The 72,089-nt window shown below is 41.1% G+C and overlaps 3 protein-coding genes and 1 non-coding gene across 5 annotated transcripts; 1 reads left to right on the top strand and 3 right to left on the bottom strand.

Moving 5' to 3' along the window:
- Nucleotides 1-25,564: 25,564 nt before the first annotated feature.
- Nucleotides 25,565-28,772, top strand: LOC141623499 (uncharacterized protein At4g14100). Of its 2 annotated transcripts, none has more exons than XM_074439600.1 (3): nucleotides 25,565-25,659; nucleotides 27,552-28,117; nucleotides 28,378-28,772. In XM_074439600.1, the coding sequence occupies exons 2-3, from the start codon at nucleotides 27,580-27,582 to the stop codon at nucleotides 28,557-28,559; spliced, it is 720 nt and encodes a 239-aa protein (XP_074295701.1). In that variant the 5' UTR covers nucleotides 25,565-25,659; nucleotides 27,552-27,579; the 3' UTR covers nucleotides 28,560-28,772. The 2 variants fall into 2 exon arrangements, with proteins under 2 accessions (XP_074295701.1, XP_074295702.1); XM_074439601.1 differs by having other exon boundaries at nucleotides 25,573-25,659; nucleotides 27,511-28,117.
- A 789-nt stretch (nucleotides 28,773-29,561) lies between these two features.
- LOC141623498 (protein ASPARTIC PROTEASE IN GUARD CELL 1-like) lies at nucleotides 29,562-31,420 on the bottom strand. The gene has a single exon (XM_074439599.1). It carries the CDS (start codon nucleotides 31,375-31,377, stop codon nucleotides 29,920-29,922), a length of 1,458 nt encoding a protein of 485 aa, XP_074295700.1. The 5' UTR covers nucleotides 31,378-31,420; the 3' UTR covers nucleotides 29,562-29,919.
- A 7,654-nt stretch (nucleotides 31,421-39,074) lies between these two features.
- Nucleotides 39,075-39,734, bottom strand: LOC141618000 (protein FAR1-RELATED SEQUENCE 3-like). Its single transcript, XM_074435123.1, has one exon. The coding sequence runs from the start codon at nucleotides 39,732-39,734 to the stop codon at nucleotides 39,075-39,077; it is 660 nt and encodes a 219-aa protein (XP_074291224.1).
- Nucleotides 39,735-45,411: 5,677 nt separating this feature from the next.
- Nucleotides 45,412-45,518, bottom strand: LOC141624796 (small nucleolar RNA R71). The gene has a single exon (XR_012534600.1). It is a non-coding gene; the product is annotated as a small nucleolar RNA R71 (small nucleolar RNA).
- Nucleotides 45,519-72,089: the final 26,571 nt, after the last annotated feature.

The raw sequence follows: 72,089 nt of genomic DNA, 5'->3' as shown, positions 1-72,089 counted from the left end.
CTTATCCCCTAAGTTACTGACTTGAGCGTCGGAGTGAGTACGCTTGGCACAAAGCCAAGCCCTCAGTTCGTTCATTGTTGCAGGAGAGGCCAAGAGGAACGATAAAGACAAGAAGGATTCAACCAAGGACATCATTCTACAAGCCACGGGTGGTAACAATATCTGCTCTGGAATTACACCCGGAACAATTGGCGCCGTCTGTGGGGAAAACGCTACTAGAAGCTAGTCACATTCATTCCCAAACAAAAAAAAACAACAAAAACCCACCCAAAAAGCTAAGAAGATGTCGAAACAACAAGACGCAGTCGTGACCGACGAAACCCCATTCTACCAAGATGATACCTTCAACAATTCTGGAGTCGTGCAGCCCTCCACCGGCGGAGTAATCCAACCGGAGTTCGGGATGCCAATAATACCGGACACGCCGCTGCCCGCCAACCAGGTCACCATCATGGGACATGTGGTTGACATAGCAAAACTGAAAATGGTCCTGGACCTAATTAGTAATACGCCTGCTCACACTGTCACGCCGACAAGAGCGGCGGAAACCGTCCGAGACCGGGGCCCAAAATGTGACTCAGAGAAATTTGAACGGAGCACTAGGAGAAGTCGACCCGGTCAAGTCGCTGGGAGCCCAAAGTGGGCGTGGTAGACCTAAGTCCTTCCCACGCTCATGGGAGGACAGCGTCCCCGCAGCACGAACGAGGCTTACCCCAAAGGAGCCAGAGGAGTCCGACTCAGCAGAGTTGGAGAAGAAGTCCGAGTCGAAGAAGGAGTCCTTCCCGCTACGAGGAGAGGAGCCGGATTAGGAATGCGAGGAGCCGATCGCCGCGTGTCGTTCGACACGTGGTCAGACAGCCCCTCAACGCCTACGTCCTAGAAGTCCAGGTGCCAACTAAGCTCAAGTTGCCACCCCTATCATACAAAGGAGATAGTGATCCAGCCGACCACGCTGAGGCTTTCGAGTCTTACATGTCGGTATGGGAGCAGCCCGATGAGGTCTGGTGCCGAGTTTTCCCAACAACTTTGCATGGGATGGCTCAAAGTTGGTACAAAGGGCTTCCCGACGGCTCGGTATACTATTACGCCGACCTAAGAGACGCCTTTCTAGCCCAGTACTCTTGCAACAAGAGAAGGGCCGTGGAGACATCGGACCTCCTAACTATCAAACAGGAGGGGGGCGAGTCTCTACGAAGCTATGTGAAGAGGTTCGATGGAAAGGTCCAGCAGATTCGAGAAATTAATCCCGAACTGGCGGCCTTCGCGCTGATGAAGGGCCTCCCAAGGGGAGACTTAAAAACGAGCTCATCAAGTGCGGAGGCACTGGCTTGGATGCCGCCAGAAGATGGGCGACCAAGCAATCAAGGTAGAAGACTATCACAAAACCTGGGTAGGCCCCAGCGAGGCCGAGCACTCAGACAAGAAGAGCCACCGGGAGGACAACCCGGATGAAAGACGCCGTTACCACAACGGGTCACGGTCCGATGAAAGACGCCGTGACAACAACGAGTCACGGCCCGATGAAAGACGCCGTGAGAATAATAGGTCACGGTCGGACAAATCTGCCAGGAAACAGGACTCGACGGGCGCCGGGTGGAGTTCAGAACGTACCACCGAGGCGGTATAATGATAAAACCCCTCTCGTCGTATCGGCCGCCGAGGTCTTCGCCCGAGCAAAACGAGGGCCGAAGTGGGAGAGACCCCCAAGCCAAAAAGTGACGGTGACACGAGCCGATCGTGAGTACCACGGCCACACCGCCATTTAACCAACGACTGCCGGCATCTGAAGAATGCCATTGAAGAGCTGATCCGGAAGGGGAGCCTCGGCAAGTACGTTGCCAAAGGCCAAAAGACTGACGCCGACAGTTCAGGTAAGAAATCCGTCTTCGAACGGATATGAGTGATCCATGTTGTCATCGGGGGCAACGAGAACGGAGGGTCCGCTCATGGGCACAAACGGCACCTGAACGAGCTATATCAGGCCATCAACTTTGTGCCCAACACAAACGATCCCTGCTTCCAACATCCCCGATATAACCATTGGAAGGAAGGACTACGAAGGAGTCATCGCTCCTCACAGCGACCCACTTGTAGTCAATTTGGACATATCCAACCACCTGGTCAAGAGGTGCACGATTGACACGGCGCGTACACGAACATCATGTTCGGGGAGTGCTTCCTCGGCCTCGGCCGAAAGTCGAAGGACTTGAGCCCCCGCACCAACCCACTATACGACTTCTCTCGGGGCCGGCCTGGTACCACCGGATCAATCGGACTCCGGTGACGTTCGCGAAAAGAATGCGGCTAAGAATGTCCTAGCTGAGTTCGTGGTCATCGACGGCTCGTCCGCCTACAACGTTCTCATAGGCCGAGTCACCCTGAGCGAGGCTGACGCAGTGATGTCCATCCGGGCCCTAACACTGATGTATGTCTCGGACCGGGGGGAAACGCATAAGCTCGTCTCCAAAGACGAGAATGACGAGGTGGTCAACATCCAGATAGCTGCCAGAGGATGCAACATGCAATCCCTCAAAGTAGCAAAGAAATCAGAGAAAGGGAAAAGTCTATCCTTACAACAGGAGGGCGACCTCATGGATGTAACTAGCGGCTGACTAGGACGGTGTGCCTTTGATAGGCCATTAGGACGCCGGTAATCTCGGAATACTCTATGTAGCGGCGGAGGTGTCCAAAAACAAATGGGCACCCCGACGCATGTTTTTACCTAATGAAAAATCGTCCAAGTCTTCCATCAAAATGTTCATTTTCCACCTAGTCACTAGGAAGCAGCAGACGCCGGCTCACACTGTCATACCGACAAGAGCGGTAGTCTTTATCAGTAAGCAGATGTCGGCTCACACTGTCATACCGACAAGAGCGGCAGTCTCCATGAAGAAATAGGCGCCGTCGCAGTCACCCCAAGTAGTAGACGCCACGGCGACCCCCAAGAGGTTTGACGCCGTCGCAGTCACTCCAAGTGGTAGACGCCACGGCGCCTCCATCAAGAAGTAGGCGCCGTCGCGGTCACCCCAAGTAGTAGACGCCACGGCAGTCACCCCAAGAGGTCGACGCCGTCGCAGTCACTCCAAGTGGTAGACGCCACGGCAGCCTCCATGAAGAAATAGGCGCCGTCGCAGTCACCCCAAGTAGTAGACGCCACGACAGTCACCCCAAGAGGTTTGACGCCGTCGCAGATCACTCCAAGTGGTAGACGCCACGGCGATCTCCATCAAGAAGTGGGCGCCGTCGCAGTCACCCCAAGTAGTAGACGCCACGGCGATCACCCCAAGAGGTTTGACGCCGTCACAACCACTCCAAGTGGTAGACGCCACGGCTAGATCTCCATGAAGAAATAGGCGCCGTCGCAGATCACTCCAAGTGGTAGACGCCACGGCGATCAATAACAAGAAGCGAGATCTTTGGCTCACACTTGTCACACACCGACAAGAGCGGCAATCACCACCAGGAAGCGGACACCTCGATGGTAACGACCAGCGCAGGTGATACTATAAAGCGTTCAAAATGCCTCAGAAGCGTTAACACAATTGAGATACGCACTCTAGACCGCCTCGGCCAAGCCGAGGCGGAAACAAAAGAGACACTCAATTAATAACGTAAGGAGACAACCCAGACGAAGACAAAGACGCTAAAGTATAGTTGAGACGCTCAAATACTAGCGCAAGAAAAAGAAGAGAGGTAAAAACCTCGGCCAGGCCGGAGGCAGAAGAAACGAACTCTTATTAAAAATGTTCAACGAATTACAAGAAATTACAAGGATAAGCCAAAAGACAAAAGGTTACAGATATCATCTCCCTATGTCTATTGTTGCTCGCCATCAGCAGCGGTAGCAGCACCTTCTTCGATGGGCAACCCAGCAGTTCCCTTAGCGGCCTCGGCTTCAGCGACCTCGGCCTTAGCCTCGGCGGCCTCGGTGCCCTTGCCCACCTCGGCTTCCTCCTTGGCCGCCTTAGCCTTCTCGGAAGAGCTGCGCCTCCTCGGCCGCCTCTTGCTCTATCTTCACCCTCACCGCCTCCTTGGCCTTCTCCTCCACGGCCTTCTCCTTAGCTTCGAGCTTGTCGTCAAACAGCTCGTCGAATTTGCTCCACGGAAAGGAACCTTCAAGAGGGAAAAGCTCCTCAATTACTTCCCTGGCAGCGTCTTCGGCCAGATCCCGGAATTCGGAGCACATGTCAGGGAGCATTTTGGTTTGGAGCATCTCAATGTCGTCCTCCTTTTGCCTGATGATGGCCTCCTTGCTCCGAATCACCTTCCCCTGGATCTGAAACCGTTCCCTGAATTCATTCCTCTGCTGGAAATAGAGGTCGGCGTGCCTCTGAACAAGGTCACACTTCGCCAGCAGCTTTTCAACTTCGGCCGCAGCAGTCTCGGCCTTGGCTCTCTCAGCAAGGACCTCCTTTTCAGCGTCCTCCCTGAGCTTTCTCTCAGCCAAGAGCGCCTTCTCGGCCTCCCCCCTAAGCCTCTGCTCATTGAGAAGATCCAGCTTCGCCTTCGCGGCCACCTTCTTAGTGGCATTAAGCTCAAAAGCGGACTGAGCCACGGCCTTCTCCTGCTCCATGATACGAGCACCGGTCAGCTCGTTCCACCTCGCCAGTCTCTTGATCAACCTCGCGCTTTCCGCTACAAGCTGAGAGGGGGAAGCCTTCTGGGATGAAGAGTCAATGGCGACGTTATGATCACCAGCCTGCGGTCGGGAAAGGGAAACCTTCTGGGATGAAGAGTCAATGGCGACGTTATGATCACCAGCCTGCGCGGGTTTCTCCTCCACTTGCTGCTCAACAAGAGCGGCGGCCGACGCCAGGCGATCTACAAAATTTAAAGTAAGCATCGGTATCAACATACATAGACATGCCGGAGAGCTTTGTCACCGTGGCAGCGCCTAATGAACCGCTAAGTCGAGCCACGGGATAGATCAATACCGTGCTTGGCCTTCTTGGCCGAAGGGCGCATTTCCTCGTCGGCCAGCGAAGCAACGGCGGCGGTAAAGGCATGTGCTTTCTTTTTACGGACAAGGGGAGACCCCTCCTCCTCATCGGAGTCATCCCCATTGGAGATGTAAACGATCTCCACCGTCTCCTTCTGAACAGGGGGGATGGAAGGCGGAGCCGATGTCGACGCCATCACCGCCGAAGGTTTTGTTTTTCGCGTATGGCGCGGCATGTTACTAACAACCTTCGCCTGGGCCTCCACCGCATTCAAGCTTTTCAGCCGCTGGTCCATAAGATCATTCGGCGACGTCCTACGGTCATGGGTCAGAGCCTTGGGATGCAAGTTAGCAACGGTTTTGTCTTTGTGCAGCCCCATTCTCCGGAGGATATCCTCAGACAAATCCGGTCCAAAGTAGTCTGCGAAAGAAATAAAAGCGAGAATTAAGTAGAAGAAATAAATCGAAGTTCGAAAAACAGGAACATTAAGAGCGGTGATGGGCCTCATACCGACCCCACTCACCCTGTGCTAGGGCCGGTATGAGGCGACATGGCGAGCGGCTCATCCTGGAGAATGATCTGCATTGGGGGAATCCATTTTTTCGGCACCCCACCCTTGTCCGCCTCAAAAGCCTCATCGTCGACTTCTCATCCTCTTTAAGAAGGACCTTGCTGGCATCCATCTTGAGCTTCTTCCGGTGACCCACCCATCCGTCATGCTCCGCCTTAGTCTCACACCGCAAATTCACTTGGTCTTTGAAAGGAGAGGGGCAGCGGATAGTCATCCGGCACCTTAACATACACCCACCGATCTCTCCGGTCTTTGCAAGAAGTAAGTTTGTCAACGAGAGACATAACCTTTCTCCGTGTGCACACTGCGTACCAACCGACGCGCCCAGAGATTGACGGCTGGAGATAATGAAGCCGGCGGAATAAATTCACCGTCGGGGCCTCCCCCTTGAAGAGACAAAGCCACACAAAGCCGACTATCGTCCTCATGGCCAACGGATGCAGTTGGGCCACATCGACGTTCATAGCTTTAATGATGGCCATGACGTACTCATTCAGCGGAAACCGGAGCCCGTACTCCAAGTGTCGCATGTATACGCCGGTATGGCCCGGCGGAGGGCAACAGACGGCCTGACCCTCCTTAGGGATAACAATCTTGTATCCCCTGCCAAAGAAGAAATGGCCCTCGAAAAATTTCTCACCAGAACAACTGGCCAACTTATGGGTCCAAGCTCGGTCAACGCGTACCTTGCAGACGTCACCGTGATCCATAACGTCTCGCCCCCTCTTTGGGACGAGCCTCTTCAGCATCATCACCAAAATCGTCTGCGTCATCATCGACATCAGAGTCATCCTCCCATTCCTCCAAAATTCGAGGATCGACTTCAGGAGAAGGAGACCTAGGGCCCCCAGGCCTTATCAGGAGGGCGTCCAACTTCTCCTCCTCATCAAGACGCGACGGGGAACCCCCTCGCGTCGGTTTGCTAGGCCCGGCATCGGCAGAAGACATGTTTACAATAATAACTTACAGGGTTAAGAAATTGGAAAGTTTGTTTGTTTACCTTGAAGAAAAACACCCGCCGGAGTAACAACTCTGAAAATTAGAAGAAAATGAAACCCTTGAAAGTTTAGAGAGGAAAATTTTGGAGAATGAAATTGGTGGCCAATTTCACGGGATAACCGCCCTATTTATAGGAAAAGCCCATGAAGAAGGACAAATCGAGAACACCCATGAAGCGTCAACCAATCGCGTGCATACACGTGTCGGACATGCAACCACGGATGTCAATCGTTGCAACAATCGAACGTCAATCAATGCAATGGTGACCAAGCGTCTTCAACACGCCCATTCGTATCTCTCCGCCTATTCACCTTCCTCAACAAATTCCCAAGCATCCGTTCTCCGCCGGCCACATGATCAACCAAGCTAAGTAGCGCCGGCGGGGCAATCAAAAACAACCGGCACTCTCAACCCTGGTCTCGGCCAGCGTCACTTTCTTTTCCACATCGGATGCCCTTTACGCATCCATGCGGAGGGGGGATATGGTACGGCCTAAGAAAAGACCAGGCCGAGGTAAAAGAAGCCGCCCTTGCAGAAGAAGCCGTCTGAAAAATTTTTACAAATTACTTGCGCGAATAATATACGCTCAAACGTACATCCGGAGCCCATACCACGGCATAGACTACGGCTGGGGCAAATTGATGGGGCATATTCTGCACCGCCGACCAAGTCAACATATTGAGCAAGGTCAAAGATATCCACAAAGAAGTCAACGGCTTAGGCGGCCTTAGCCGATGCGACCCATCGGCTGTCGGCTGGGTCTCGGCATGGCAACTTGCCCCAGTAAGGGGCACATACCCGCGTACTCACATCCAAGACCCCTCGGCGGTGAGTCAACGGGGCCCGCCGGCCTGCCATAGGTCCCTCGGCCGAGGGTAGATCGATCTTTCCACCTGCTAGCCACTTGGCCACTTGGCCACTACGTGACAAAAGGTGAAAGTCTATAAATACTCCTCAACCTTCATTGAGGAAAGGATCCACAACTTAACCTAAGAAACACTATTCATCTGGTATAATCTTCCTTATCTCTCTACAATATACATTTAGCCAAGGAACAACTTATCCCCTAAGTTACTGACTTGAGCGTCGGAGTGAGTACGCTTGGCACAAAGCCAAGCCCTCAGTTCGTTCATTGTTGCAGGAGAGGCCAAGAGGAACGATAAAGACAAGAAGGATTCAACCAAGGACATCATTCTACAAGCCACGGGTGGTAACAATATCTGCTTTGGAATTACACCCGGAACACTTATGTATGATATAACTTTATTTTTTTCACAAATGCAAATGATTAATAAAAATTATATGCAATGGAAAGTTTAAATAACATATGAATATGCCAAAAGGTTAGAAAAAGAGGGTAAAAAATAAAAGTGCTTATTTTAAAGACTTTACTTATATTAACTTAGCATCAAATAAGGAGTTAAATTTTAGGGAGAGAACGGAATCATCAAAAAGGAAAAGGAAGAGCTAAAGAGAAAATGAAGAGTTACAGATGAATAAGGGGTCATAAACGTGATAATAAGTATTCTATCTTAATTCTATGAATGAATATTATTAATTAGTCACATATTATCAAATGAAAGTTTCTTAGTGATTCTACGCTATCGCATGTCTTATACATATGCTCAAGGTAGCCTTTTTATATTATTGTATAGATATGACATGTAGATTATGATAGGCAATTTAGCATGCCTTTAAGTTAGATATATAGATTTTGTATTTAAATTATATAGTTATTGATTTTACATACATAAATATGGAGCAAGGAGAAATGTAATGTAAAAGGTTTGCATGAGAGTGGTTTATAAATTATCTTATAAAATTAAAATAAGACATATAGTTGATGGTTGATAGTTTGACTTACTTTTTAATTATATTTATAGATTATTATTATTATTATTATTATTATTATTATTAAATCCACTTTGCATGAGAGTGATTTAAAAATTATCCTATCAAATTAAAATTATCTAAATTTAGTTTTTTACCATTAATTATGAGAGTAACTTTTAAATTTGGAATTGATAATTTTTTTTTTCATGTGTACTACTATACTAGTATTTCCACGTGGACTATATTTTGCCACGTCACAATTAATTGTTGTCATGTCACATTTGTCTACATGGCGTTTAATGTCTAGCCTTTTAATAATATTTATAGATATTTTTAAAGTGTAATTTAAACATCTCCATAACCTATTATCAACTTGTCACTCAATTACAATAGACACAAATAGTCCCCCTTCCTTTTCCTTAGTCTTTGTACCAAAAACAAAGATAAATAAATGACCGTAACGGAGGAAGTATTACAATTAAAAAAATCATGTATTGCAACTTTTTTAATCATTTATTTTCATATTATCCTCTTCCTTGTCTCTTTCTTCTTCATCTTCATTTTCCTTGCCAAATATTTGTCCTAATAAATACAATTGTACAAATTGACCTAAAGATGTTACACTCCATTTATTCAGGAAGCGGATATTACAAAAGACTAGTGTTGTTTTCTAAAAGCTTAGGCTGTTTAATATGGGTGAGTCTTCATTTCATAGTTATAAAATGATAATCTTGAAGGCATAAATTAATTTATGGCATATTGGTTTGTAACTAAATAACCTATGGTTTGTAACTAACGAACTTAACAGTAAAAAATGTGAGATGATTTTACAATGTGAGACAGCCATAATATATAAAAAAGCAATTCATGTATTGTGTCGTCTCACTGTACAAGATCGTCTTATTCCATAACTTTTGTTATTTAAATTATCAAGTTGTTCACAGGTTTAACATAAATAATCTAATATTGGAGTATAAGTTACTTACAGTTTTTTGAACTTTTCTTAACTGAACTTATAGGATCTGACCTTTTTTTAACTGAATTTAAAGAATCTAAACTATTCTGAATTGAACTAATAAGATCTAAACTAAACTTATAGGATCTGAACTTTTCTAACTTATAGGGTCTGAACTGAACTAAACTTATAAGATTTAAACTTTTCTGAACTGAATTTATAAAAAGTGACTTTAAATCCAAAAGAACATGGTCTTATTATACTTTGGCATATAAGGCAAAATTATTCTTCTTGTTATAGTTCATGTTAGGCCCAGACCGACAATGATCACCTCTAATTTGTTCACATCCCCCTACTACTAAAAGAATAAAAATTCTCTTAGTTTTCCCTCCAAAAAGCATCTAGCTAAATAAGGTAATAAATAAAATTTTCTTTCATTACATAATTATCTTTTCAATGAATATATTCTTATAAATAAACTCTAATTTTAGTGAAAAAATCTAATTTTTTAAATAAATTCATAATTATGATTTTTTCATTAAAATAAAATAAAATTGATATTAAACTATAAAGTATAAGTTACTAAATTTTTCAGTACTGCAATAATTATTATTGTGGAGAATAACTTGATACATGCTTACTATTAGCTTCGTGACAAAAAACACACTAAAAAAATTCACAACTTAAATATTTTTTTTTGTTAGTTTTCCATTTCATTTTTTTTATATCAAAATACAATTGAGTGAACTGATAAATATTAATGAGGTGCAAATTTAAAAAGTATATAAATCCTCCTATATACTAAGATAATACAATTTCTCTAAAGTTTTCTCTTCAAAGTGCTCAAACTTATGTATGGAAATAAATTAGATTTTCATTTATTAAACTAATTTTCCATTTAAAATAATCTATACATAAAAACTGTATCTCCTATTATTAACTTTGTGACGAAAAAATAATTTTTTTAAAATAATTTGCTATTAAAATATTTTCATAAAAAATACAATTCATGGAATTATTCAATTCTTTTGATTAATTTTAATATTAGTTATTTTTTATAAAAATTTGTGAGATATAAATCTAAAATCTATAACTAATACACTAAAAATTAAAAAGCCTATATTTACCGCGCATTTGCACGGGATCTACACTAGTGACTATTACCATGTTTATCAATGTTTTGATTGTCGTAGGCATTGTAACACTCGTGAGTTTTGGACGAGCACTCGGCCGCGTACAGGACGGTACTCGATCTAGTGAGTAGTGCGGGGGACCGAGTGAGCTTGGTTTGGCTTACCCAGGTCCTAGTTCGTGCACACTCGACCGAGTAGCTGGAGCACTCGACCGAGTGCACTTGGGCACTCTTCTGAGTGCGCCGGTCTGGACAGAAAATCCGCGGTTCAGTTTCGAGATTTCATGTAACTATATATACCCTTTAATTAGTTATATGCCGTCATTTACCACTCTAAAACTCTCTAAAACCATTCTAGATCATTCTTAAACCCTAATTAAGGGAAGTTTTGGGGAGAATTGGGGGTTTGACATTCTTGTTATTCAATCTTTGATAATTTAACTTTGTAAGTCATCTTTCATACTCTTTATTTAATTTATTGTTGTTGAAACTCTAGAAATTGGGGAAAATCGGGGGAATTATTAATAGATAATATGTGGAAAATTTGGGTAATTAGATGATGGAATTAGTGTAATATCATTAGCATGTTGTAGGATCATATTGTTATAGAAAATACTTGATTTATTATAGGAGGAGACTTCATAGAGGAGGAATTCTAAGTGTTTGCTTGTGCTTGAAGGTAGGTTTTTCTACTCGATTTTGACAGTATATGTGCTTGCTTATGTGATTAATTATGTGAATTATGGTGTTAATTGCCGAAATTAAGATTATATGGGAGAAATTGGTAAAGAAACTTGATATTCATGTTTATTGTGGAAACAAGGTGTTGTGGGATAATTGAGAAGTCATAATGCTTGTTTATAGTTGTGTTCATGCATGGTTTATGTGGATAAATTGTTGAGGCTATCATGTTGTGATCTCGTATTGTGGTTGTTGGAGGATTTGAAGGTTGTTGGTGATGGTTGGGATGAGCGGGACAGTTTGGGAGAACCGTATCCACGCCTGGATCGCTCTTTGAGGTTTCCCCCTCAAGGAGGACGTGCACGTCAATGATCGGGTTCACGGATAGCGTATTATGATTACGGATCCAGCAGGAGTACCGAATCATGACCGGATGCGTCACGGGCTACGACTCGGCTGTTCACGGGCTATGACCCGGATGTTGTGTATTTCGGTGGTTGATAGAATTGGTGACTTGAGTTGGGATATGGGGCGTGTCGTATTTGTAGTGCATATGGTAACATTGTATATTGTTGAGAAAAACTTCAATAATTCCAATTCATTTTAAAAAAACGGAGTGTGAGTCAAGGTCTAAGATCATGCCAAAAAGTTCAATTGAAAGTTTTGGATTCATCAACTATTACATGAAGTTACCAAGTTCCGAGGAGTCAGTATCAATTTATATTGCTGAATTGTTAGGTCAGTCTGGTTGGTTCTTTGTGCTTAGTTTTAATAGCAGTCGTTTTTCATTTGGGTAGAGGTTTTCAAAATTATAATGGGCTCTCAAGCAGTGGGAGGAGGCGTCGTGGAAGCTTTGACCGCATGCCTATTAGAAGATAGAGGAGTGAAACAATCAGCCTATTGATATTGGAAGACAAAGGATTTTTCCAACGTACTTCCTCCTATTCATTCATTTTGTCCCCCTTTTATTTTCCACAAGAATTAAGAAAATGATTTTGGACCACACAAAACACTCTATTCCACTCTACCCCACATGTAATTAAATTTGGACCACACAAAAGTTACCAAAAAAGGAAAGAGGGACAAAAATCCGACTAGCTTCGATAAGGAAAGAGGGACAGAATGAATGAATAGGAGGGAGTATTATTTATGGGTCAACTTGCTTGAACATGGATAACGCCGACGAGAATTGTGCCTCGTGCAGGGTGGATTCACAATCCACTGTTTAAAAGAATTATGTTGCTTAATTCTCGATTTTTAATTGGTTAGAGGTATGACCAACCACATCTAATTTTCATTTCATCTGGGAAATTTCAACTTTTTTTCAACAGTTTATTGGACATTAAAATATGTTTTAGGCGCGGATGGTTATTCTTATATGAAATTCCCAACGCTTTTTCAGATACTCGAACCCTCTTGGATCTGGAAAAAAATGGGATATGCGTTTGGACTGTTTTTCTCGTCTTAGCTCAATTGAAATTAATAGGCCGACTTAGGCCCAATACATTTTAGGGTTTATTCCCGACTGCCCTATTGGCATATTGTATTTAACCAATTGCATTATCAATGAGAATACACACTTAATTTGCCCAATCATTAGTTCACATAACTTATCATGATATCAGGATCAAGGTTCCGATTTCTGAAACCCTAAATCTCGTTTTCCCTCCACTGTTTCCTTTCTTCCTTTTGTTCATCTCCCCTACAATGACGAACGACACTATCATCTCGTCCAACCCTCCTCCCACCAAAATCGATGTCATGTCCCTTTTCTATCTCGGCACACATGACCTCCCTGGTTTAACCATCACTCATGTTCATCTCCGTAGTGATAATTATGAGGAATGGAGTCGGTCGATGCGACAGTCTCTTAAATCGAGGCGAAAATTTGGCTTCGTCGATGGCTCCATTGCCAAGCCCACGGACGCTGTTCTTCTCGATCAATGGGAAGTTATTCATTGCACTCTTGTTCAATGGATAATGCACTCCATTGATACATCAGTCAAGCATGGTATCTCTTATTTCGAGGATGCCCGTCTCTTATGGGACGATTTAAAGGAACGGTTCGCCATCGTTAATGGCTCGAAAATTCACGGTTTGAAGGCTCAACTTCATGATTGTTCGCAATCCAAAGGTATGTCTGTCACCACTTATTTCGGGAATTTAAAGACTCTTTGGGATGCTATTGCTAGTCATGAACCCCCTTTTAATTGTTCTTGCGGTCGCTGTCAATGCGGAATCACGAAAGCTGCTCTTGCCCGTCAAGATTCCGAAAGGTTACATAAATTTCTTATGGCTTTGGATATGTCCATTTATGCTAATATTAGTTCCCATATTTTGTCTCTCGATCCTCTGCCTTCTCTTAACCGCGCATTTCAGATGGTCTTACAAGAGGAACGACTTCGTTCCGAGAGTACTGTGGCCATGGCTGACCCCTCTGATGTGATGGCATTTGTTGTTCGTAATTCGACAAAGTCTCAGCCCGCTATAGATTGGCGTGCTCTTCGTGATGCCGAGCGACAAGAACGTCGTAAATTGCTTTGTTCTCACTGCGGGATGCCTGGACACGAGGTCCCTTCGTGTTTCATTAAGAGTAAAAAATTCCCGGATTGGTGGGGTGATCGACCCCGCACTCTTGATGAGGTTCGTGCTCGACAGAGGGCTAATACGGGTTCAGCTGCTTCTACCTCTTCCCGTGTCCCTGCTCGTGCCAATGTGCTAATCACCGACCCTCACTCCTCCTCTGATGACCGTCTCTCTGGTATGTTTTCTGAGTGGATAATAGATACCGGCGCTTCTCATCACGTTACCGGCGACCTTACGTGGTTATCTAATACCCACTCCATTTCGTCTTGCCCAATCACCCTGCCTAATGGCCATAGTGTTTTGGCTACTACAGCTGGAACGGTTCTATTGAGTGATACTTTAACTTTAACAAATGTTTTATATGTTCCCAGTTTAACCTGCAATTTGCTCTCCGTCTCTCAATTAGCAGCTGCAACTAATTGTGTTGTCAATTTTACTAACAATTGTTGCTATATTCAGGACCCTTCATTGAGGACGAGGATTGGAGTTGGTAAGCTGCGGGACGGACTGTATTTTTTGCGGGTAGGACGGACGGCTGTGGTACACCGGGTGAGCGTCGAAGCCTCCTTTGATTTATGGCACAAACGTCATGGCCATCCCTCCAATAAAGTCGTTAATTTAATTCCCTTTGTTAGCAAACAAAATTTGAATATTCCTGCTCCTTGTGATGTGTGTCATCACGCCAAACAAGTTCGCTCTAGTTTTCATTTAAGTAATAATAAGGCAACGGACATTTTTGAATTGATTCATTGTGACTTATGGGGCGCTTATCGCACTCCCTCGTCTTGCGGTGCCAAGTATTTTTTGACCATTGTAGACGATTTTTCTCGCGCTGTGTGGGTATATCTTTTGTTTGATAAGACTGAAGTCACTACCATGTTCCATAATTTTTTAGCCATGGTTGATACACAATTCTCAAAACGGGTTAAAACGGTACGTTCCGACAATGGCACCGAGTTCAATCACATTGCTGAATTTTTTACCTCCAATGGCATTATTTTTCAAACCTCGTGTGTCGGTACACCACAGCAGAATGGACGGGTTGAACGAAAACACCGTCACATTCTCAATGTGGCACGAACCTTATTGTTTCAGGCTCATCTTCCGACTTCTTTCTGGGGCGAATGCGTTTTGACTGTTGCTTACTTAATTAATCGAACTCCTTCGCTTCTTCTAGACAAGAAAACTCCGTATGAATTACTATATGGCACCGCACCATCCTATGCAAATATACGAATTTTTGGTTGCCTTTGTTTTGTTCATAATCAACATACGAAGGGTGATAAATTTGCTAGTCGGAGTCGTAAATGTATCTTCGTGGGCTACCCGTATAATAAGAAGGGATGGAAGGTATTTGATATGGATACTGGGAATATATTTGTCTCCCGCGACGTTCATTTTTATGAGTCCATTTTTCCCTATACCACTACTTCTGTGCCGGACCGGGTCTCTGACATTGATCACGACCCTGACGTTGATATGCCGGGCGATGAACCATCCTGGTCCGAGGCTTCCACCGTGCCTACCTCCGCTGGTTCTTCCTCTCCTGTTGGTGCGGATACCTCGGAAACGGGCTTGCTTGATTCCCCTGGAATGGGTACTTTTTCACCCAATGATACTCCTGACATACCACTGGTGAATCCCAAATTCCTCCTGATAATACTCCTGGTGATACCGAGGTTGATACCGAGGTCCTTGGACGTGGGCATCGTCTTAAAATCCCGTCCACAAGGTTACGTGGTTATGTGGTGGGTACCACAGCCGAGCCCGACTCTTCACCGTCCTCCCCCAGCAGCTCATCTCCTTCCTCTTCCTCAGGTACACCCTATGCTCTTGCCAATTACATTAATTGTAATAAATTTCCTGTCTCCCATCGTCACTTCCTTGCAGCTATTACAGAAGGAATTGAACCTCCTTCATTCCGTGTCGCTATTACCGATCCCAAATGGTGTAAGGCTATGCAGGATGAAATCACGGCCCTCGAAAACAATGGGACGTGGGAACTGACTACCCTTCCTTCTGATAAAAAGGCCCTTGGCTGTCGGTGGGTGTATAAAATTAAATATAAGTCGGATGGTCAAATTGAGCGTTACAAAGCACGCCTTGTTATATTTGGGAATCACCAAGTTGAAGGCATTGATTTCGGAGAAACTTTCGCCCCTGTTGTCAAAATGCCTACTATTCGCGCTCTCTTAGCTGTTGCGGCTGTTAAGCGATGGGAACTTCATCAGATGGATGTCCATAATGCTTCTTTACATGGCGATCTGTCTGACGAAGTATATATGCGCTTACCACCCGGTTTTAGTAAAGGCAAGGAGGGCCAAGTCTGTCGCTTGCGCAAATCGTTGTATGGGCTCCGTCAAGCTCCGCGTTGTTGGTTTGCCAAACTCGGGTCAGCTTTACGCACATACGGTTTTACCCAGTCCTACTCCGACTACTCCTTGTTTTCTTATTCCACCTCTGAGGTATGTATCCATGTTCTTGTATACGTGGATGATCTTGTTATAACAGGCAATGATACTACTGCTATCGCTAAATTCAAGGCCTATCTTAGCAGTTGCTTTCATATGAAAGATTTGGGCCCGTTAAAGTATTTTTTGGGCATCGAGGTTGCTCGGAACTCCGAGGGCATTTTTCTCAGTCAAAAAAAATACGCTCTTGATATTATTTCTGAAGCCGGGCTCCTTGGTGCCAAACCCGTTGCAACCCCTATCGAGCAACACCATAATCTGGGTTTAGCCGCGGGTGCTCCTATTGACAATGTTGAGACTTACCGTCGCTTGATTGGTCGCCTTGTGTATCTCGCTGTTACTCGCCCTGATCTTTCCTATGCCGTGCACATCCTGTCCCCGTTTCTCCAACAGCCTCGTGCCGAACACATGGCTGCCGCTCTCCGTGTTGTTCGCTATTTGAAGGGCAAACCGGGTCAAGGGGTGCTTTTACGATCTGACAGTGTTCTACATGTTTCTGGGTGGTGTGACTCGGATTATGCGGGTTGTCCCTTAACCCGTCATTCCCTCTCGGGTTGGGCCGTATTTATTGGTGACTCCCCTGTATCTTGGAAGACTAAGAAGCAACCTACCGTCTCGCTCTCGTCTGCTGAAGCTGAATACCGCTCTATGGCAGCTGTTTTATGCGAACTTAAGTGGCTAAAGGGTCTTCTATCGAGTTTGGGTGTCACGCTATCACGACCTATGCAGCTATTTTGTGATAGTCAGTCGGCTCTTCACATTGCTCAGAACCCGGTCTACCACGAACGAACTAAGCATATCGAGGTGGATTGTCATTTTATTCGGGACGCAATTACTGATGGTCTGCTTACTACCTCACATGTGGACTCTCAATCGCAAATTGTCGACATTTTCACTAAGGCTTTAGGCTCGAGTCAATTTGACTGTCTTCTTCGCAAACTGGGCGTTCTTGATCTACACGCTCCAGTTTGAGGGGGGGTAATAGGCCGACTTAGGCCCAATACATTTTAGGGTTTATTCTCGACTGCCCTATTGGCATATTGTATTTAAGCAATTGCATTATCAATGAGAATACACACTTAATTTGCCCAATCATTAGTTCACATAACTTATCAGAAATTGAAAATTGAGGAAGGATTGCTCTTTGGATAATAGGTATTGTATCTAGTATTCTTAATTTTAACTAATTAGTTGGGGAATCAACCTAGTATAGAACACTTGCCTATTTACATAACGAATTGTTTTTTCTCTTTTTTTGTTTTTTTAATAGAAATTAGGGTTTCTTTAAATTTGAAAGTTTTGAAAAACCAGTCATTGATTGAGTCAATTTTTTGCCTTTTCTTCATCCTCTGAATTATAAAAATAAATGAGATTTTCGCAAAAACAAAAGAATTAATCACTGAATTGAACAATCGATAGCTAAAATTGCGTCATATTCAAGAGTATATGTAATACGCCGGCTCAAACCGGGTCGGGAGCGGTTACTTATGATAGCTCACCAGGCTGTGTACATGGCCCACAGATCAACACGGGTCCTTTATAGCGCATTTTGTCTTCACTCATGCGCATCCCGGGAACCTTTCCAGGAGGTCACCCATCCTAAAACTAGGCCTAGCCAAGCACGCTTAACTGTGGAGTTCTTTTGTATGGATGACCATAAAAGAAAGTGCACTTTGTTGATATGAGTAGTACTTTCAATCCTTTTAAGCACTAGTTATTTAAGTCTATCAATGGACCTCTTCAATTATCGTGGGGTGTTACAATATATGCAGAAAGTTTTTTGGAACGTTTGTTTCTTTTGATTATTGCTCGAGCCGGATGACGAAAATAAGTCCATTTTATAGGGAATCAAGATTCAATCGGAAAGGAATTTATTTACCTACAAAGTATTATACTTTTTTTTAGGAAAACTGAATTTGAGATATAGGAAGTTTATAACTGACAACAGGAACACAATGGGTTGTGCCAATTGGTTATGCCTAGTACCCCACAATGGACCGTGCCTACCAGGGTTTACAGGTCCAAATGAGTCGTGCACTCGTGCTAGTTGAATCGTGCCAATTAGGTATATCAATAACCAAGCTGCTATTTGATGTCGACAAATTACTAAATAACGTCGACTATATATTATGATCTTCCTAATTTGCCCCGGATTCTAACCTCCCTTATATATACTTCATTTTTATGAAAATTTAAATATTCTCTCTAAAACTCACTAAAAAAACCGCTCATAAAAAAAACAAAAAAACTACTTTGCAAACTTTTGTATTCCGTCACCACTGATTCAATTCGGACAATTTCGTCATCAAATTCAAGGAATCGATGACGTAAGTAATTTAAATTTTTTTTAAAAAAATTTTTGTAACTAGTTAGTAGATTTAGGAGGATTAGAATAGAATCGTTATTGTTAGAACGGATCAGCGTTTATCGATCCCTGCACCCAAAACTAATCTACGGAAATTGTTGTTTTTTTAAAAATAAAATAAAATAATAGACGGAAATAGGGTCAGATGTGAACATTCTCATCCAATCCTAGGGTCAGACGGGAAGGATCTAGGGGTGAGCAAATTTAGGTCCGGACAGGAAAAATGGACCAGACCAGACCATTTGGTCTGGACCAAACCCGGACCGAATTATTTTGGTCCGGTCCTCGGTCCTCATTTTTTCAAGGTTTGGTCTTCAGTCCGATCCGGTCCAAAGACCGGTTAATTTAGGTCCGGACCGAAAAGACCAAATTTCATGTTTTTAATGACGCAACATTAAAATATTATGAACAAATTAATATTTTATCTTCAAAAGACATAAATTACTATTGTCAATGATTTTCATAAAAAAAGTAATCTAACTATTTAAATGCATTTTATTTAGCGGAATTAAAATGTAATTATCAAATTATGGTATACGAAATAGTGAAAAAACTAATTTTAGGTCCATTTCGGTCCAATACCGGATCAGACCAGACCAAATATTTCGGGTTTGGTCCGGTCCAAGACCGAAAGTTTTAGATCGATCTTCGGTCCACTAGATTTTTATTTTCGGTCTTCGGTCTGGCCGGTTTGATTTGGTCTTGGACCGATTCTCAGCCCTAGAAGGATATTAAGTCGTGCGTAGACCGTGCCCGTGCTTGGATGGTGCAGGGCCGGACTGGCGGGCTGCCATCCCATCCTACCTCCACGTGGCATTTTATATCAGACTTCATTATCCTATATTCCATGGAAGATGATACACATACACGAGGTGTATGGTTTTTCCATACACAATCAATTACGTGATGACACGTGGCAAACTAGAGTTAAACTCGATTAGTTAGTTTAAGGCTAGGTTAGTAATTTAACATTGTTAGTTAAATTGTTAACTACATCTAGTTAACTATATTTATGGAATTTTTTTATTTCTTTATTTATACATTAGATTTATTATTAAATCAAACCTCAAAAAAGGTCTTGGGTGAGGATTGATCCCATAACCTCTTGGTTTGAATACCCTTACTATTACCACTATGACACATTCATCTTGTTGTCAATTTTGCATATCTTTTGATATATATCTTTGTTAAGACCTGAGTTAAAACAATATACATATATATATATATATATATATATATATATATATATATATATATATATATATATATATATATATATAATCATTATTAATTGTACTTCTAACTTCAGTATTAGATCAATGTACATACTAGGTTAGTTAAATGTACTTGATAAAAATTAAACTAAATATTTTATATACCTATCGTATTTATTATTTGTAATTATGATTTATATAATTAATATGAAATTTACATTCATTATAGGTCATATTATTATAACAAAAAATATTTAGTAAATTGAGGCGAATTTTTTTTATTATTATAATATTGAAAATTATCAGGTATTATTACGAAAAATTATTATAACGCTCTAGATGTCATGTGTAAATATATTATTAAATTGTACGTCAAATGTATTTCACCTTAATTTCCGTCTATAACTCATTAAGTGCATCTTAGATATATAAGGGGTACATATATAAATTTAGGATCCAGTGAGAGCCATACACTACAAAAGTAACGCGGAAAACTGACGGAAATTCTGACGAATTTTCCATACTGTCAAATAACTTGGGAAACTGACGGAATACTGACGGATATTTCGTCAGTAAAAAATACTAACGGATATTCCGTCAGAATCCGTCACAGGTTACTGGAGCGTTGAAAAAAGCAATGGCGTCATCACAGCCTGACGGGTTTATGACGTTATCCGTCAGCTATAAAATATTACCGATGGAAATCCCGTCAGATGTCCCCTCCCCAGAACTAAGCGCAAAACTCCATTATTGATAAAAAAGTCCTGACGGAAAAACCGTTAGGAAAGTCAATATTTTGTTGACTTTCCTTACGGAAATTCCGTCAGGAACTTTCAAAACACGGGTTCCTAGCGAGTTTTTCGTCAAGAGTTTCCTTTACCAGTGATGGGGCATATTCTGCACCCGCTAACCAAGTCAACATATTGAGCAAGGTCAAAGATATCCACAGCAAGTCAACGACTTAGACAGCCTAACCGACGCAGCCTGTCGGCCTGTCTCTTGGGTCCCGGCTGGGGCAACTAGCCAGCCGGGGCACACATCCGCGAACTCATATCCAAGACCCCTCGGTGGTGAGTCAATAGGGCCCGCCGGCCTGCCATGGGTCCCTCGGCCGAGGGTAGATCAGTCTTTCCACCTGCTAGCCACTTGGCCACTTGGCCACTACGTGACAAAAGGTGAAAGTCTATAAATACTCCTCAACTCTCATTGAGGAGAGGATCCACAATTTAACCTAAGAATCACTATTCATCTGGTAATATCTTCCTTATCTCTCTACAAAATATACTTCGCCAAGTAACAACAACTTATCTCTTAAGTTTACTGACTTGAGCGTCGGAGTGAGTTCGCTCGGTGCAAAGCCGAGCCCTCAGTTTGTTTATTGTTTCAGGAGACCGAAAGGAGGATTCAATCAAAGACGTCATTCTACAAGCACGGGTGGTAACAAATAACTACTCTGGAATTACACCCGGAACAATTGGCGCCGTCTGTGGGGAAAGATATTAGAAGCTAGTCACATTCATTCCCAAACAAAAACCCACCCAAAAAGCTAAGAAGATGTCGAAACAACAAGAAGTATTCGTGACCGACGAAACCGAATTCTGCCAAGATGATACCGTCCACAATTCAGGGTTGCGCGACCCTCCACCGGCCGGGTAATTCAACCGAGTACGGGATGCCAATAATACCGGATCGCCGCGCCGCCGACCAGTCACCATCATGGGACATGTGGTTAATGCAAAGAAAACCGAAGCTACTCCTGGACATAATTGGTAGTACGCCGGCTCACACCGTCACACCGACAAGAGCGGCGGAACCCGTCCGGAGACCGAGGCCGAAAATGTGACTCAGAAACTTGAACGGAGACCTGGAAGAAGCCGGCCCTGTCAAGACGCCGGGGGAGCCCAGAGTGCTAGTGGTAGACCTGAGTCCTTCCCGCACTCGCGGAAGGACGGCGTCGCCGCAGCACCGACGAGGCATGCCCCAGAGGAGCGAAAGAAGTCCGACTCACCAGAGTCGGAGAAGAAGCCCGACTCACCAGAGTCGGAGAAGAAGCCCTTCCCGCCACGGGGAGAGGAGCCAGACTAGGGATGCGAGGAGCCGATCGCCGCGTGTCGTTCGACACGTGGTCAGACAGCCCCTCAGCGCCTACGTCCTAGAGACCCCGGTGCCGACTAAGCTGAAGTTGCCACCCATAGCATACAATGGAGAAGGCGACCCAACCGACCATGCCGAGGCTTTCGAGTCTTACATGTCGGTATGGGAGCAACCCGATGAGGTTTGGTGCCGAGTCTTCCCAACGACACTGCATGGGATGGCACAAAGTTGGTACAAGGAGCTACCCGATGGGTCGGTATACTGTTACGCCGACCTAAGGGACATATTTTTAGCCCAATATTCTTGCAACAAGAGGAGGGCCGTCGAGACATCGGACCTCCTGACTATCAGGCAGGAGGGAGGCGAGTCTCTCCGAAGTTATGTGAAGAGGTTCGACGCCAAGGTTCAGCAGATTCGTGAGTGAGCAGCCGAATCTGGCGGCCTTCGCATCGATGAAAGGCCTCCCGAGAGGAGACTTAAAAAATGAGCTCATCAAGTGCGGCGGACTGAACCTAGACTCCGCCAGGAAGATGGCCGATCAAGCCATAAAGGTGGAGGACTACCACAAAACCAGGTAGGCCCGGCGAGGCCGGGCTCGAGAGAGAAAAAGCGTGTCAGGAGGACAACCGGATGAAGGACGCCGTGACAATAATAGGTCACGGTCTGACAGATCTGCCAGGAAACCGAACTCGGCGGACGCCGGGAGGAGTTCAGGACCGTACTACCAGAAACGGTTCAATGGCCACACCCCCTTGGTCGTATCTGCCGCCGAGGTCTTCGCCCTGAGCAAGCACGAGGGCCAGAAGTGGGAAAGGCCCCCCAGGCCGAAGGGGGACGGTGACACGAGCCAGTACTGTGAGTACCACGGCCACACCGTTCACCTTACTGACAATTGCCGGCATCTGAAGAATGCCATTGAAGAGCTGATCCGGAAGGGGAGCCTCGGCAAGTATGTTGCCAAAGGCCAAAAGACTGATGCCGGCGGTTCAAATAAGAAATCCGTCTTTGAACGGATAGGAGTGATCCATGTTGTCATCGGGGCAACGAACGGTGGAGTCTGCTCATGGGCACAAACGGCACTGAACGAGCCGTATCGGGCCATCAACTTTGTGCCCAAAACAGCGATCCCCGCTTCCAACATCCCCGACATGACTATTGGAAAGAAGGACTACGAGGGAGTCATCGCCCCTCACAGCGACCCACTCGTAGTCCACTTGGACATATCCAACCACCTGGTCAAGAGGTGCCTGATTGACACAGGCGCCTACACGAACATCATGTTCAGGGAGTGCTTTCTCAACCTCGGTCCGAAGGTTGAAGACTTGAGCCCTTCACCAATCCGTTGTACGCTTTTTCCGGGGCCGCCTGGTACCCCAGGGTTGATCGGGATTGCCGGTGATGTTCGGCGAGGGAGATGCGGCTAAGAATGTCCTAGCTGAGTTCGTGGTCATCGATGGCTCGTCCGCCTACAACGTTCTCATAGGCCGAGTCACTACGAGCGAGGCCGACGCAGATGATGTCCATCCGGGCCCTAACACGATGTATGTCTCGGACCGGGGAAGCGCATAAGCTCGTCTCCAAGGGGACGAGAAGGACGAGGTGGTCAACGTCCGGATATCGCCGAGGGTGCAACATGCAATCCTCAAAGTGGCAAAGAAGTCGAAAAAGGGAAAAGCCCATCCTTACAACAGGAGGGCGACCTCATGGATGCAACTGACGGCTAACTGGGAAGGTCCCTACAAAGTGATTGAAGAAATGAGGCCGGGTACATACCGGCTGAAAGACATGGAGGGTGTGCCTTTGATGAGCCATTGGAACACTGACAATCTCGGTAAATACTTTGTATAGCGGCGGAGGTGCCCAAGACAACTGTGGGCACCCCGACGCATGTTTATATCTAATGAAGAATCGTCCAAGTTTTCCATCAAAGTGTTCATTTCCCCCCATAGTCACTATCAAGAAATAGACGCCCCGGACAGTCACCCCAAGAAGTAGACGCCACGGCGATCACCCCAAGAGGTAGACGCCACGGCGATCACTCCAAGAGGTAGACGCCACGCGATCACTATCAAGAAGTAGACGCCACGGCGATCACCCCAAGAAGTAGACGCCACGCGATCACCCCAAGAGGTAGACGCCACGGCGATCACTCCAAGAGGTAGACGCCACGACAGTCACTATCAAGAAGTAGACGCCACGGCAGTCACCCCAAGAAGTAGACGCCACGGCAGTCACCCCAAGAGGTAGACGCCACGGCAGTCACTCCAAGAGGTAGACGCCACGACAGTCACTATCAAGAAGTAGACGCCAAGAGGTGAACACAGGGGTACCATTTGTAGAAACTTAAAATTAGGGGTACCATGTGTAATCTATCAAAGTTCAAGGTTATCATGAGAAATTTCCAATATTATAATGATATACTTAATTAAATTTTCATTTAAAAGAGAGAGATATCCGTACCAATAAAACAATAAAGGGGGTATTATTTTTTAATTGTTATTTTATTGCCACGCCATCAAACTTAACGTCTATTTAACAGTCTTTATATTAGGGGGTACCATGGGCAAAAAAATGGAACTTCAAGGATACCATAGGCAGATTCTTAAAAGTAGGGGTAACATGGAAAATCTGACAAAATTAAGGGCTACCACGGGAAATTTCCGTATCTCAATTATGATAAAAAAAAATGAAGAAAAACAACGACAAATATTAATGGAGAGTACTTGATCATATTATTAAATTTAAATATAACTATTAGATATAATGATTAACAATTAACCGTATTCGGTATTCGGAATCTGGTTGAATGTCGAACTAAGTGCAAAAAAGATGGTGTAATTCTGAGTATGTTATTTGTCCCACATTGAAAAACAATGCGGGTTTGATGATATACTACGTATAAATAGTAGAATTGTCCCACATCAGAAAAATCATCTAAGTTTGGTGAATATATTACTTATAAATAGTTGAATTGTCCTATATCGAAACATTAGTATAAGGTGGAGTGATTATATAATTATAAATAAGAGTTAACCCACGTATATATTAATCTTTTATTTTTTTTAAAAGAGATATTTTAATAATATATAAACAAATCATTAGACATAGAATGTAAACATTAAACCCTTATGTTTTTTTTTTACATTATAAATAAGTTAATTACCCCGTTGCAACGCACGGACATTCAAACTAGTATATTATAAATCGTAAATGTTTGTGTTAAAAAATACGAACGCAATTATATTTTATAAAAAAATAAAATTTAAATGATAAATAGAGGTAGCCCGGTGGGGCCGACACCAAACTTAGGTAAATGTAAACTAACAGTACAAATGATAATTATCATAAGTAAATAAAATATTTTGTTTAATTTTTTCCAAGTATACTTAACTCAGTAAATACATTACATTAAATATAAGGTAAAAGTATATATTATTATTATAAGTAAATATTATTTTAAATAAGCTTTTAACATACAAATAACAAAAAAGATACATATTTAGCAAAGAGATGAATGTGTCACAATGGTAATAGCAAGCGATGTCGTGTAGCCTTTTTTATATGGGAAATGATAAATACAACCCACTGGGTTGTATTTAAACATTTAATACCCTTCTATATTTGACATTAGTTTAAAAATTAGAGAGTAAATTACACATAAATCAATACAATTAATGCATATATTAACTATTTATTTTCTCTTTTAGTCATAACCCTTTTTATATTCCATGTTCATTTTTAACATAGACCCTACTTTATACCTGATGATACACCCAAGGCATTGTTGTGAACATCACTGTGATATCTCCATAATTAAGGTCAGAAATTGATTTCTCTTCTCTTCTCTTATAATTTTGATAAATTATTCAATTAACAATATGATTACGGCATTCCCATAGTTTTGCTTCTATACCTTGGATTCTATTTTTGCTTATTTCATGTGTTGCTGTCCAATTGTTCCACCCACCATTGGTTTTGATGTGTGTTTTTTCTGAAATTAAGTAGTTTTGAATCATTTACAGTATTATATTTTGGCATTTGATGATTTACTAATCAAGCATTCAAGTGTGCTGTCTTTTATTTTGCATTAATTTGGGGTTTAATATCAAATGCATATGACATATGAAGCTTGAAGCATAATCTTATGCCTTAATCAATACACATATATACATAATTGCATATGTTCTTGCCTAATTCTCCAATTACATTTGCTGATAGAAGAAATAAGGTCACATTATGCCCTACCTTTTAGGTGTTCTTTGATGAAAATACTTTGATGTGACAAATTATGCTTCTTTTCAATTTTTCATTGACTTGGGTGTATGATGTGGTACGCCAGATGTATCTATGACGCCCTTTTCTTAGGTATGCTTGAGGTTTTCTGGCTTACTAAAAATAGATTAATCGTGATTTCATTACCAGGGTAAAGTGGCGTTTGTGTATATCATTCGTTCTGTTGAAATGTGAACGGACTAATTCACGAGATAATTGAAGACAGTGAGATTCAAATTTATTTGCTGCATGAATGTAGACAACACATGTATGCTAGACGAATTAAAAACATATATCTCAATTGTAGGTCAACTGTAGTGGACTCCTGTACAATGGGGATATGGTGTTTGTTATTGTTGTGAGATGTCTCTCCACCATCGGAGGGAGGGAGGTGTGAGAATTCCATATAAGGTCTTTGAGTGAGATGAGTACTTGGGGACTTCTGCAGTTTGTTGTAGTAGAGTTAGTTAAGATGTCCTTATAATTTTCCCCAACACATTCGCCCTTATACGATCTCCTTTCAAGCCACTAGGACAAGGGCGATGGTGGTGTTGAATTTTTATGTGTGATGAATTTAATATATGATTGTTTATTAGTTCAGGTTGTGGAAGTTGTCTGGGTTGTTGGGAAAGGGTTCACTGATGAAAGGAATTTCAGGGTGTCTAAGTAATGTACTGATATTTCCCTTGCCTGGTAGCGCTCAATTCATTTTTATACAAAATGGATTTTAGCTTATTGTATACGAGAAATTTCGAAAGTTATTGAAAAATATAGTGGTTATTCAATTGAAGTTGTGCTGTGTATCCTCCATCAAGCCACAAATTTTCCACCATACTTTATCACAACTTTTTATAAAAGAAATCCGGACTTCGATTTTAAAACCTATAAGTTTACCTGGCTTTTGTATTATGTTTCACTCCCCTTTTGTTTTTCACTTTTTCTTTTCTCTTTTTTTCGCATTTTTGAGGTGTGCGTTCACCCATGGACGGTTCCAAAGGATGATTCATGTCAGCCGACCCCAAATCATTTGGGGATTAAGGCTCTAATGTTGTTGTTGATGTTGTTGTACTTTATCACAACTTTTGTCTATTGCTTTTATCCCCTCTAATAGTCTGAAATAAATTATTAGCCTGTTTTCTTAACATGCCGGTTATCTGAAATCTATTATCCCGATATATTGTGCTTGTAAAATCTTTCTTTTAAGCAATGATATTCCTAGTAACTCAACTAATTTGTTTGCGAAGTAGAATACCAAATGTCCAATTCATGACTATAGAGGGTAGCTTCTACCTTATATGATCATCATCCAGCTTAAATTTCAGTGTTTATTGGACTGTTTGTTTGGGTTGAAGTTGATTAAAGGATAACTTTTCAACTTTTCTTCTTCCATTGCAAAGTGCAAACTATAGGAAATTAAGAAGGTGAAATTGGTGTCTAGGTCCTCAGGCAAAACAAGGAGCGATAGAATGGCTAACATCAAGCATAAGCTAAGGCTTTCCCCAGCAACTATGTCTTTGTTCTACTTCTCCTTGTTTATGTTGCTAGTAGTAGTGAGCGGTGACACAATAAGAATGAAAACAATCTTAGAAACAAGCGATGAACAACTAAAGGAAGAACCAAAGCCCACAATATGGCCTGAGCAATTCCACTCGGTGCTGGTGATGAATAATACAAAAACCAACGAGCTACAGGTGGTGGATTTATGGTATGATTGGCCCAACAGACGCAACCTCAACCTTATTCAGTACCAGCTTGGGAAGAAGTTGTATGATGTCGAATATGATAATCATACTTCTTACTATTTCACCCGAGACGCTACCCGTGAGTGCCGTACAGTGCATTTTGATGTGGGAATCCTGACTCCTGATTGGCTCCACGGAGCTACCTATTTGGGTCAGGCGAAAGTGGATGGCTTCCTTTGCAATGTTTGGACTAAAGCAGATTTTGTTTGGTACTACGAGGACGTTGTCACTAAGAGACCAGTTAACTGGATTTTCTACACTGGTACAATCTTCAATATTCCCATTTCTGTTTTGTGTCTATTCTTTATATGGCCTTTGATAAACACCACCACCACCACCACCAACAACAACAACAACGTTAAACCAGTGCCTCAAGGGTTTGGCAATTGACAGGGTAAGGGTAAGGCTGTAAAGGTAAGGGTAAGGGTAAGGGAGGATCAGATGTAATTTTGATGTTGTATTGTGAACTATAATTTTGATTCTGTACTGTGATCTAACTTATGGTACATGTTATCAATATAGGGAGATCCTTTCATGTTATGAGCTTTGAGGTGGGTGCGGTGCTGCAAGATTCCGAATGGCAAGCTCCGGTTCACTGCTTTGACAAGAAGCAAAATTCTATACTTGGACTCTCACACCAACTTCTGAAACCTTCAGCTCCTATGGGCTCCTTAATTGACCGGTCTGTATTCCCGTTTGTGTAACCTAGCTGTGGTTCTTTTCCTTGCTAATTCTCGCATATTAGAATAGAGAAGCATGCAACTACTTTTGTTTTTAACTTGAATGTGGTGCTGACTAATCGTTCTATATTATTTATGGCCTTTTGTTCCCTATTCTTGATCTTGTTATAGATAGACAATGATTGTCATGGTTGTGAAGATAAATTAAGTACGCTTTCTGCTCGGCCAGCTAATAAACTTCCCACTTCATTTGCATCTCTGATATCTTGTTGGTTTTGTTGTTGGCTCTTTAGAGTGGCAAAGTATCGATAATGACTATGTTTGAGATAAACTGGACGGTCGAAGGCAAAGAGAAAAATCAACAGTTGAGAGCAAATTGGACATATAAGATACTTTCGAAGAACTTAGTACATATTCATATAGAGATCTGTATGTCACTAATAACTCGAACTCGAAATGTTTTGAATCGATTCATAAAAAAAGGATATTGTATACCTTAGTTCCTTGGGATTGTAGTTCAATTGGCTAGAGCACCCCCATCAAGGCGGAAGCTGAGGTTTTGAGCCCCGTCAGTTCTGACGGATCCAGTAACCAATAAAAGAAAGATCAAGCAAGTATCTCAAGCTTCATTTTAGACCCGGATAATGAAAAATCGTTTTTTCTTATTTTTATTTTCATTTTGAAGGTATAGTGGCAGAAGATGGGAAAAGAAGATGAACATACAGTAACTATCCCTTAGATAATAATAATATTTCCACACCATCCCTTCAATCCCACTCACTGTCCCTTTATCTTCCCTTTACCATCATCGTTTTGCTCCTTTTGTCTTCTGTTTTTAGCTTCATTACTATGGTAGCAATTGCATCCAATACAAATGAGTTCTTTGTGAAGCTAACCAGGCTCTAACTTGGCGCACCATATTTTATATCTGGTCGGTGTTGCTAAAAGGTGATAATTATTCAATATAACAGCATTGCCCTTTGCCGAACTATATAACCTGCTTGTGACAAGGTAGGAGGGTCAATATGCACAAAATTATTTTATATTTATTAATTAAGGTTGGCATTATAGTTTTGCACTCGATCTTGGGTAAAAAGTAAAAACTAGGTTCCATTTACATGGCTTTTCTTACTGTGTAAAAGCTAATATGAGCTCAAGATGGGATCAACTCAAAACCGGCGGGTAATTTGAGACTGTAATTTCAGGCCAAGTCTGGGCTCGGGTCAGAGCTTGTTATATATGTTTTGGTCTACATATTTGCGAAGTTCAATTAATGATTTTGCTTATTATCATCAAATTCATGTATAACATTTATCTACTAGAACAAATTATTCCTCTTCTTCTCCCAATATCTTTTTAACATTTCATCCAGGCCCATGTACTACTAACATGCTTCAGCTTGGAAGGTAACAAGAGACTTGACAAGATCAAACCCAACCCTTATCCCTTGCTGCTGCACATTCCCTAAAATGGACATAGACGATGTTGTTGGAGCAAACGCAAAGCAGAATGTTCCGTCTCCATCCACTGGAATCACATAATTTCTTGCCGGTAATACCAAGCTCTGTGTCCCCCCAAAGAGAAGCTCTACCGCTGGAAACTCAACACTGTCCAGTCCCCTCAGGTCAAAACAGGTGTCAAAAATCGCCACCTCATCCGCTGTCGGTAGATGACTTGTCCCCTGCCTAAACTCATCCCTTAGCAACTCGTACACCCTTGACTCGAGTCGTGTCACAGCTGTCCCAGAGTCTATGATCATTCCGCCACTCCCGTGGTGATCTATTAGGAATGACGTCGCCGGGATCTCTAATACATTCCCCCCTACGCTAAATCCCGTCAACCCTAGGTAGTAAAATGTGTCAAGCATATGATTCCTAACCAATGGCGCGGTAACTGATGGAATATTGCTGTTAGTTTGAGTTGGTTCTGGGTTGGTGTTGGTATTGACCAACTCGAGGGTTGAGGCAGCGCTCGAGTCTCGATCAACTAAGCAATACGAGAAAAAAGACGCGTTAATTTGGGAAGGTAGTGACAATGGCCCACCCCCAAGGCCAAGCAAACCCCCGGCTCCAGCAAAATAACCATCGTTATTATGTCCACAGCCTACTGCTAGGTTACTTATTGATCTACCCCCGTCAAACGTTATTGTTTCAGTGACAAAGTTGCCACTCGTATATGAACCGTCCCCATATGACACCTCGTATAGGCAACGCCCTAGACGACAATCAGAGACGTCTAGGGCGTCACATGACGATGAATTGCATGGAATGGGTTTGAATGTGGAGGATTGTTTCGGGTCAAATATTGGGTTGGATTGTGTGTAGCAATGTGAACATGGCTCACATTGTACCCAACTAATGTCACTTCCCGTGTCTATAATTACGTAGACTTCACGCAATGGTTGACCGACGCCTATCCGGGTGAAGTACTCCCCACTTCCTTGGCTTGTGCCTGAGATGATTGGGGCGCCTAAGTCGGATTTTATTGTCAGGTCGAGTCGGGTTTGGATCGAGCTGACTCGTCTCGAGTCACGGGTTAATTGATTAAAGAGTAGGGATTTATGGTCTTTAGGGTTGTGATTGTTCGGTAAAAGTGAATGACGAGTGTGGAGTTTTAAAGTAAGAGGCCGATTTTGTAATTGGGTGTTAGTGGATGTTTGCATTTTTGGTGACATTTGTTTAAGATAAGATATTGACAAAGCATTAGTTGTTACATTTAGGATTTGTGTTTTGGAGGTTGGAAATAACATTATTCGGGAAGAAACCAAGGGAAATTTTAGAAGACAAGGGAATATTGTAAGAAATATGTATGGAAAGACTAGATAATTGATTTTGCATTCCATTGAATAAAAGAAAACGAGATAGGATTTGAAACAAATGGTTTGCTAATTGGTCTATTGAAATGTATGTAGTTATTTTTATAATGAAATTCAAAAATTCGACCAACTTTAAATGAATGTATAAAAAGGTATATAGGTTGTAAGTTGTTCAAATAAAGTAGGCAAAATGTTTTTGATCGTCGGTAATCTTTCAACATGTCTCCTCTACTTAAAAGAGCATATACATACATATTAGTATTATTATGTCCCCTTTACTACTTAAAAAGAACATATATTATTAGTAGTATTCATGAAATATATGTGATGCCTTCACTCCTCCCAAATCTTGAATAAGTAATTTGAATAAGCGCTCCCCCCCAAAAAAAAAAAAATTGACTAAGCTCATTCATACCTTCTATATCTATTTATCAAAAGCCCGGCAAAAAACTGTGGAGTAAAATGTTTAAAACCACCACATTTAAGGGCGGTAGTGGCGGATTTAGGGGAGTTAGTAGGGGTGCTCGCCTCATTGGACATTGAAAATTTTGAATTTTTAGTTAGAATTTTTGACTTTTTTCGAGATTTACTACTTTACGGCATTACTAATTCGCTTTCGCTGAGATTTTTCGCACTCCCTAAGGGGGAATCCTCGCTCCGGAGGGCGGATTTTATATCGCATTTTATTATATTTATACTTTTACCTTTTAAAGAGCGGATCATGTGCGGGCCAACCTGTTTGGCCCGTCCCATTTGTCTCGTTATTTAAGCAGGCTTGGTCATGCAAACATATTAACATAACGGGTAACGTGCAATAAAAATAAGTCCGCTAAAATTAATTGGTGGGTATGGACTAAAAGAACTGTCCATGGGCTGGCCAACTCAAAAAAATATTTTCCTATTTTTTACATGACAACTTTAATAATTAAAAAAAAAATTGTATATATAACTATAAACTACGGAGTAACTATTTTTTACGTAAATCTAAGCAAAGCGAAGCCAAAAAAAATTGTTCATTAACCTACTTTTTTTCTTGGCAGTAGATAATTAACTTGGAGTCCACGAGGCCCCTAGGCTGCCTATTTTGATGGACGGGCTCGGACAATCAAATTAACCTGCCTACTAAAGACCGTCGACAATTTACTAAATATCGTCGACAATTTTAATGAACTTCCAAAATTGCCCCTCCCTCACACTCCCCCTTATATTTTCCTTATTATTCAAAAACTACCTTTCACACTTCCAAATTTTGAAAAAAAAAACCCGACTCACATAACAACAAAAAACCGTATCAACCGCATCATTTCCGTCATCAAATTCAAACATTCAACAAGGTATGTGATTGTTATTAATATTTTTTTTAGTATTTTCTTAGTTTGTAAATTTGTGACGGAATTAGAACAGATGCCTTTATTGTAGACGGAATTAGGATAGATGCTTTGATTTGAATCGGATTAAGTCGTGTTTTGCCGAAAATCAATCGCAAAATAATAAAAAAAAAAAACGAAAAAAAAAGGCAAACTGGGCTGGGACGAAGAACATTTTCGTCCAGGTCCAGGCCCAGACGAAAATGTTCTTCGTCCATTATGGGTCTTGGACGAAAAACATTTTCGTCTGGGCCTAAATCTGGACGAAAATGTTCTTCGTCCAAGCCCATTTTCTCGTTTTTTTTTCCTTTTGTTTTTGAATTTCTCATTTTTTTTTTTAAAAACTTATTTTTCCGTCTTGTTTTATTATCGTTATAAACTAATAAATTATTAATAATAAACCTCGTCCGTGGCGAACTCGTCGTAAAATTATTTATTTTATTTTTTAAATTTTTAAAAACTTATTTTTCCGTCTTGTTTTGTTAGCGTTAAAAACTAATAAATTATTAATAATAATTCTCGTCCGTGGAGAACTCGTTGTAAATTTATTTATTTTATTTTTTAAATTTTTAAATTTTTTTTTCCGTCTCGTTTTCTTTTCGTAAAATATTAATTAATTATTACTAATAAACCCCGTTCGGGGATATTTTGTTTTATTTTAATTTACTTAAACTTATATTTATAAATTCTTTGTTTTACTAATTTAAGTAATCAATGCGTTTTTATTATTTTTTGAATAGATGGCCGGTGGAGGAAAAGACCGTCACGTTCGAGCTCGAAAGGGGCTCCAGTTTGAGTCTGAGGTTGGAGATGGTAGTACCCAGTCGTGGACTGCGGAGCAGTTGGACGAGGTGGCTCGGTCTAGTGTTGTGATAAGTGAGGAGGAGGCGGGTGATGAGCGAGTGCGTAGGGTGCCCCGTAGACGGGATGAGGAGGGGCATTTTCAGCGGATGTCGGATGGTAGTTCTAGTAGTGTCGTGGCTCCGAAGAAGAAGAAGTCGGGTAAGGTGTCTCTTGGTTGATTTCCGATCGTGTTCCGATGTTTCCCTATGTGATTCCTAGCTTTGGGGGCCACATTGCCAACACCTTATGGCCGACTCCTAATGAGGTCGGTCGACCAGTTTTGACGGGTTACCACTGGTTTGGTAGGACGAGGTTGTTGAGTTGTTGGCAACTACCTTCGGCCGTTCAGACTATTTATGACGGTAGTGGTCTTTCTCACCTATTGGATTCCATGGCCGAGCATTTTAACATGCCCCTTATTTCTGCTTTTGTTGAGAGATGACAACCCGACACCAACAGTTTTCACATGCTTTTTGTGGAGATGTCCATACTCCTTCACGATGTTGCGCAGATCTTAGGTGTTCGGGTTGATGGTAACTGTTGTAAGGTGGAGAGTAAGGACGGGACGTTGGCGGATCCCCTTATGTTTGTTTGTGGCTTCTTTGGGATTTCAGGAAACGAGTTTAGGTTGCCGTTAAACCCTAGTAAGAAGGCCCCTATTTACAAGAGTGGGGGTATATTGGTAGATGCAGTTTGTGACATGGCGGCAGCTAGTTGTGATGTTGTTTTTGCTCAGGGGTTTTTGGCTGCGGTGTTGGGGTCGACACTTTTTGTCGACAAATCAGGTGATAGGTTACGTCCTCAGTTGTTTCCTTTAGTGAATGATACTGATTGTGTACACCACTACGCTTGGGGAGCTGGTGTACTAGCCTTCATGTATCGACAGTTGGGTGTGGCTTCACGTGCTGGTGTGAAGACTATTGGTGGTTGCTTGACTTTGTTGCAATCGTGGATCTATGAGTATTTTCCTATGTTCAGACCCGGTCCACCATCGGTAATTGACCCTACTCAGCCTCGGTCATGTTCTTGGAGATCCGTTGGTCCCTTCGCTCAAAATGCGGAGAAATTGTTGGAGTATCGGAGGTTGTTAGATGGGCTTACTTATGCTTCTATTAGGTGGGATCCGTACGGGCCGCGTCAGGAGGAGTATCATCCTCGTACTCTGTTTGCCGGTTGTGTTCGTTTCATGGACATAACCGAGCCGTACCAGCCTGATCGGTGTTTACGACAGTTTGGGTATGTGCAGATAATACCCAATCCCATTATGAGATTGGTAGCGCATCGTCCTGCTTCGGGGATAGGGTACGAGGTTAGTGTCGGGGCTGCGGTAGCTGATCATCTTTGGGATTGTTGGGAGGATCACTTGGTTCACCTTTCTCGTAGATCGAGACCAGTTAGTTTCCCGGGTGAGACGGTGCCAGATTATGAGGATTGGTATAATGGGAATTCTCACTCGTTGATCATTGATCCCGACCACCATGATGCCCCCGCTGCACTTGATGATTTTGATATTCCTGCCGAGGTAATAATTTTACTTACCGTTGTTGTAATAATTGTTTAATTTTCTTACTGTCGATAATTTTTAAAATGTCTTAGTTATTTTTGTCAATTTGTAGACTGCACGTGCTGTAATGTTTCAGTTTGCCGAAGCCGGAAAGATTGTCGATGACAAGAAACAACTTGCCCATTTCCGCAAGATGATGAAGAACTTCGATCCATTTGTTGAGAGGGCTAGGGAGATACAAAGGCATAAAGGACCTCGTCAAACACCCGGTAATCGTGTTCAGCGTAGAGCAGATGGTGTGTATACTGATAGCGAGGAAGAGGATGATCAGTAGTCGGGGACTAATTTGTGTTTGTTTTCATTTATTTCGTACGTTTTTGAAGACATTCTTTATGTTGGATGATTATGTTAGTTGACTATTTGAACCTTGTTTAATTCAAAACACATGACGGTTTTAAATTCTGAATTTCTTAAATTTCTGGAATACATAGCAACTGATGCAAATTCATACATTTTCTGAAAATACACACTACTTCATGACAATGGCTAACATAAGGAAAACAAAAAAATACAAGATACACTTGAAATAAAACTTCATCATCCTTGACATTTCAGAAATCTCTTTTTTTATACCTATCAGTACTTTCATGACATTTCCACTTGATGCATCATCACCTTCATCTTCACATGCTATCTTCACTTTTTTGTTATTGTCAAATGATCTTCAGTCAACCACCACACAAAATGATCGCAAGGTAAACACTTAAAATACGCTTTCTTTGGATTAGTTACTGAACCGAAAATCTTGATGATAGCGTTTTTGTGACAACGATTGCAACATTGATTCCTAAAATTAAGGCCTTCAATTGGGTGGTTTCCCCACATTGAGGATGATGTCGACATAAGTAGAGAAATGAAGAAGAAAATAGAAGAAGATGAAGATGAGTGAAAAATAGAAGAAGATGAAGATGAGTGAAAAAATACAAGAATATGTAGATGTTTATATAGGAAAAATAACCGTTACAATTTAACAAATAACCGTATAATTCAAATATAACCGTTATAATTCAAAAATAACCGTTATAATTGAAAATTAACCGTTATAATTCAAAAATAACCGTTATAATTCAAAAATAACCGTTATAATTCAAATATAACCGTTATAATTCAAATATAACCGTTATAATTCAAAAATAACCGTTATAATTCAAAATAACCGTTATAATTCAAATATAACCGTTATAATTCAAAATAGCCGTTACAATTCAAAATAGCCGTTATAGTTAATAGCTTATAAATATGCCATTCTATGTCAATTTCAATCACAACATCCAATCCTATTCACTCACTACAATACTAAAATGGTTCTCACAAATACTCAAAAAATCAGAGGTTATCAAGGCAGAATCGATCTAATTGTTCAAAATTTACCAGTTCTAATTTCTCGTCTTGAATTAGTGGTTCCCAGTGCCACTGTATGACACATGCTTGAAGAGCCTCCAATTGGTAGCCTTTGTATAATTTTAACCGGAAACCCGGATCATGTTCTAACTCCAGTAGTTAGAGATGAGGTTGTTTCTGATGAAGCAGTAAACGAGAAGATGTGGGAGTTTCACAGGTTAAGAAGTGATATCTTTACATATTTTGAGCGCATCTTCACCGTGATTGATTACCCAAGACTATCAGACTTATGTGCCGGTAGAGTGCTGAACCTAGGAAATGTTTATCTCTACATCAATGATTTGTTGACTCAATATATGGCTACCCAACCTGAAGAAATTGAGGTTCAAGATCATGAAGAAGATAAGGAATCGTCATCTTCATCATCGGAAGATAATTAAGTTCGATAGTGGTTTAATTATGTTATGTTTTATTTAATATCATTGTATGGGTTTAGGGTTTGAGGTTTGGGTTTGGGGTTTGAGGTTTGGGTTTAGGGTTTAGGGTTTGAGGGTTGGGGTTTAGGGTTTAGGGTTTAGGGTTTAGGGTTTAGAGTTTGGGGTTTGAGGGTTGGGGTTTAGGGTTTAGTTATGTTTTAATTATGTTTTAAGTGGTTTATGTAATGTCGTTGTATTTAAAATTAAGGAATGTTTTAATTAAATTATGTGAAATTATATTTTAAGGATTGTTTTAATTAAATTACGTTTTAAGTCATTTAATTAAATTTCGTTGCATATTAAATTAAATTACCCAAGACATTTAATCGGATAAATAAATTATAAACTACAATAATTGCATAAATAAAATATAAGGTACAATATTCGGATAAAAAAAAAAAGCTAAGATCCGATCTCGAAACTGCGCCATAAAGATAGCTGATGTCGATACATGCCACTATAATGAGCTACGCTTTCATCATGTACCCAACAAGGGGCTATTGGAGGCATAGGTGACAAGGGGCGTACCTGGAGCCTCAGATAGTGATTTCCCGCATGTAATACCCATAAGACACCATATGGGGTACGTACTCCGGTGGGGGCTCGTAAAGGCAAATAAGTATGGCTACCATTCCAATGTCGGTGACCTTCTTGATCGTCCCATGAAGAAATACAACATATCACCCAATTGTACATCGTAGCATAACCATATAGATCGAAACTGTCCATCCAATGACCCGAGCCACACGGTATCTGATCCATAAATGTAATTCTAGCTACCTCCGCATCAAATCTCACTGTGCCATAAATATGATCCCGGTAAAGGGGACTACGGATTTCCCTAAGTAAATATATTCTAGCCATCGTGAAATGAGATTGGTCACCCCGAATAGCATGTGCGAGAACTCGGAAACCACAATGACCGTCTCCGGAAGGATTATACCACGCTTCTAGATACTCGGTAAACCAGAAAGGCAAAAAGTCAAGATAAGGAAAGTACCTCGAATGACCAATAGTGTAGTCTACCTCAAGAGGTGCGCAATGCGATGTGCCGAAACTCCCCGTACTCGTGGTAGCAGTGGTAGACGGTGTACCGGGGCCCGTTTGAGTGGATCAGGGGGTACTAGACGGAGTAAAACGAACCGTCGGAGTGGAACGGGGAGTAGTAGACGGAGTAACAGGAACCGTCGGAGTGGAACGGGGGGTACTAGACGGAGTTCGTTGGGAAGACGCGTTTCTTTGGGGCGTAGCTCTGCGTACTCGAACCCGAACCCGTGCATGCTCAACGGCGGACGGCTCTCTACGAGTTCCCCTACTCGGACGTCCTTTAGGGTTCTCGTTCACCCGAGGCTCGTTTACATCCTCCTCATCCGGATGTATCTGAGAGTAAAGGGCTTCGAACATGGATGATCTCATACTCGGATCTGCATTCTGAATTTCATCGAATAACTCCTCCAATCGATCATCGTCACAAGCCGGCATTGCCTCGAAACCATCGTACTCCAACTTCCTCCAAAATGCATGTAACACATCAACAGGGACCCGAGATCCGTTTCGAGCAATGCGATGAAGTGAAAAAGAACATAACAAACCAAGTGTAGTAGCCTTTACACAACCGCAATCGATCATCAAAGCATCTTCCGTCATCTTGGCACCTCTTTCGAATTCTTCACGCAATTCAATGATGGCATTCTTTGATATTTTATAAGAAAGTCTGGAAAATAATCGCTGAATCCCCATCAACCGCCTCGATCTAGATAACTCCAACGAGTGTCGGATCTCAACATGTTACGTTTCCATCAAATAATGAAACCGAATCCAGATGCTATCAACGGCCAGTTTGCGCTATTCAACCGTCTCTTCAAATTCGCATGAGCCGACTCAACCCGGGATGTAAAAGTGTTCTCAAAATGAGTTATCTTGTTCGTTCTATACTTGGCCCATTTTTCCAAGTGCGGGAACCATTGCCTCTCAATATAAGCCGCCACTCCCGCCCATTGCCTTGCCAAATTGCCCCACGCCACATTAAACTTATCTTCATTCTCCGCCTCGACAACCGCTTCAAACAAGTTACAAGTTATGTGCTTAGCCCAACTATCTCGACCCGTGATATCAAGTGCTTTCGACTCCACGTTAGAATATATATGCCAAAGACATAGCAAGTGAGACGAATCCGGAAAAACAGTGGGAATCGCGTTCAACAAACCCGCCTCCGCATCGAACAATAGCATTAGGTTGAACGACATCATTGAGAAGGGCCTTCAGTTTCCGTAAGACCCACAGGTATCCATCCTCGGACTCATGCTTCACAAGAGCATACGCGATGACAAAGCTCTTCCCGACGGGTGTGACTCCAACCATCTCAACAAGCGGAAGACGGTATAAATTTGTCTTGTACGTGGAATCGATCAGTACCACATAATAGTATGATCGAAACATCTTAACGGCTTCTGGATGAGCCATGAACACGTGGGTTAGCTCATCGGTCTCCTGATCAGTGACCCAATAATGAATGTACTTATGCTGAACCGCAAGTGCTAGCATCTGTTGTGCCGGGTTTCTCCCATCTCTTTCCTCGGCCCATACTTTCTGAGAACGATTGTAGATTTGTCGCCGATTAGGTCTTGACTTTTCCGGATTCCGCTGATGCAAAACCGCACTAATAATTGCCGGTCTAACGTGAGCTCTAACTTGGGCATCGATATAAGCCAACTTCTCTTCATCAAACTTTGCAAAGTATCTGTCGCCGTCACAATACAACGTTAAAGCATGATTATGAAACCCGGATCTCATGACAAGCTTCTACTTATTCTCTTGTAATTCAACAACTTTCATTGAAAATTTGCATTTGCACCACGCGGTAGCCGTGTTACCCCTCATTAAAGATTCGGCATCCTTATTTACGGGACCTCTTCCACCCATCCGACAAACAAAATAATCTTGTCTCAAATTCGTGTTACGACCAACTCTCTTGTTGCTTGCTCTTTTTATACCAAACCCGAGTCGGAGTCCGATCTCATATGCCCAATTAAACGCTTCCATACTTGATACAAAGAACATGGTAGTCGTAAAATGATCTGAGTAATCAAAACCGTCTCCATCGTTATTCACCTGCGCACGCATTTCGATAAATTAGTTAATAATTAATTATTTTCTACGAAACGAGTCGGAAAAAATAAAAAATAAAAAAAATATAATAGAAAGACGGTAATTAATTATTTTAATTGTTTTATACAAAACGAGTCGGAAAAAATAAAGAGAAAAATATAATATAAATACGGTAGTTAATTGTTTTAATTGTTTTATACAAAACGAGTCGGAAAAAATAAAAAATAAAAAAAATATAATACAAACACGAGAATTAATTATTTTAATTGTTTTATACAAAACGAGTCGGAAAAAATTTTAAAAAAAAAATATATATAAGACGGAAACAAAACAAAAGAAAAAAAATACACGAATTGGGCCTGGTCGAAAGGATTTTTCGTCCAAAACCAGGCCTGGACGAAAAATTCTTTCGTCCAAGGCCCATACTGGACGAAAGAATTTTTCGTCCAACACCAGGCCTGGACGAAAATTCTCTCCGTCCAGCCCATTTCGTCTTTTTTTTTTTTTTTTTTTTTTTTTTTTTTCGATTGCATTTTCAACTAAATCCGTCACGAATTCTATCATAATTCCGTCTACAATCAAGGCATCTATCCTAATTCGGGATTCAATCGATAATAAAACATAAATTTTAGACAAAACTAAATCGTAAACTCACCTCGTTACTAGCTTCATTGTTGGAATCATTGTTAAAATCGTTCCCGTTCATGTTGTTAATTACGAATACCGCTCTTTTTTTTTTTTTTTTGAAAAGCCGTCTTTTTTTTTGTTTGAAATATTTTAGTGAGACGGTGACTTGTGTTTTAGTGAGACGGAAATTGCATTTTAGTGAGACGGATATGGAGTTATGTTATGGAGGGCAAACTTGGAAATTTACATTAATTGTCGACGATAATTAGTAAATTGTCGACGATATATAGCAGGACCCTAAACCCGTTATAATGGACACAGATAATAAAATATCCACAGCTCAAATCCGCTAATAATCAACTCTAATCGGATTGCATATTTGCATGCATCAATTGAAACACAAACATGCTGCAGTGCTACGAAGTTTCGGGGGTCATCAAGTGTGTAACATTTCTCGCAAGTCACCATCAGTGTGATCCTTATAGTTTAGATTGATCGCTTAGATTAGTTCTACATGGATTGATAGCATATGTATTAAAATGTGTTTTTTTTTTGTTCAAAGTAACTTGTAGAGTAAATGTCATTCTTGATATTTTGATGAACAATCGTAGGAACCGTTATAGTGGCGAACATAAGACTTTCGATGTGGATTACATTTTTTTGTTATCACTGCTTCTCACGGTGGTGTAGTGTCTTTAATTTAACAGTACATCTCCCTTATGATGTGGTCAAATATAGTAACAGATGATTCAGTATTTCATTCTATATTTCACATTTTTCATTCACCTCTCGGATCACATGTACGTCTCCCACATCGGAGAAATAGAGAAGAGTGATCTAGCTTATAATCCAAGGGGCTACTCCACCCATTAACAATTGGTTTTGGGATGAAACCTCCTTGGACTTGTAAAGTGGACACTCTCTACTCTTCGATGGGCATTGGCTAGGCCCACGTGCGATCTAACATGTTATGAGGCTTTAGGTTTTCTCGACTTAAGCCTTTGAAATTTCTTCTCTGCCGTTTTGATCTCGATCATCATGACGAACTCCGAAATTCCTCAAACCGAAAACAAAACAAATCAAAGTTTCTCTCTTGTTCCAGTAGAAAACTCAGGGTCTAATATTTCTCAGGTTTTTTTCACTGGGGACAATTACGATGAATGGTCTCGTTCGTTCCGTCTTGCTCTTCTTGCAAAGGGCAAGATCGATTACATTGATGGTACCATTTCACGGCCACCCGAAACCGACCCCGATTATAAATCTTAGCGTTCCTCGAATGCGTTGTTGTCCTCTTGGATCTTTAACACCATCAAACCGAAACTCCGGAAGACCATCTCCTGTCGGGATGAAGCGACGCAATTATGGACAGACATTAAACAGTGATTCACGATGGTAAACGATGTCCAAATCTATCAGTTGGAGAGCGACATCATCGCTTGCAAGCAAGGCGCCACAGAGACGGTCATGGCATACTATGACCGCCTCAAGAAATTGTGGGACGATCTCATTGACAGTGATGCGATTCCAACGTTTACGTGCAATCCCTGCCGCTGCAATTTGGCGAGTCTTCTCGATCGTCGTCGCGAAAAAAAATAGGCACGCTCTTTCCTTATGGGTCTTGATAGCCGCTTCTCTGTTTTGCGTTCCCATATTCTTGGTATGGAACCTTTGCCCAATATGAACCAAATTTATAGCCATCCTCTTCAAGAAGAAGGAGTATGCACCACCCTAAACACCTCCTCGCGTGACACTCGTCCCGACCCATGATTTATGCTACTAGTGCTGGCCATGGGGGCCGCAATATGGGGGGGGGGGAGTCGTGACACTTGAACTACTTGCTTTGAGAAACCTGGTAATAATGAGACCGTCAATATAATACCCTCATATACCGAAGTGCCTTACCAAGGACCACTCTAGCATATAAAGGTGCTACCATCTCGGTTGGCCGAGGTATAGTACATAAAAAGTGACCATAAAGAAACATAATTTAAAGTTCAACTGTTTGAATGTTTACAACCGATAGAAAGAAACCAAAAGTACTACAACTTGCAAACCAAATATCCAAACTATAACAATTGTCCGCGGAAGACTAAAGACTTCAAACTAAGTGATGACTCCATCCCACCTAGATCCCGCGAGTTATTGATATAGGATTATTTTTCACCCTTTTCCCTTCTAATTCCATGCTTTCCGACTCCATTTGAGTCGGTTTTGTGCTTCCTCTCTCGAATTTCGTGTCCCAATTCCCTTTACTATGACGTTGTGGCCTCCTTGCAGAAATTGAGGTGGGAATGGGTGATATGAAGCAAGGAAGACGGGTTTACTAAGCTTTGCATGGAAGAAGATGGGAATTATGCTGAGAGGTAATCCCAGTAGGGCTGGCAGCCGGTCATCACTGGGATGATCTGCGATACACAAAGAAGAAGAAATCAAGCAAGGGGCATTCCCAGCCAGTGGCCCGGCAGCCGGTCAGCCGGCTGGGAAAACATACAAGCTGAATTCACAAGTTTTTGAAGGAAGTTACAGGAACTTCCCAGCCGGTCAGATGACCGGCAGCCGGCCAGCCGGCTGGGAGTTCCCCCAAACCCAAAAGTCAAGATTCAAAGTCAAAAGTGTCCCCAAATGGTCAAGGACTGGCCGGATTGACCGGCCAAGCATACCCGATGACTCCCAAGATTTATTTCAACTTCCAGGGATCTCCCCCGCCAGAAGACCGGCAGCAACGGTTGACCGGGGGGAGTTCGACTTTCGTGTTTTCAAGCCCATTTCAAATCCTACCCTAATCCCGGTGGAAACTATATATACCCCCTCCCTTAACCATTTTGTACACACTCTCCCAGATCTGAAATTATTTCCTTTTCCAAGCTTAAAACTTTGTTAATCATTTGTTAATCATTCCTTAATTAGACAAGTTATTCAATTAGTTAGTAATCGAAATTGGGTTGTAAGAAGATTGAAGGTTCCTCCTTCTTTATTTTTCTATCCTAATTCCTTTTCTTGCTATTAAGTTGGTATTATTTCTCTCCCTACTTTCATTAGTTTACATTTGTTTTTCCTTTAAGTTGGTTTGGTTGTTTATGTTAAATTTGCATCTTTGTTGTTTGATGGTTGTTGTTTTCTTTATTGTCCATCTTTTCATTGTTCATCCTAGTTGTTTGCACCCAAAGGTTCAATCTTTGAGTTAATTGTGTTAAAGATTGTGTCTTTTAGTTTACTCATCCTTGTTGTTAGATTGAATCATCTTTATTCATAATTATTATTGCATTGTTGCATGCTTAGAAGTAGAATTCATCCTTCCACCATGTTTATGCTTAAAGACTCCATCTTTATTGTTTATCTTGCCTTTAGAAACATGATGAGTGAGTAGTTACCCTTCTAGGGTTTAGGGGGAGCCTAAATAGGATTAGTGGGCATGGTTAGTTGATAAGTTTTGAGTCTTTGGTGTAGGAATTTGTATTTCTTAACATTGCATACAAGGTGTTTGACGAATTGTGTGAGTGAAAGCTTGTGTCTTTTTGTCTTAATAACTTAATTCCTCCTTTGAATGAAAATTTGTTGGTGGTCTTGTTGCATGTTTTGAAATAGTTGTTGCTCAACGAAAGTTGGTAACCGCCTCTAGGATGAACCCTCACCTTAGACTATTTTATCGACTTGTCGCCCCTAGTTCATTTAGGTGACCCCGAAGACCCTAGTCTCTTAATCAATCGTATTCATCTTCATTCAATCGTTTATTTAGTTGCTCTATTAGTTAAAATCGAAACCCTTTCCTTCATTGTTGACTAGACTTGACTCTTAGTTGGACTTAGTAGAAATCCCCGCCGTCTTCGTGTTCGACCCCGACTAAATACTACATTTAATTGGGTTTTAATAAATTGTTTTGATAGAGGGAAGATACGACAAATCCTTACTTATCAAATGGCGCCGTTGCCGGGGATGGCGTTAGGTTATGCTTAGTTTTTGCTTAGAGTCTTTGCTTTAGTCTTATCTCAATTGTTAGTTTGTTTTAGTAGTTGTGTGTTCTTTGTAGAGTGTGTGATTTCTTGCCTTCCCCTAGTGTGTAAAAACACTAGGAGACTAACGATTTGTCAAGTGCATGCCTAGAAGGAACCACCAAGCTCTTCTCTTCAACTCCGACCCCGAAAGGCTTTTTAGAACCTTGAGGACAAGGACCCTTGAGAGAGTTAGGAATAGTTCCCCTCAAGCAAACTTGGACCAACCAAATTCACACATCCCACAAAATATTGATACCACAACCACACTTCAACCAAACCTCACAATTGAGACTCTACTAGAAAACCCATTTCATAACTTCCTTAATTATAATAGCCCACCTCAAACACCACCACATCAAATACCAAATCCACCACCACAAATGGCTCTTAGAGATCATAACCGGCCTAACCATAATGATTCATGTAACCCTATCAATTTTGGCACCTTGGCCCCAAACAACTTTGAAATGCATCCCGCCCAAGTCGGGTTAATTGAGAAAGACTTTTTCGGGGGGCATATTGAAGAGGATGCCCATGCTCATCTCCGGAAGTTTAAGAGGAAAGTTTCAATGATGAAGAAGAATGGGGTGTCCGAAGACACCTTGAGAATGATGTTGTTTCCGTTTTCATTGACGGGCAAAGCGGACCGATGGTTGAACATTCACCCACCGGATACTTTCACTACTTGGGATGCTTTGGCTAAAGCATTCATGGCCAAGTATTACCCTTCCTCAAAGACCGCGATGCTCCGTAATGAGATTCATATGTTTCAACAAGAGGATGGGGAATCTTTGGGTGAAGCTTGGGACCGTTATCAAGACTTGATAGCGAGTTGCCCCCACCATGGAATACCGGAATGGTACATCACTCAAACATTCTTCCAAACTTTGCTACCAAGGACTAAGGAGATGGTAAATGCCTCCGCAGGGGGAGGATTTGATCACTTGAGTGATGAAGAGGGCACGGCATTGATCAAGAAAATGGTAGATTCGGAGGCAAACTATGGTTCTAGAGGAAACATGCTAAGAAGGAATGGGAAGTTTCCTAAGGAAAACGCCTCCAACTCCGAGACAAATGCCAAGCTCGACTTACTCACAAAACAATTTGAGAAGTTTTCAAGAAATCAAGTGAACCAAGCCGCAACCTCATATGGGGCACCCATGGAAGAAGTGGCTCAAGTCGCAAGTTGTGAACTTTGTGGAGGAAGTGGTCATACTTATGACTTGTGTGGCAACAATTACAATGGGGTCTATGAAGAGAATGTTCAAGAGGTTAACGCTTTTCAAGCCTTTAACAACAATTCAAGACCCACAAGACCACCTTACAACAACCCAAACGTCTACAATCCAAATACCAATTTCTACCACCCCGGTTTGAGGAACCACCCCAACTTTAGTTATAAAAGCACCAATGTTCAAAACCCGCAACACCTTCAACCACAAGCCCCAACCAACCCACCCGGTTTTGCTCAACAAAGGGGAATATTCCCCAACCCAAGACCTAATCCCGGGAATCAAAACCAAAATTATGGGAACCAAGCACAAGGATACCAAGATTTTGGTGGAAATCAAGGCAACCAAGGGTTTTACCAAGGGAATCAAGTGAATCAAGCAAACCAAGGATTTGGGCAAGGGTATGTTCAAGGGTTTCAAGAACAAGGTCAAGGATCAAACTTCAACAACAATGGTCGTAGAGCTAACTTCCAAGGGGGGCAAAACAACAACCAAGGTCCCAATGCTCGGTATGACTATGGGTTCCCTTTACCCATAGCCAACCAACCTTATCAAGAACCCCAAGGTGAGCTCTCTCAAGTTGAGCTTTTGAAGATGATAAAGAACATGCAACTTCAACATAGCCAAGAGATAGCTAATTTTGCTAAAGCTACTCAACAAGAACAAGCAAACTTTAGGGCTACCTTCCTTAAGGACATGAGGGAAATGGAATCTAGGATGGCTTCTCATGCTATGGCTAACCCTCAACGGCCGCCCGGTGGTTTGTTGGCTCAAGGACAAAGCTCCAAGGATGTCTCAAATAGCCACCATGCTCATGCGGTAGTGCTAAGGAGTGGTGTAGAGCTTGAGGATCCCTACAAGGACCTTGTGGTAGAAATGGATGAAGATCCCATGAGGGATGAGTTGGAAGTAAATGATGAAGAGGAAAGCTCACCCGTTGAACAATTGGGTAAAGCTAGAGAAGACAAGAAAGGGAAGAAAGCTTGTGAAGATGTGTCTAGAAAGGTAATTCAAGAGGACAAGGATGTTGATGGGTATGTTAAAGACCTCCCTTATGAGGAGGAAGCTATTGAAGAAGTACCTTTGCAACAATCTAAAAAGGTAACAAGGAATTCGACTCCTCCAAAGGTATCTTCAAATTCCCAACTTGTTCCTAAAATTCCTTACCCTTCAAGAGCCATAAAGAGTAGGGAAAACCTTAAGTATGCCAAGTTTTGTGACATGCTTGAGAAACTTGAGGTTACCCTACCCTTTACGGAGGTGATAATGAACATGCCAACCTACTCAAAATTTTTAAAAGATATTTTGACAAAGAAAAGAGTCTTGGGTGGCCAAGAAATAGTGGCTATGGAAGAGGCATGTAGTGCTCATATCCTTAATAAAATGCCCACTAAGCTTGGTGACCCGGGGAGCTTTTCAATCCCATGTGTAGTAGGTGGCGTGCCCATATCTAGAGCTCTTTGTGATTTGGGATCAAGTGTAAGTGTTATTCATTTGAAAGTTGCCAAGAAAATCGGAATTCAAAACCTTTCTCCCACTTCAATGACTCTCCAATTGGCGGATAGGTCCGTCAAGCACCCTATGGGGGTGCTTGAGGACGTACCCGTCAAAGTTGGAAAGCTTTTAATTCCCGCCGACTTTGTTGTCCTCGACATTCCGAAGGATACTCCCATCATCCTTGGTAGGCCATTCTTGGCTATCGGAGGAGTTCTCATTGATGTGAAGAATGGGCGGCTAACCTTCCAAATCGAGGGCAACAACGTCGAATTTAACCTACCGAACTTGATGAAAGGACCAAAGATGGAAAGGTTGAGCACTATTGAGTTGGTAGATGAGGTGGTACATGAAGTAACCCGTGAAGAAGCGGAGATGGAAGAGGTTTTTCAAATCTCTTTGCATGATGAGGCAATGAAGGAGGACCATGAAGTTGATGAGGAACTATTGAAGAAAGTGGAGGGCTTTCTCCCTCCAAAGGTACAACTCAAACCCTTGCCTCCCTCACTCAAGTATGCTTTTCTTGATGAGGGAGAGGCCTACCCGGTGATCGTTAATGCTAACCTAAGTGAGTCCCAAGAAAAGAAGCTTTTGGAAATCTTGAAAACCCATAGAGGGGCACTTGGGTATAGCATTGATGACATCAAAGCCTAAGTCCGAGCTTGTGCATGCATAGAATAGTTTTGGAAGAGAGGAGTCAACCCAAGGTTGACGGTCTTAGGCGGATTAACCCAAAGATGGCCGAGGTGGTGAAAAATGAAGTGTTGAAACTTCTAGAGGCCGGTATTATATACCAAATTACCGATAGTAAATGGGTTAGTCCGGTCCACGTGGTACAAAATAAAGGGGGGGGTACAAATGGTTGAACAAGAGGATGGCACCACCCTACCTACTAGACCCGTGACCGGGTGGCGCATGTGTATTGACTACCGCAAGCTCAATGCCACCACCCTAAAAGACCACTTCCCAATTCCCTTCATTGACCAAATGCTAGAAAGGCTCGCTGGCCATGCATACTATTGCTTCTTAGACGGTTATTCCGGGTTTTTCCAAATTCCCATCCACCCGAATGACCAAGAGAAGACGACCTTCACTTGCCCAATAGGAGTCTATGCTTACCGTAGAATGCCATTCGGGCTTTGTAATGCGCCCGACACCTTCCAAAGGTGCATGATGGCAATATTTTCTGATTTCCTTGAAAAAAGCATGGAAGTCTTCATGGACGACTTTAGTGTCCATGGAGACTCATTTGAACTTTGTCTTGAGAACTTGGCTAGTGTGTTGAGACGGTGTGAGGAGCACAACCTCGTCCTTAAATGGGAAAAGTGCCTTTTCATGGTGGAGGAAGGGGTTGTCCTCAGTCACATCGTTTCATGTAGGGGTATTGAGGTCGATGGGGACAAAGTTGCGGTCATAGAGAACTTGTCACCCCCTTCCAATGCTAAGGGAGTGAGAAGTTTTCTAGGCCATGCCGGGTTTTATCGGCGTTTTATCAAGGATTTTTCAAAAATAGCAAAACCCTTAACCTCATTACTTCTTAAGGATTCCCCCTTTGTGTTTGATGATTCTTGTCTTGAAGCTTTTAATAGGTTGAAGAGAGCATTGGTCACGGCACCGATAATCCGGTCTCCGGATTGGAACATTCCTTTTGAGATAATGTGTGATGCTTCGGACTTCGCGGTTGGTGCGGTACTTGGGCAAGTTGTGGATAAGAAGCATCATGTGATATATTGCACAAGCAAGACTCTTGACCAAACACAATGTGGATATGCTACAACCGAAAAGGAAATGTTGGCAATTGTTCATGCCGTGGAAAAATTCCGACAATACCTTGTTGGGTCTAAGGTGGTGGTTTAATCCGATCACACCGCCTTGAGACAATTGATGGTGAAGAAAGATGCAAAACCCCGACTCTTGAGATGGGTCCTACTTCTCCAAGAGTTTGATTTAGAGATTAAGGATAAGGCCGGGTCGGAAAATGTTGTAGCCGACCACCTATCAAGATTGACCGTTGAAGATCATGGGATACAAGACAAGAGTGGACCCATCAATGAGTGGTTACGGGATGATGGACTCATGGAAGTTACCGTCAAAACCCCTTGGTTTGCGGATCTTGCAAACTACATTGTAAGTGGTTTCTTGCCGGATGAAATGGAACAAAGGGAAAGGCGAAAGTTGAGGAATGATGCTAGGAGATACTTTTGGAATGACCCCCACTTGTTCCGCAAGTGTGGGGATGGAATGTTCCGGAGATGTGTTTCAAGAGAGGAGGGCTTGGAGATTGTCGACCGGGTTCACAATTCCGCCTATGGGGGACACTTGGCCACCTCTAGAACAATTGCCAAGATCCTCCAAGGTGGATTCTATTGGCCCTCCATATTTAAAGACATCCACTACTTTGTTAAATCTTGTGATGCTTGCCAAAGGGTTGGGAACATCGGAAAGAGGAGTGAAATGACCTTGACTAATATATTGGAAATTGAGCTTTTTGATTGTTGGGGCATAGACTTCATGGGACCCTTTCCCAACTTGTGGAAACGAATACATCTTGGTCACGGTGGACTACGTGTTCAAATGGATTGAAGCGGTAGACGCTCCCACCAATGATAGCAAGGTAGTGATGAAGCTTTTCAAAGGCACAATTTTCCCAAGGTTCGGAACACCAAGAGTGGTCATAAGTGATGGCGGATCTCACTTTCGCAAAAGTACTTTCAAAGCTCTACTTGAATCACATGGAGTGCGGCATAAAACCGCCCTTGCCTACCACCCTCAAACTAGTGGGCAAGTGGAGGTTTCTAACCGCCAAATTAAAGCCATTTTGGAGAAAGTCACAAATAAGAGCCGGAAGGATTGGTCACAAAAGCTCCCGGATGTCTTATGGGCATTGAGAACCGCCTACAAGACACCCCTTGGCACCACCCCCTATAAGCTTTTGTACGGGAAAGCTTGTCATTTGCCGGTTGAGCTAGAACACAAGGCTTGGTGGGCTCTTAAGGAGATGAATTTTGACTTTGATGCCGCCGGAGAGGTACGTTTTCTCCAAATGAATGAGCTTGAGGAATTGAGATTGGAGGCTTATGAGAGATCCAAAATTTACAAGGACCAAACAAAGAAATGGCATGATGGGAAAATCATGAAGAAAGAGATAAGTGTTGGGGACCTTGTTCTCCTTTTTAACTCCAAGATCAAGGTGTTTCCGGGCAAGCTCAAATCAAGATGGTCGGGACCCTTTAAAGTGATGAAAATATTTCCTTATGGTGCTTTCGAGCTTTGGAGTGAAGAAGGAGGAACGTTTAGGGTCAATGGTCAAAGAATCAAGCGCTACTATGACGGTGATAACAAAGGTCCGATTGAGGTGCTCTATCTCGGGGAACTCCTCCCCGAGGAGAGAACAAATTGAACCTCTTGAAAGAAATTCAGTTTGGTGGAGTTCCACAAGAACCACCATTTGTATATAGCATGCATTCTAGGTAGGAAATGAGGAATTTTGGAAGGATGATACTTGTCATTTTGATTGATATCGGTCACAATTGTTGAAGAAATTGGGATTTTGTATGATGAACAAGCACCATACCATCTATTGGCCCTTATCCGACGTCATGAGTCGGTTTTGAAAGTCGAAAACACGGAAGTCGAGGCCAATAGGTGATGGGATTTGAGATAGGGGCATATTGGAGAATTTGAGCTGGAACGTATTCCCAGCCGGGTGACCGGCGGCCGGTCTCCTGACCGGCTGGGAAGTTCCTGTAACATTAATTAAATTTGTATCAAAATGAATATTGAGGAGTCCCAGCCGGCAGGCCGGCAGCCGGTCCACCGGCTGGGAGCACGCTTATATGGGAAATGTGTTGAATTGACTCAGAAGGGAAGTCCCAGCCGGCAGGCCGGTAGCCGGTCCACCGGCTGGGAATGCATAAATGAAGGAATTGAAGCATGGGTGTCCTCCCAGCCGGGTGACCGGCGGCCGGTCTTCTGTCCGGCTGGGAGTGTTCTGTAAATTTCCAAAAAAATCTCAAATTGGCCTGTTTTCCCAGCCGGGTGACCGGTGGCCGGTCTTCTGACCAGCTGGGAACACTCTGATACTTTAATTTACACGAAAAAACCCCAAAATTCATTTCTTTCTTTCGACTCCCTCTTCACTCTAACCTCCCTCTAAACCCTAACCCTTTTCCCCCAGCCTCACCATCAACCACTCCCACCACCCCCCACCACCTCCCTACCACCAACAAACCACCACAACCCATTCTCCAACCCTTACCCTCCATTAAAAAAACAAAATGGCCCCAAAGAAAAGAGTGAGAAAGGGAGATTTAGCCCTCCAACAAGCGGAATTTGTAGCGGCGGCGGCGAACGACATGAGCACCGATCCCGACTTCCCGGATATCCAATTCACTTCAATCACCATGAAAGGTAAATTTGTTTTATTCAAGAAACGCCCTATTACCCCGACCCGATTTATTGATAGACAATCCATGCGGGAATTAGGGCTAGACCAAGTTACTCTTGAATTATTTGATGGGGTAGGAATGAAAATGATGTACGGGATTCATGAAAAAACCTATACCCGTCTAACATGGGAGTTTTTGAGCTCCCTTCGTCTTGACAAACATCGCCAATCCCAAAAGGTAGCCTTTTTGCATTTCCGATTGATGAACAAGGACTACTCCTTGACCCTCCCGACCTTTGCTTCCCATTTCGGGCTTGACACAAGCCCTCCACATAAGGCACGCGAGACCTTTGACCATGGGGCCTTATGGAAGGCCATTACGGGTTTAGATGATGTTCCGGGGGTCAAGAGAGCCGCTAACACTGTCCACAATGCGGCTATTCGGGTTTGGCATCGGTTTATGGGGTGGACTGTTTTTGGCCGTGAGGAAAATCACAATTTCCGAACGGAGGAATTGGAAATTCTCGGCTTTTACCTTCGTTCCAACCCTACTACCTTCAAAATCGACATTGCCCACCACTTGGCCCTAACATTGCAAAGACTTAGCAATTCTCCGGGCTCTTCGACGACAATTGTCGTGGGTGGACTCATCACCCATTTGCTAAAGAGGCTCAATAGGAGGGTCAACTTGAGTGGTATGAGATACATGATTGGTGATACGATGCTTTTCAAGAATTATATCCACCACAACCTCAATTGGTTGAAGACCAACCCGGATGATGGCCTTGACTATTGGCAAATTCGGGTGGACGGAGTTGACAGAAATTCTATCCCCCTTCCTAACCCCGAGAAGATGAAAGTGGTGCCTAACTCGGAATATTATTTGCTTGAAATTGAAAGCATTGAGGATCCCTCAATTCCCCAACAACAAAACCCAAATCTTCGGTACACTCGGGCCGACCTATCATTCCCGCGAGGTCTACCTTGCGGTATGCTACACCGTCTACTCCTTTCGTTGTCGGGCCCTTCCAACAAGGGGAGGGGTCCTCTAGTCACCAACCACAACAACCACCCCCTCTCCACGCCGACTTCATTTCCTTTATGGAGGATATGAAGCTTAATATGGCAACCGCCCCAAGTGAGCGGCATGGGCTTCAACAAAGACTTGACCGGATCTACTACGACCATTCCCTTGGTCAATTCCCGGTTTATGATGACATGATGAGGCACCAATAAAAGCATCCCTCTGGCCTTCACCCTTCTTACTATTTATTCCCGGATGGCGGACATCCGGACGATGGGAGGATTGTTTACGGCGACATTAATTTGCAGCCCGACTATTTTAGCGCCCCGGTCTTCCCCGCCCCGCCTACCACTCAAGGGGAGGGTCATGACACGAGGTGGTTCGGGGGTGCCCCTTCCGTTTTCACTGAGGGAGGTTCTAGTGGTGCCGAAGGGACTGCGGGAATGTTCGTCGGCATGAGCTCGGGGATGGGTGAGTTTGGCTCGGATGCCCCTTTGAACACGGACGATTTCATCCGTGAGTCCGAATTCGGGGTGAGTCATGATGATGGTGATGATGATGGCAATGATGATGGTGATGGTGACGACGACTATGAGTAGAGCCTAGTAATGAGAGCTCCACTCCCTCCCTCTCAATCCAAAATGACTAGTACGTCCTCTCCCTTTATCCAAATTCTCTCATTCATGTTTAATTTTTCGCATGCATTTAGTTACAAATTCACTTAGTTGCATTCATATAGGATTGCATTAGATTTCAAATTTGTAATATATTGTCACATTTAGTTATTGCATTCATATAGTATAGCTTGCATTGTATTTCAATATTGCATATAAGTTAGCTCATGCATTGCATCCTTATTTGAAAAACCACTAAAAATTTGAAAAAAATCAAAAAACACCAAAACACGTATTTCATTTTCGAATCTCCTCCACACATTTATTTCCAACGGAAATATGTAAATAAATAAGTGTGGGGAGGAAATTCCACCCATTTAAAAATACAAAAACATGTTATTTCGTTTCAAATATTCAAAAAACCCCAAAACAAGTTCTTTTAATCTTCCAACTTGCCCTCCCATGTAAATGAATAAGTGTGGGGATGGCCTAAAAAAAAAAACCAAAACATGCATTTTAATTTCCGAAAACAAAAATACCAAAAATATGTTATTTTTATTTTCAAAAATTGAAAATCCAAAAATATGTTCTTTTCTTTTACCTATTCTCTCCCTAGACTTGTTCCCTTGGAGACTTACTCGAGGACGAGTAATGTTTAAGTGTGGGGAGGGAAATATCCACCTTGTGAATATTTGTTTATATTTGTAAATACCGTTAAATTCGATAACAATACAAAAAAAATGCCTAAAAATCGAAAAAATTCAAAAATTACAAAAAAAATTGCATTGTATATATATATGTTTGTCTAACAAGTGGCGCAGGCACATACGGGACATTTGAGGCATTAGGAGACTAGAAGACCGCTCGGTTTAATCTTTCCTATCTCTTTCTCCTTTACTATTCTTTTCCTTTATATTGTTGGATATATAGAGGAGGATGGGCTATGTTGATGAGGATGTTCCATTTTGGAACTTGGTGTGTGTTGCTTACGTGCTGCTAGGTTTAGATAATTGTTGCATGTTTACCTTATGTTCATTTCAATTTCTTGCAGGCATTTGCCTCACATGTATATATGTGTTGTGTTTCCTTCTTGTTGCATTGAGTTTGTATATAAAGTTTTGAACAAAATATGGTCTAGGAAGGGAGTATGATACCCTCTATGATGATATTGTCTAGGTCGTGTCTTTCCCCTCTTGGCGGCTTGCACCTTGTGACCTCCTTGTTAGGGTGTTTGCTTGCAAATACCCGGGAAATGAGGCTAGACCGGAAAGTTTTGACCACCATGTGAGACCAAGACCGTAGACTAGGCCTAGATTTCGACATAGCTACTCAAAGGTGAGGATAGAGTCTCCTTGGGATCGGTACATCCATACCCGGTCCCCCTCTAGGTGTGAGTAGGCTCCTTGCGTGGCATGTCACATCACGACGCACAAGCATGGCGTCCTTTCCTTTTAGACCATGAGATGTTCATTTATATGCATATTTTGAAACAACGAGTTGCATTTCATTTTTTTTTGAGCCTCACATTGCCAAATAAGCCTAATTTTTCGACCCTTTAGACTAGGACCGATTTTGTTTACCCCTTTTGAGCCTTGACCTTTCATTTGATACCTACGATACTAACTACAACCCAAAAACAACCGACCTTGATCAAGAAAGTTGTCTATGAGTTTTGGTAGTATGAAGAAGGGGATTTGAATCTTGGTTTAGTGGATTTGCACAATCCACTTGAGTCGTAATAATGGTTTCGTTTGGTTTGCTTTGAATAAAGAGGTTTTGAAAAAGAAAAGAAAAAAGAAATAGAAAAGTGAAAAAGTTATGAAAAATCCAAAAGAATTAGTTGTTTTGTATATACTTGTGTTAAGAAAAGAAAAAGCCAAGCAACACTCCATCCATCATTGGGGTAGAAAAAGGCGTTGCGAGAATAAGGGGGCACTTGATGTTTTTCCTAAGTGAGTCGGGTTTACACAATTTTTGCTTGATTTTGGCAAGCCAATTTCTTGTTAGGGTGTAGACGTTACTCATTGGTTGCAATAAGGTGATGATTTTTGTATTTTTCCAAAGTGAGTCGGGTTTGCACAATGTTTGCATTAATTCGAGAAACCAGTTTTTGTTAGGGTGTAGACGTTACTCATTTGCTGTAATAAAAGTGGAAGAAGTGGAATTTTGACAACTACTTGATTTTAAACTCCAAATGATCCATAACGGTGCTTGCACCAATCCCGTTTCGACCCATCACCTAGCCCCGTTACAACCCTCGTTTCTTTTATGCATATTTTCCCTTTTTTCTTGCATCTCATTAATGGTCTTGTAGGAGAGGATTCCATGTTAGATTGCGGGCATGTCTCACGAGTCGAGTAGTTGAGTGATTTTGGTTACTTTTTGCACAAAAATCACCCGTTCGAAATAGAAAATGAGAGACTAGTGAAAACCGTGAGGAAGTCGGTAGTCTTGGTCCCCTTAGTCATGGGTCAATTTGGTCGAATCTTGAGTGTGTCATGTGATTCTCGAAGGTTAGGCTTTGCTTCCCCCTTTCCCGCCTTTGAATTTGTTTCTTAGGCATTTGGTTGTCATATCAAGGTTGCTTGAGCCGCCACTAGGGCATCGACACCCGCCGCGACTATGAGACGGTATCTACCGACCGAAACCTTTAAATGTTTAAAGTAAAATGGCCGCTTAGATGAGGAAAGCGGCTTGACTTTCTGTGATGCATCTTATATGTTGATTCATGCTTAATTGTTGGATGTGTCAAAAATTTTGTAGCAAGACCCAACTTGCCTTGCAATAGGGCACTCTCCCCTCATGGGTGTCAAATTGCGAGTTGAAGGGGCGTTGAGTGCGCTAATACTCGATCGGTTTAGTTAGTAGCTTAGTTGAGTGATGCTTATATTGTGCATCCACTCTCCATATCTATCCTAGTATGCCTTGTACATTGGTTGAGGACTTACTCGGGGACGAGTAAGGTTCAAGTGTGGGGAGGTTGATATGGGATTCTTTTGCACCCTTTTCCCTTCTAATTCCATGCTTTCCGACTCCATTTGAGTCGGTTTTGTGCTTCCTCTCTCGAATTTCGTGTCCCAATTCCCTTTACTATGACGTTGTGGCCCCCTTGCAGAAATTGAGGCGGGAATGGGTGATATGAAGCAAGGAAGACGGGTTTACTAAGCTTTGCATGGAAGAAGATGGGAATTATGCTGAGAGGTAATACCAACCGGTAGGCCGACAACCGGTCAGCCGGCTCGGGATGCGCGTATACACAGCTGAAGAAGAAATCAAGTAAGGGGCATTCCCAGCCGGTGGCCCGGCAGCTGGTCAGCCGGCTGGGAAAACATACAAGCTGAATTCACAAGTTTTTGAAGGAAGTTACAGGAACTTCCCAACCGGTCAGATGACCGGCAGCCGGCCAGCCGGCTGGGAGTTCCCCCAAACCCAAAAGTCAAGATTCAAAGTCAAACGTGTCCCCAGCCGGTTGACCGGCCAAGCATTCCTGATGACTCCCAAGATTTATTTCAACTTCCAGGGATCTCCCGGTAGGCGGAAGACCGGCGGCGGTTGACCGGCCGGGAGTTCAGACTCGTGTTTTCAAGCCCATTTCAAATCCTACCCTAATCCCGGTGGAAACTATATATACCCCCTCCCTTAACCATTTTGTACACACTCTCCCAGATCTGAAATTATTTCCTTTTCCAAGCTTAAAACTTTGTTAATCATTTGTTAATCATTCCTTAATTAGACAAGTTATTCAATTAGTTAGGAATCGAAATTGGGTTGTAAGAAGATTGAAGGTTCCTCCTTCTTTATTTTTCTATCCTAATTCCTTTTCTTGCTATTAAGTTGGTATTATTTATCTCCCTACTTTCATTAGTTTACATTTGTTTTTCCTTTAAGTTGGTTTGGTTGTTTATGTTAAATTTGCATCTTTGTTGTTTGATGGTTGTTGTTTTCTTTATTGTCCATCTTTTCATTGTTCATCCTAGTTGTTTGCACCCAAAGGTTCAATCTTTGAGTTGATTGTGTTAAAGATTGTGTCTTTTAGTTTACTCATCCTTGTTGTTAAATTGAATCATCTTTATTCATAATTATTATTGCATTGTTGCATGCTTAGAAGTAGAATTCATCCTTCCACCATGTTTATGCTTAAAGACTCCATCTTTATTGTTTATCTTGCCTTTAGAAACATGATGAGTGAGTAGTTACCCTTCTAGGGTTTAGGGGGAGCCTAAATAGGATTAGTGGGCATGGTTAGTTGATAAGTTTTGAGTCTTTGGTGTAGGAATTTGTCTTTCTTAACATTGCATACAAGGTGTTTGACGAATTGTGTGAGTGAAAGCTTGTGTCTTTTTGTCTTAATAACTTAATTCCTCCTTTGAATGAAAATTTGTTGGTGGTCTTGTTGCATGTTTTGAAATAGTTGTTGCTCAACGAAAGTTGGTAACCGCCTCTAGGACGAACCCTCACCTTAGACTATTTTATCGACTTGTCGCCCCTAGTTAATTTAGGTGACCCCGAAGACCCTAGTGTCTTAATCAATCGTATTCATCTTCATTCAATCATTTATTTAGTTGCTCTATTAGTTAAAATCGAAACCCTTTCCTTCATTGTTGACTAGACTTGACTCTTAGTTGGACTTAGTAGAAACCCCCGCCGTCTTCGTGTTCGACCTCGACTAAATACTACATTTAATTGGGTTTTTATAAATTGTTTTGATAGAGGGAAGATACGACAAATCCTTACTTATCAGTTATCCATAGAAGTACCTGCTAATCAATTACTCACCATCCCCGAATAGATCCCCACAGTTTTGTAAAACATAAACGAGGTCAGTTCACTGAATAATCAAGATAACAAAACACATTCAAGCCACTCAATACACATTCCTCCAAACTCCAAGAGTAACCAGTAACCGACTACATGCCGAAGTGTGTAGCCCTGCCGGGTTCCCATCGCAACGGGAAACCCACACCGCTAGTGGGGGACCGTAGCCTTGCCCACCTAAGCCCCGCTCATCGCAACGAGCGAATAACCCATTTCCATTAATGTGCACATCCCCCTTGTGACGGGTAACACAAGTGGCGAATCACGGGCGTGAAGCCATTCCCGATGATGACTCCACTCAGCCAAGGGCGCACCTCGAGAACCACAGACAATCAAACAATCAAGCCAAATCATCCAATATCATAATCACAATAATGATAATAATAATGCCAATACATCATCCATCATCATCTTAATCCAATTAAACAGGTAACTGAGTAGGGAAAACCCTACCTTTTTGCAATCTGCTATAACTGCAGCCAATCATACAAATGTACAAGAGTACCACATCGTCACCTACAACAATTAACAATTAATCGATCAAAATCACGCTCTACACCCTAATCCACCATTTCCCCCAAATAACTGGAATTAGGGTTAAAACAATTGACATGATAATAATCAAATTATCAAAACACTTACAAAACGAGACTAGGGAAAGGTGAGATGACAAATCCGGAACCGAATCCTTACTAGAGATGATTAGTGAGTGATTAAGGGTTTTTGAAATGTTTTAACTGTGATAAACGAGAAATGAAAGTGATGGATAGTATTTATATATCCCTAATCACTCTAATCATTCTAATCCGAAATCGCCTTTCCCGAAACTCAACTCGGCCGAGCTCATAACCAACTCGGTTGAGTTGGCCCTACTTGGCCGATTAACTCTTTACCCGAAGCCAACTCGGCCGAGTAACTCTTTACCCGGTCGAGTTTTACCAGATCAGAAACTCCCCCAACCCACCAACAGACTTACTGGGTCAAGTACCCCCTACTCGAGCGAGTTCCAGACTATAGGAAACGAGTAGTATTGCAGTCTTCCCTCCTTAAAATGAACTTCGTGCCCGAAGTTCACACTCATACCTACAAAGCATGCGACCATACCACTCTACCATCCAACATCACTTAACTCGCATCCTCCATCCTCGAGTGTCGTCAACTCACTAGCAAATCCAACCGAAATATTACATTTTACTGCCCTTAAAAGAACTTCGTCCTCGAAGTTTACTCACACTCATAAATGCCACCACCCAAACTGTTAACACTACCATAACCATACTTACCACTTCAAGCACCACCTTCACCTTTAATAATATCAATCACAAGTCCATCCTCTATCGCACATGTAGAACCATCAAACTCTCTTTGTCGCATCCTGCCCCTCTTAAGACAAGTGTTACGTCCTCGTAACCCAAGTAGTACCAGATCCTTAGTGATTCCTTCTCATTATTACCATTTTCTGTCACTGATAACCAACTATAACCTCAATACTAGAGATGTTCATGGGTCATACCGCCCAATAACCCGATTCATCCGACCCTTATTTTTAGTGGGCTTTGACACAAAATTTTCTAAAAAATGGGTTGTGGGCTGGACAAGCCCAGCCCGATTAAGTAAATGGGTCGGACATGAACACGATCTTTTACAAACGGGCCAAACCGCCTGGCCCACTAAAAATATAAGATAATAAATTTTCAATTTATTTGTGTATATTAATTGTTTTATATCATAAATATTGATTTTTTTAATGAAAGAAAATAAAAGCATATATTTATTTAATAAAGTCGAACCTAAACCGTTGTCTTTCCAAATATCTCCATGCTAATTAAAATTTAATTGTCTTTCCAATAGGCGCATATATTTAAAACACCACTAATTACCGTGTATTACAAGTTATAATAATGCATACATCCACTCTTTACCTCTACCCTTATATATATTTCTTCACTATCCATATATATTATACATCTAACTTCAAATTTCAAATCAAGGAATGAGATATAAAATGTAATTTAAATTGAAGTCATTATATACCGAATACGTAATTAACAGTAAAAGTTTAGTGTTACGGCCCATCAGCCCATGGGCTGCCCGACTTTTGACTAAAGGGCGGGTAAGGGCAAGGATAATTAGCCCATAATTCCGACCCGGCCCGTGATAGGCTTGTCGTGTACCTAACAAAGATAAATTTCCTAGACACAAATGAATGTGGTACGTAGGGGTCGAATCCACAGAGAGACGGTAGTTATTAATTAGTTGTTATGGAGTGAATTTTATCTTGAGTCGATTATCGTATGATTGGTTGGTTGGATAATGGAAGAAAACAATAATGATAAAGAAATAGTCTAGGAAGGTCGGGTCACACATGCAAAATATGTATATGCTCAAATTAAACATATGAGTTGATAAATCGTTAATTGTCGTTAATTGTTTAGGCTTAGAGGCACCCACCTCTCGATATTAGTGTCAATCATAGACCGGGTCCTAGAGAAACTCTAGTTTATGACTAGGTCGTCCTACTACACATGCTTAGTCTAATCCGATTCCGTGCCTCTCGACTTATAGAACGAATTAACAAACTTAATCGATGATTATGATCATTAAACAAAGATTAATAATCGTGACAATACAAACATGTGATAGAGACAATGAAATGATATTATAACATCCTAGTTTAACACTTGCAAGAACTTCTTATGCATGGTTTCCCTTATTCCCTAGACAATTGAATTACTTATGCATAATGAAAACTAATCTAATGACATATGAAATGATAAAGATAAACATACTAACTAGTGATGTAAATGGCAAATGAATAACAAAATAATATTGGAAATAAGATTACCTTAACAATTGGGAATGAACTTGGAAATGAAGAACAAGATAGAACAAATGGAAATAACTTGAAATATAAATTGTATATTACTTGAATTAAAATTGTTTATAACATAATGGAAATGCTAAAGGGAAATCTAATCTAACCTAAACTAAGAACTAAAATGAGAGTATAAAAGTGGTGTAGAAAGTGTAAGAGAGATGTCCTTTAGGTCCTGGATCAACACCCTTTATATAGGGGTGAAGCGAGTAACGTAAACATCATAAAAAGTGGTAAGCCCGATCGGGGGCGCCAACCTCGATCGGGCTCGTGGCTTTCCAGCTCGTTCACCTTAATTCCTCTAGTTAATGCCTATAGAATCCAATGCTTAGCGATAAATGCCCTATTAAGCGTCCGATAATGATCTTTAAGCTTGGCATCCAATGCACTCTAGCATCCTAAGCTTTCACCTTAGTTGGACTTCAAATCTTGGGCTTGACTTTGCATAAGACTTTATTTTGCATTTCTCATTTAAATCCATATCTTTATGCATACAAATCCATGTAATAATTCAAGGTTGATCCAACTCATGCTCGACACTTAGCCTTGCTTCTAGCTCTTGCAAATTTGTTAGAAATAAGCTCCAAAAAGCTCAAGTTCCTACAAGATGTGACAAACCATGCAAAGACAACTAGAATACAATATTAGCTAATAAAAATACTAAGGTTAGTGCAATAATCAAAAACATTAGAGCTAAAGTAGGGGGTCAAAATGTATATAAAATGGGCTTATCAAACTCCCCCAAGCTAAAACCTTGCTTGTCCGCAAGCAAGCACACAATACAATATATGACAAGGACAAGGGTTCGAGCAACAATCATCACATCCAAATGCAATTCCGGTCAAGTAAATTTATAGCACAATGAATCAAATCCCGAAACAACGTGGGCATAGGGAAAATGCAACAACATGGATGAGATTTATATGACAGCGTAGCATGTAAAACTTCATATGAAATTTTCGGCCCTTGCATGATCTTTTGACTTTGGACTCTCACGGTACACTCAAGCTCTTTTATATGTGAAAGGATATTTATATGAGTAGCACTCACCTATCCTCGACTCATGAGAGTGTGCTCGCAATCTAATATGGTAGTCATTTCAAATCACAAGTTAAAAACAATCAAAATGCAAGAATATAAAAGAAGCCATTGGGTAGAAGAAGGCAATATGTAATGGGTAAGAAAGGGGAACATATGAATTGTGGTATGTGGAGCTAAGTCAAGCTAGCAACAATCAAGTGAAAGGATGCTCAATCCCAAAACTAAACCAAATATTTCAATACAAATCATAAGAACATTCTCCAAAAGAGAATAATAAAACATGAGGATTTCCTTAATTCCACTTCTTCTTCTTTTTCTTAATACAATTCATTCTTCGTTTTCTTCTTTTTCATTCATGTGATTTTTCATTTTTCATTTTTTTTTTCCTTTCTTCATTTTTCTCTTCTTTTCTTTTTCACAACTCTTTTTTCACTTCTTTTCTTTCATTAACCAATTCCGGAAACTAGCAAATCTGGCATAACCAAGCTCACAAAGACCAAAAATTAAGCATATCCCAAATGAGCACCCTAACACAAATGAGATAGCTACTAGCTTAACAAGATAGGCAAGTATAATGTAGCTAGATAAATTGTAAACATGTGTAAGGAGGGACTAAAAATGGGCAACAAAGTCTATGTGAATGGCTTCAAATGCAAGCATATAATGAAAGTAATGCTCATAAAAGATGAAATAAAAACCATACTTGTGCGTTATTGATATAACACAGACCATAAGGAGACCTACACTCTCCTAAGTGATACCGAAAATGGATGAACCGGTCCAAGGAGGCTCTACCTAACCATCTTGTGGCTTACCAAAAGTCAAGATCAAGCCTATTTGATTCAAATTTCATCTTTCACCTACTATGTCAAGACATGCCCATCTATGCAAAACCCGTCAAAAGCGCGACTCATTAGCTTTAAAAAGCTACAATATGAGAAATGTAAAGAGGAAAGACATTATGCATAAGACAAAAGGGTGGACACAACACACACTTAGGATACCCAACAAGGGGAGATGGTATGACAAATGCGGAAATAAATAAAGGAAAGAAAGCATACAACCGCGTAGAAGCTCCCCCAAGCTAGCTTGAAAATGGGGTAAAGTCCAATCCAAGTAGCAAAGTACCTGCGAAAGACAAACTACTACATACGAAAGCAAGCTAAATTTTTTATTGTACTAACTATTACATCAAAACCAAATTGAAATTGCAATTGTTCAAAAACTATAAATTGTCTTAAAACGCATAAATAAAACAAATTTTCCGAAATGAATATCCATTGTCTTCTAAAAAGCATGTCAACGTCCTTAGAAGTTGATCATATTCCTGCGCATGAGCAATACACAAGCATATGTAAGCAATTAATAAGATATAAACATGAAAGACCAAAGGCAAGAAAGGATTAATCTTATCAAATTGCTCATGAGAGATTTCAAATAGAACCACCGTACTTCACTCGTCAGCAAGAGAAGGAGCATCATGCTTAAGACCATAAAAATAACCGTTAGTGCACAAATTATAATCAGGAGCGGTCTCAAATTGGTGGTATGAAAACCCTAAGTGATAGGACTCATAAAAAATGGGGGGTGCATCCCACTTAACCTCTATATTAGCATCACTAAGTCCTCCATCAACTTCGAATTGGTCAACTACATCCCATGTGAAAGGATTTTCAAAGGTTTCAAATGACTCGGGCAAAACCTTATCCGTTTCACAGTGGTCGGGCTCAAGCTTATCCTACCTCCTCCACGAAATGGTAAATTGGAGGGACAATAGGGGGCATTTGAATAATGAAATTCAGTTCATCGTCGTCGTCATCCAATAATTCAAATTGGTTAGGGTCAAAAGACTCACATTGGGAGGTTGGGAGAGCATAAGGAGAGGAAATAATTTCACATTGGCTTGCTTCGTTTTGAGAAAATTATTCCAAACGAGCTTGAAGCATTTTGAGCTCCTCTTGGATACGCCACACATCGAATTGGCGCGCTAACTCTCGACATTCGGTAGCCATAGAATCTAAGAAATTCCAAAGTTCTGACCCAATCATGTTGTAGAGACTCCCATTACTCAACTTTGGAGCCAATCCACGGGTCTCAGAATCCATGCCACCAAGCACGAAATTATCCAAGTAATCCCCATCAAGGACATGTAAAAGGGAAATGAGACCATCGCAAAAGTAGTAGAATCGGTCAAGATAGTCAGGAAAAGGCTCATCTTGGAGTTGTGCGATGAACTCGTAATTCATTATGAAAGGCCAAACTTTATTACCTACAAAATAGGCACTAAAACTACAAAGAAACCGTGAGAATATCCCAAGGAACAAGTGTTCCCCGAGACAGAATAAAACAAGATAAAGTTCAACAACTAGTAACAAACAAAACCGTCTCTCCGGCAACGGCGCCAAAATTTGATAGGCTTGTCGTATACCTAACAAAGATAAATTCCCTAGACACAAATGAATGTAGTACGTAGGGGTCGAATCCACAGAGAGACGGTAGTTGTTAATTAGTTGTTATGGAGTGAATTTTATCTTGAGTCGATTATCGTATGATTGGTTGGTTGGATAATGGAAGAAAACAATAATGATAAAGAAATAGTCTAGGGAGGTCGGGTCACACATGCAAATTATGTAAATGCTCAAATTAAACATATGAGTTGATAAATCGTTAATTGTTTAGGCTTAGAGGCACCCACCTCTCGATATTAGTGTCAACCATAGACCGGGTCCTAGAGAAATTCTCGTTTATGACTAGGTTGTCCTACTACACATGCTTAGCCTAATCCGATTCCGTGCCTCTCGACTTATAGAACGAATTAACAAACTTAATCGATGATTATGATCATTAAACAAAGATTAATCGTGACAATACAAACATGTGATAGAAACAATGAAATGATATTATAACATCCTAGTTTAACAATTGCAAGAACTTCTTATGCATGGTTTCCCTTATTCCCTAGACAATTGAATTACTTATACATAATGAAAACTAATCTAATGACATATGAAATGATAAAGATAAACATACTAACTAGTGATGTAAATGGCAAATGAATAACAAAACAATATTGGAAATAAGATTACCTTAACAATTGGGAATGAACTTGGAAATGAAGAACAAGATAGAACAAATGGAAATAACTTGAAATGTAAATTGTATATAACTTGAATTAAAATTGTTTATAATATAATGGAAATGCTAAAGGGAAATCTAATCTAACCTAAAGTAAGAACTAAAATGAAAGTATAAAAGTGGTGTAGAAAGTGTAAGAGAGATGTCCTTTAGGTCCCGGATCAACACCCTTCATATTGGGGTGAAGGGAGTAACGTAAACATCATAAAAAGAGGTAACCTCGATCAGGGGCGCCAACCCCGATCGGGGTCGTGGCTTTCCAGCTCGTTCACCTTAATTCCTCTAGTTAATGCCTATGGAATCTAATGCTTAGCGATAAATACCCTATTAAGCTTTCACCTTAGTTGGACTTCATTTCACATTTCTCATTTAAATCCATATCTTTATGCATGCAAATCCATGTAATAATTCAAGGTTGATCCAACTCATGCTCCACACTTAGCCTTGCTTCTAGCTCTTGCAAATTTGTTAGAAATAAGCTCCTAAAAGCTCAAGTTCCTATAAAATGTGACAAACCATGTAAAGACAACTTGAATACAATATTAGCTCATAAAAACACTAAGGTTAGCGCAATAATCATAAATATTAGAGCTAAAGTAGGGGGTCAAAATGTATATAAAATGGACTTATCAGCCCGCCCACTATAGTCTTAAAGGACAACTTTTTTCTTCACGGCCCGGCCCATGTCCGGCCTAAGCCCGCATTTAAACAGCTCTACTTAATACCAACGACCATTCCCATATCCAAGGCTCTCTTTCTCTAACAGTTCCATACCGCTAAACACTTCGCACACCACCTAACATATACCACAAAATCCTCAGCATAACCATGACTTCAACTCTTCTACATTACCACACAACCACGGACTCCCTTATTCTCGCACATATCCCCACAACATCACCCATGATCTATAAATTGTTACACACTCACTAGGTCCTCAAATTTCCCTTTTTCTGCCGCCAAACTCGTCCATAGCTTAACATGATACTAATTCCCAACACTCCATACTTACTGCCCCGATTAAGGTTATGAACCATTTGCACCTTCTAGTTCACTATACATATGTTCCCCCAATTACTTGCCAACCCTATGTCAACAATGCCTCATCTAAAACAAGATCGAAAGTATTCTCACAACATCCCACAACTATGTCCCATCAACAAAATATCACTGTTCTATGACAACAGCATCCTCATGCGTAACTCTCTTCCATATTATACTCTACTCTCCCCCACAAGCCGAAAATCACAGGAAATAGCAGTAAGCAGAATAACAATCTATATGCCCATACTAGGCCGACATATACTTTCAGAAATTCATCTCACCAGTATTCCGCGTACTCCACCACAACCGATGACGACATCGCAACACCGCCACCAACAGCAGCACCGCAGCGCGAAAGTACCTCATCGCAACACGGAGTAACGTGCCCGAATTGCAACCCGGAACACAACAACCACATACTAATAAACAGTGTCCCGACACAATGATCATCTCACGACTCATCCAATCACGCAACACGTTACATGGAATAACCATATAACAACTTTTGAACATCGTACCATACCACTACTCATGAGGTCAGAACCTCACACAATTACTTACACACATCATAGACTCATAATCAAATTTAACCAGCCAATCCTGATCACGTAAGTTACCACTTGATTAAATACATCTTTCACACGAGGTTAAACTCATATGCCCCCTCCATAACACATTCTTCCAATCCGCATAACTACCATCACCCGACCAAAGTAACCATAATATTAATGCTCAATTAGTGGTAAACGCCTCCTATATTCACATCTTATACTTCCTCGCACCCTGACATACTAATCCAGTCCCCACAAAAAAAAAATCAATCTCTTTCGAATGGCTCACTTCCTTATTTAACATCACCAATAACCACTAGTGACAACATCATGACACCACCATCTTTCGTATCACTACTCTTTTACAATCACCTCTAAATATAACAATTCATTTCCTCTCTTTGGTTATCATCCCAAATAACAAACATCAAATCCATCAACAAAAATTACCTCAACGACTATTCAAATTTTATACTTGATTATATCGTCACCTTGCTCACCACCATAGTCTCATACCATGCAAATACTCTACCGACTTCTTACTCTTTTAATTCCTCAAAATGCACGACTAACAAGTCGTTCTGCAATTTTTATATATCCCTTAACTCACACCCTCATGATAGTATCGCACAACTCCATGATTCCTTACTTTCGTGTCCCCTAATTCTTGTGAACATTCACTCAACTTACCATCATCCTGTTGGAATATGTGTCCTCCGACAATAATGCGATCACAACTGTCGATCATGATGATCACATGTTTAAGTCTCATTTTAAGAATACATGTGGGAAGTAATATTTTACTGTCAACTGGTCCACACATATCGGTAATGATTGGCTGACTAGAGTTTGACATTACTGTCGTGCGACGGTGGTGATCAGTTGATCCCCTTAAGTCATACCTAAAGGGTAACACTCTTAATTGATTATTTAATTGATCGTATGACGATACGGGTTAATTAAATTACTTAAAATTGACGGACGATTTTGGAAGTAATATTTACGTATCTCATTATAATTTGATTAAATAAGATACGGTCTAAGTGATCGAATTGTTTTATTACTTAGATGAAATTATTGTTTACGGAAACAATTAAAAAGGAATGAATTGATTATTATAAATACAGAATGTTGTAATTTATGACTCGGGAACCCATTACGGTACAAGTAATTATGAATTACTAGGTTAACTTTATAAGTGACATATTTTATTAATATGTTGATTTTTAATTGTTAAAAATACATTTTATATACCTAATGTCATGAAACATGTTACATGTGACAAATTGACAAAATAATGTGTAAAATGGATTTTCCATTTTACACCATATGTGCCGAAAATAAGGAGGGAGTATTAGGCTTATTTTTGTGTTAATTATGTTTAGTGGAAGGCATAATCATAAGACCTAATGCATAGCCTTACATGCCTATATTTCTTGGGAAGAATTAAAGCTCATGCATTGGCCATATCCACCCCCTCCTACCCGGTTTTCCTTGTGCAAGGCCAAGGGTCTTTTGCTCATTATTTTTCCTAATATACACTACATGCATACTAGTGTATATTCATTCATTCTAACATCTAAAAATAAATAGTTTTAGAAAGATTATTACTCCTTCTTCTCCCTTCTCTTAACCGAAAATTAAGAGACCAAATTCAATATTTTTGGGTCAATTTTATTTAGATTTATATTGTTCTAGTATTAATAATATTAATCTTATTAAGGGGTTACTTTGGGTATTCATCTTTGGGAGAGATTCTACCCTTGAATCTTTGTTCATCCATATTAGGAGAGCTCAAGAACAAGTGAGTAGGAGAACTCATTTGTGCCCAATAATTCGAAATTTCTATTGTAAGAATGACGATTTCTTCTTTATCTTTATTCATGTTTGCATGCATAAGATCTAAATTATTTTTATGATTAAATTAAATTGTAACATATAAGAATATGTTGTATTATGAGATATAGATTTCTAACAAGCGGTATCATGAGCCTTAGGTTGTTTGCATGCAAATCGGTTACAGTTTTTCCGAGTTATACGATTAACAAATAAAACTTATAAATTTGTGTTTATTATGATATATCACGAAATCAATTATGCATGTTAAAGTTTATGGTCCTAAAATGTATTTAGGATATTTTGGTTAATTTATGGATTTTTATTGTTCATTTTATATTATAATGGCATTAAAATGTGATTTTATGATAAAAATGTCATTTTTGGACTAAAATTAGCTAAACTTCGTTTTTTCCAGTGGTTTTTGGATATGTTTTCACATATATTATATTTTGATGACCTGTAAATTTTCATAATTTTATGAGTTTTTATGCTCGAAATATGAATTTTTCATGATAAAATCGAATTTAAATGGAAAAATAGGTTAATATGAGTAATATTTCGAATCTGGTCATAGCAATTTAGTATGTTGTCACATGCAATTTTACAAGTCGTGTTTAAAATATTTGGATATAATGAAGTCTTTATGCATGATTTATGAATTTTTGATGAAAAATAACATAAATAGTGACTTTAATTAGTATAAATTGCTAAAACATACTTCATGACTAAAGAAAAACGTCACATGTTGCATTTTATCATATATTTCAGATCTAAAATTGAAAAGTTGATAAATATAATTTTTCTTTTATTTTTATGATTATAATTGATAAATCCGGTAAACCGCAACATTGTTTTTCTTGATAATTTTCGAAATTTCAACCTAAGTTTTTTGAACATTATGAGTGTCATGGTATTTTTCCAGAATGTTCATGAGTTTAAATTTCAAATTTTGAATTTATTTGAAATTGTTATGATTTATTTGAAGTTTATGGCATTATTTTGTAATTTTAAGTCCTTTTATGAACAATATTAAGAAATATAAGTTAATTATTGTCAATATGTTAGTGGAGACTAATTTTGTGTCCTAAGATGGTTAGGGTAATTAACTAGTACATAAATATGAGTTTATGTAATTGTTGTGATTTTAAAAGGTTAAATCACGCAAATCCGTAAAAACCGATTAATATACGATATTGGCTCCTTAAAGGCGATTTAGCATAAAATTGGGCATGTTCATACATATTATAATGCTGCATTTTAATTTATGATTGTCATAATTTTATTTTATGTAATTTTTGAATTATGTAATTTTACTTAGTATGGCCTTAGTTTTTAATTGATATTACCCGAAATGTATGGGAATATCGATTTGGTTGTAATTTATTGTGATCTCGCATCACCGTTTTGTAATTTAATAGATTTATTTTATTTTAATTACAAATGTATAATAGGAAATTATGTAATTTGTTATGTAATTTATTTATTCCGGAGTTCCTTGAAGACGATGCCACTCAAGAAGGCGATCCATTAAAGATGGTGTTACCTCGAGATGCGTGTCAAGACCGAAGTTCAAGGGACCAATGGAGTTGGTTTCCGAATTTGTAATAGTTTATTAGATTTACTATTTTAGGAAGGCCATACTTGGATTTTTTTTATACTTTGCATTTTATTTATAAGTTGCATGCATCGCTAAATCGCCATAACTAAAACATGCATTATCATTTTAATCGAGTATATCGACCGTGTCAATTACAATTATCGTAGTTCACCGCTTTAGTTCACTTAAAACATGATAGATAATAAATTGACATGACCTCTCTCTAAAATAAACAATTGAGACTTAGCCTTACCAAAAAGTAGAAACCATGAAAATCTATTTCGTGAGGGAGTGCACTCGGCCCTACCGGGGTACAAACCTTGTTACGTAGGGGAAGTGGGTGATAAATGTCTATCCACCGAATTCATGTTGATAAGGGATGAATCGGCCCTACCGTGCCCAAGTTGATATGGATTTGGATCATGGACACATTTATTCGAAATTTGGATTGAGCTCAACGGAAGTATTCGTGACCGTAGTCGCATGTGCTCCGGGCTAAAGATAAATGTTAATGTAATTTTATCGACCAAGAGTTCTAAAAGTAGAATCGATTAAAGTGTTAATCCACCGAGTTATATTGATAAGGGATGAATCGGCCCTACCGTGCCCAAGTTAATATGAATTTGGGTCTTGGAATCATTTATCAAGATGGGTAGAGGTCACTCGATAAATGCAATAAAACTTGTTTAAATTAATTTTTTACGAGTATTATTATTATTTTGAAAACGACATATGTTTTATTCCTTCTATTTTTGTTTTGTAGACCGCTTTTATTTCTCATAACAAATGGCCACTCCAAACACCAACGCCACACCTCTCACTAATGCTTCATGGCTCCGATCCTTCATGGATCGTTGTAAACTTGAAAAGAATGGGTCAAATTTCTCCGATTGGGATGCCCAACTCAAATTAGCCGCCCAAGGTGACGACAAGCTTCGTTACCTTACCGAGGCCTCTCCACCCGAACCTAATGCTTGGTCGAGTGCCGCCACTAGGGAAGCATATGAGGCTTACCACAAGGAGTCCGCCGCAATGAAAAATGTGTTGATTTTTGCGATGGAGGCGGATCTCCAAAGGAGAGCCTTTAAAATGGGCACCGCTAATGAAATCTATTCCAAGCTTGTGACAATGTTTTCACAAACTCCGAGGATCGTCCAATATGAAGCGGCCGCGGCATCTTTGATCTCGACTTTATGGAGGGCCAAAAGGTTAGCCCTCACGTGCTCAAATTAATGGAACTAGTCGAGACTTTGAAGATTCAAAAAGTTGAAATCCCCAAAGAGCTCATTGTAGATAGGATTCTACACTCCTTATCCAAAGTCAAAGCGTATGTTCAATTCCGGGTGAATTTTAACATGCAAGACAAGGACGTGTCTCTTGAAGTGTTGCACAAGTTACTTGTGCAAGCCGAAAGAGACATGTGGTTAAATGTTAACCCACCTAAGGATGTGCTTAACATAAGCACCAAGAGCAAGGGGAAGTTCAAAAAGAATGGGAAGAAGGGTAAGAATCAAGCTCCCACTTTCACCAAGGCTAAGACTTTTGAAGCTAGCACTTCCAAGACCAAGAAGGGTCCTCTTGATAAATGCCATTATTGTAATGGTGTTGGACATTGGAAAAGGAATTGTTCCAAGTATCTTGGTGACATCAAAGCTGGAAAAATCACTCCAGTAGGTAAATGACTATCCTTTCTTTTATGTTTCTAATTCAACTATGGTATTGTGATACAAAGTTGTGATAATGTATCCCCTTTTTATTGTAAATAGGGCTTCT

Source organism: Silene latifolia, chromosome X, assembly GCF_048544455.1.
Source record: "Silene latifolia isolate original U9 population chromosome X, ASM4854445v1, whole genome shotgun sequence".
In the NCBI taxonomy this organism is placed as follows: Eukaryota; Viridiplantae; Streptophyta; class Magnoliopsida; order Caryophyllales; family Caryophyllaceae; genus Silene; species Silene latifolia.
Note: the sequence above shows the minus strand (reverse complement) of the source record. Positions and strands in the feature narration are given on the sequence as shown.

Bases quoted from the DNA above. Each gene is read 5' to 3' on its own strand.
- LOC141623499 (XM_074439600.1), top strand. From the start codon at position 27,580: ATGGCTAACATCAAGCATAAGCTAAGGCTTTCCCCAGCAACTATGTCT. The intron at 28,118-28,377 runs GTACAATCTTCA...TTATCAATATAG, and splicing joins TAACTGGATTTTCTACACTG to GGAGATCCTTTCATGTTATG.
- LOC141623498 (XM_074439599.1), bottom strand. From the start codon at position 31,377: ATGGAATGCAAAATCAATTATCTAGTCTTTCCATACATATTTCTTACA.
- LOC141618000 (XM_074435123.1), bottom strand. From the start codon at position 39,734: ATGAGATCCGGGTTTCATAATCATGCTTTAACGTTGTATTGTGACGGC.